The sequence below is a fragment of the Acomys russatus genome, chromosome 19 (assembly GCF_903995435.1).
Source record: "Acomys russatus chromosome 19, mAcoRus1.1, whole genome shotgun sequence".
NCBI lineage: Eukaryota > Metazoa > Chordata > Mammalia > Rodentia > Muridae > Acomys > Acomys russatus.
The window spans coordinates 17,736,212-17,797,159 of record NC_067155.1 but is presented as its reverse complement, the minus strand read 5'-3'; the positions used below and the strand labels follow the sequence as shown (position 1 = coordinate 17,797,159).

At 48.9% G+C, this 60,948-nt stretch overlaps 3 protein-coding genes across 3 annotated transcripts; 1 reads left to right on the top strand and 2 right to left on the bottom strand.

Annotated features, from left to right (window-relative positions):
• The first annotated feature begins 1,058 nt into the window (after positions 1-1,058).
• Positions 1,059-3,316, top strand: Selenov (selenoprotein V). The gene is made up of 7 exons (XM_051162740.1): positions 1,059-1,757; position 1,804; positions 1,849-1,909; positions 2,648-2,672; positions 2,803-2,856; positions 3,062-3,136; positions 3,239-3,316. The coding sequence occupies exons 1-7, from the start codon at positions 1,059-1,061 to the stop codon at positions 3,314-3,316; spliced, it is 993 nt and encodes a 330-aa protein (XP_051018697.1).
• A 10,701-nt stretch (positions 3,317-14,017) lies between these two features.
• Positions 14,018-14,671, bottom strand: Eid2b (EP300 interacting inhibitor of differentiation 2B). The gene has a single exon (XM_051162753.1). It carries the CDS (start codon positions 14,585-14,587, stop codon positions 14,129-14,131), a length of 459 nt encoding a protein of 152 aa, XP_051018710.1. The 5' UTR covers positions 14,588-14,671; the 3' UTR covers positions 14,018-14,128.
• A 7,620-nt stretch (positions 14,672-22,291) lies between these two features.
• Positions 22,292-23,153, bottom strand: Eid2 (EP300 interacting inhibitor of differentiation 2). Its single transcript, XM_051162748.1, has one exon. The coding sequence runs from the start codon at positions 23,040-23,042 to the stop codon at positions 22,350-22,352; it is 693 nt and encodes a 230-aa protein (XP_051018705.1). The 5' UTR covers positions 23,043-23,153; the 3' UTR covers positions 22,292-22,349.
• Between the last annotated feature and the right edge of the window lie 37,795 nt (positions 23,154-60,948).

The following is a 60,948-nucleotide window of genomic DNA, read 5'->3' as shown; positions in this document are numbered from 1 at the left end:
CTGGGGTGGGGAGTGGACAGTGGATAGCAGCAGGCCAGCATAGCTTGTGGTGGGCTGCTGCGGCTTGGGGACGGACCCGCCAAGGCTTTGGGGCAGAATGCTATTGCCTCCCCAGGCCGAGCCTTGAGGCAAGGGCACTGTGGTTTTCTCCTCCTCTGGAGGGTGGGGGTGGTGCTGGTGCTGGTGGTGGTGTCAGGCTCAGTACTAAGGAGAGCTGAGGCTCAGGGCTCTTCTACGGGAAGGGCGTGGCAGCGGCTTTGACCCAGGCCAAGCGGAGGCAGTGAACTTGATAAATCCCTACAGCCACTGTCCCTGGCTCCCGTCCTTGTCACCTCTGCTTTTGCCGACATTCCAGCTCCAAACTCGTCCCCCTCTTCCGGTGCAAGCTTCCCCCTTTATCTCACTAACTCGGGTTCCACAGCACTCATTGATCCAGGTCTTGTTCTAGAAGCTGGGAATAGAGGGTTGAAGGCAGGTTCTCACTTTGACAGCTCCCAGGGACTCTTCTCTGAGTGGTGAAAGCACAGAACCCGGACACCCACGATCTGGTGTGAGAATCGTGGCTCAGCTACCTTCGAGCGGTGGGTTCGGGTAATTGCGTTGCCTGTGGGCTTGTCGCTACGTTTCTTGTAGCTGTTCCTGGCTCTCAGAGGTCCTCTCTGATCCTGCAGACCGGTGCCTCCTCTCTGGGATGTGTGAATTCTGGTGTGTCCTCCTACCTTGCTCTGGTGGCTTTGGGCTGTCACTCTTTCGTACTGGGTGCGGCATCCTATCACGGACGCAGGCGGCTAACCGCATGAATGTCCGCGCTGGCGGTGGGAAGCTCTTGGCAGGGTCTGCTTATGCAGGGGCTGGAGAAGGGGACAGGGACGGGACCAACTCGTGAGAGCTGCAAACAGCCCGGCCTCCCTGGCCCAGAACGGTGGAATCTTCGCCTGACTGGAACACGGTGTAACAGTGCCTGCTTTAGAACCCTGGGGTGCGAATGCTCTCCCAGCCCAAGGAAGCGGGGCGAGGCGGGACGCTCAGGCTGGGGTACCCGGGTCTTACCTAGTCCCATGAATAACAAGGCGCGCATCCCCGCCCCCACCCCAGCCCGGGCAAACACTCAGTCCCGGACACCGACTCCCGTCCGAGTAGCGACCCCGGTCAGGGCCTCGAACCGGGCGAACAACCCAACTCCGGTCCGAGCTTCCCCCCGGATCCCGGCCGCGACTCCCGCCCACCACCCGACTCCAGTCCGAACCTCCACCCGGTTCCGGACTCCCGCCCACGTCCCGAACCCTGCTCCAATCCGGTTCCCAGCCCCGGCCCCGACCCCAGCCCCAACCCCAGCCCCAGCCCCAACTCCAGCTCCAGCACCGGTCCGGGTATTTCCCGCGATCTCTCCCGCGGAGTTCACGGCGAGCTCCGCTTCATCCATGGCTCAGCCGCTTTCTTCCGGGCCTGCTGGCTGGCTCTCGAAGGATCCCACGCTCACTCAAAGGCTGGAGCCCTCGATCCACAGCCTAGCGGAGGCCATCCAGGGGCCCCTTCCAGTGCACAGTCCCTCAGTATCCAAGATACTGGGCTCCACTCCAGGCCCTACGCCCCACTTAGAGCCCTTGGCTTCCACCGCCACGGCCTCCAGTACATTGGGCCCCACTCCGGGCCCCATCCCTGGGCTAGAGTTCTTGGCCAGCCCGCTGAAGGAAGCCCCTGCTATGGATCGGCTCCCCACATTTTTCCAATTACCCAGCTTCGTTTCCACCAAGGAAGTTACCTCCACGGACGTGCCCTCCACGGAAGTGCCGTCCACGGAAGTGTCCTCTACGGAAGTGCCCTCCACGGACATGCCCTCCACGGAAGTGCCCTCCACCAGTGAGAACCTCCCAACAGCCAACAGAATCCCGATCCGTGTGACATACTGGTGAGGGGCTCCGTTTACCCATGCAAGAACTGGACCGACAGGTGCTGGGGCTCTGGGCGTGTATGCGTAGGCCCGGGTGTGCGCGCTAGGTAGTGGGGCAGATCCGCAGAGTGTTACTTCCACTTGTCTGTCCCTTTGGGGTTAGAAAGCTCTGGTGAATTCCCCACCCTGGCTCTCAGTATCTTCCCACCTACCTCTGTGGTATCTGTCTGTCTTTGATTTTCATTCATTCATCCACTCTCATTTGCATGTTTTTTTTTTGTTTTGTTTTGTTTTGTTTTGTTTTGTTTTGGTGTGGAGGGGCGGGCAGGCACTAAGACACAGCTAGGATGCACAGGAAGGCGGCACAGTTTCTACTGGGAGGGTCGAGAAGGTGACCTGAGGGTGGACTAGGAGCCCGGCCCAGCCTGCCCTAGGAGCAGGCCCCCAGGCAGCACACACCTGCAGTATTGAAAGACCAGCAAGGAGGGTCCTGTACCTGGGCAAGGTGGAGACGAAGGAGGATGGAGACATTTATGTGGCCACTCGGGGACTATAAGGAGGATGATGTTTTTTCCCCCTGAGATGGTATCATGGGAGCGTGTGTGTGTGTGTGTGTGTGTGTGTGTGTGTATGTGTGTGTGTGTGTGTGGGTGTCCCAAGCAGGCCAGGGATGGGGCTGGCTCCGGCTCACTTCCGCTGTGATATCTCGGCTCCCTTATTTCTCTCCACCTCCGGTTTCCTGCTCTCCGTTTCCAGTGGCCTCTGAAGCTATGGCCTTCGGGTGAGTAGCCTCTTCTTCAGAATCTAAGGGAGCGCGTGTCACGTGAAGACCGGAAGTGGGGGGTCCCTGTTTTTCTCTCCTTGTGACCCCATGACCGGATTACCCCATAACCTCATCTCCTCCCTCTCAGTACATCCTACTGAAAAACACTCTGGAGGAACAATTTCCAGACCTTCTGGAGTTTGTAAGTGTGCTGGTAGCCTGGGGAGAAGGAGTGGTCAGGGTTCCGGGATCCCGCGCCCCCTTCCCGCCCCGCCCCCACCCCGTTCTGAGATCCCGCCCCTCGCCCCTCTCTCCCCCCCACCCGTTCTGGGATCCCGCCCCTCGCCCCTCTCCAGGGTTCAGAGGAGAGCCCTCAGCCTCCTCCATCCACGATGTTCCCTTGCCAGGAGGAGGAGAGAGCAACCCACATCACGGGGGAGTTTGAAGTGTTTGTGGACGGGAAGCTGATCCACTCCAAGAAGGTGCTTCCGGGCCAGGGGACCGAACAGGATTAGAGGGGTAGGGTTGGGGGTGCCTGGGAGGCTGGGGGGTTCACGTCTGGACCCTTTCTCCTCCATCCCCAGAAAGGTGATGGCTTTGTGGATGAGTCCAGTCTAAAGAAGCTTGTGGGTATTATCGATGAGGAGATCAAGAAAAGGTAGCGGCAAGAGTGGAGCTGGAGGTGAGTGAGACGCTGTGGAGGGCCGGGAGGAGGGGTGAAGGTGAGGGAAGAGTGGCAGGGCAGCGTCCAGCATCGTCTCCCGCCCCCGCTGCTGACCCTCACCCTCAAAATCAGGGCACATCCCTTTTTTGTTGTTGTTGTTCTGTTTTTTGAGACAGGGTTTCTCTGTGTAGCCTTGGCTGTCCTGGACTCGCTTTGTATTCCAGGCTGGCCTCGAACTCACAGAGATCCGCCTGCCTCTGCCTCCCGAGTGCTGGGATTAAAGGCGTGCGCCACCACATGCGGCTCTGCCGTAGCCTCTTAAATGCTGGGATTATAGGTCTGAGTCCCGCCCCCCCTCCGCCCTTAGCCCTTCATATCTTCACCCCCAGCCGCACTCGGGGTCTCAGGATGGCCTCAAACTTGTTATGGAGCTGAGAACGGCTTTCAACAACGATCCACCTGCCTCTACCTCCCAGTGGCTGGGGATTACAGGCGTGCCCACCATTCCTAGTTTATTAGGTGTTGGGGAGTGAGCAAAGCCAGAGTCTGTGTCTGCCCCATGGGCAGTTGACTGAGGGGACCATTCCTTGCTTGCTCGTGGTTTCATTTATTCCTCCTATCTCCTGGAGACTGCCCTGGGCTCCACGGAGCTGCACTGGTAGCCATCTTTTTTCCTTTCTTCTTCTTCTCCTTCTCCTTCTTCTCCTTCTCCTTCTTCTTCTTTCTTCTTCTTCTTCTTCTAGATTTATTTATTATGTATACAGTGCTCTGCCTGCATGTACACCTGCAGACCAGAAGAGGGCATCAGATCATATTATAGATGGTTGTGAGCCACCATGTGGTTTCTGGGAATTGAACTCAAAACCTTTGGAAGAGCAGTTAGTGCTCTTAACCACTGAGCCATCTCTCCAGCCCCCCACCCCACCCCACCCCTGCTTTTTCCTTATTTTGAGATAGGCTTCTCATTGAGCCTTGGACTTGCAATCTTTCCGCCTCAGCTTTCCAGTAGCTTGGATGACAGGCCAGCACCACCAAGCCTGTCTTGTCAATGGGACCATTGGGACAATCCCGTGAGAGAAGCGCCAGTGCGATGGGCAAGACGTGGCTGTCACTAGGGCCCTGTGTTGGCCAGAAGAGCATAAAAGTGGTTGTCTTAGCTTCCAGCTGTAGAGCTGTGCGTTTTTGTTTTGTAAATTCACAATGAGTGTGACAGCACGTGCCAGGAACCCGGGGGACTCAGGAGGCAGATGAGGGAGGATTAGGGTGAGTTTGAGGCCATCCTGGACTGCACAGAGAGGCCCTGTCTCAAGATAAAAGTCACCAAAGCTAAAACCACGAAAAGCCCAGCTCTCAGTGGCTGAAGTACATTCCAGCTACTCAACAGTGGCATGTGGCTAGTGTATTGGGCTAGGTTAATCCATATTGGGTTGTAGATACAGAGCACAAAAACAATCCAGCATTATTTTAAGGTATTAAAAGGTGTTGTCTGCTTTTACACTAATGATTGGGTTTTCTTTTTGGATTTGTGAAGGATAGACCCCAGGGATTTGACCTTCTAAGGAGATGTTCTACCACTGAGCCACGCCCCAGCCCCTCACTGGAGGATTCTAGGCAGGGGCTCCACCACTAAGCCACGTCCCCAGCCCCTCACTGGGGGATTCTAGGCAGGGGCTCTACCACTGAGCCACGCCCCAGCCCCTCACTGGGGGAGTCTAGGCAGGGGCTCTACCACTGAGCCACACCCCCAGCCCCTCATTGGGGGATTCTAGGCAGGGGCTCTACCACTGAGCCACGCCCCAGCCCCTCACTGGGGGAGTCTAGGCAGGGGCTCTACCACTGAGCCACACCCCAGCCCCTCACTGGGGGATTCTAGGCAGGGGCTCTACCACTGAGCCACGCCCCCAGCCCCTCACTGGGGGATTCTAGGCAGAGGCTCTACCACTGAGCCACGCCCCAGCCCCTCACTGGGGGAGTCTAGGCAGGGGCTCTACCACTGAGCCACACCCCCAGCCCCTCATTGGGGGATTCTAGGCAGGGGCTCTACCACTGAGCCACGCCCCAGCCCCTCACTGGGGGAGTCTAGGCAGGGGCTCTACCACTGAGCCACACCCCAGCCCCTCACTGGGGGATTCTAGGCAGGGGCTCTACCACTGAGCCACGCCCCAGCCCCTCACTGGGGGATTCTAGGCAGGGGCTCTACCACTGAGCCACACCCCAGCCCCTCACTGGGGGATTCTAGGCAGGGGCTCTACCACTGAGCAATGCTCCCAAGCTCCTCACTGGTGCATCGTAAGAAAGAACTCCATTTCTGAGCCTGATATGAGAAAATTTTGTTTCTAGATTTTCGGAGCTAATAATAACTTCAGGTTGGCCTAAAACTCAAGATTATCTTGCTTCAGTCTCCAAAGTGCTGGGATTATAGGTATGGCCTGCCACCTGGCTCTAGGAGACAAGTTTTTTTTTTTCCAGATAGGGTTTCTCTGTGTAGCCTTGACTGTCCTGGACTCGCTTTATAGACCAGGCTGGCCTCGAACTCACAGCGATCCACCTGCCTCTGTCTCCCAGGTGCTGGGATTAAAGGCGTGCGCCACCACCACCCGGCAAGAGGCAAGTTTTAAAATGGGAATATGAGCTGGGCTTGGTGGTGCACGCTTTTAATCCCAGCACTCAGGGAGGCAGAAGCAGTCGGATCTCTGTGATCTCTAGGCCAGCCTGGTCTACAAAGCAAGTCCAGGACAGTCAGGGCAACACAGAGAAACCCTGTCTGTAAAAAAAAAAAAAAAGGAGGGGGTAATTAGGCGATTGATTATGACATCTGAAAAAATTTAAATGTTTTCATACCATCTAACATCCAGCCAGGGTCTTTTTAAGAAAAAAAAAAATTTATTGTGTATACAATGTTGTATCTGCATGTACACCTGCAGGCCAGAAGAGGGCGCCAGATCACATTATAGATGGCTGTGAGCCACCATGTGGTAGCTGGGAATTGAACTCAGGATCTCCGGGAGAGCAGCCAGTGCTCTTAACCTCTGAGCCATCTCTCCAGCCCTCAAAAATATCTTTTTACAGGTGGGCATGGTGGCTCATGCTTGTAATCCCACTTACAAGCTCAGAGTAAACTGAGGCAGGAGGAGGGTCACTGAGAGTTTGGGGACAACATGGGCTCCACAGAGCATGTCTCAAGAAACCATAAAAGGGGGCAGGGCTAAGAGGTTGGCTCAGCCAGTAAGAGCACTGACTATGAAAACAAGAGGACCCGAGTTCAAATCCCTAGCACTCAGGTATAAACTGGGCATGGCCATGTGGTCCTGTAACTATAGTGTTTGGGGCAGAGACGATATGGATGCCAGGATCTCGCTGCCAAGCCAATCTAGCTGAAACTGTGAGCTTGAGACCCTGTGTCAAAAATAAGGTGTGGGGCTAGAGGGGCGGCTTAGGGGTTAAGAGCACCGTGTCACTTTTGCAGAGGACCCAGTTTGGTTCCCAGCACCCACACGGTGCCTCCCAACCCTCTGTCACTCCAGCTACAGGCGCTCAAACACCTCCTTCTGGCCTCTCCAGGCACCAGGCATGCGCATGGTGCACAGACATACGTGCTGGCAAACGCTCATACATATAACATAAAAATAAACACATCTTAACAAAAACTTAGAGTGTGATAAGAGATATTTGACATCTGCCTCTGGCCTCCACATGTGTGTGCAGAGGCACACACTACACTCGTACACACACACACACACAAGTGCACACATACTATGCACACCAACCACTGAAGGTCTGGGGTTGCAGCTCAGTGGCAGACTGCTTGCCTGGAGGGCAGGCAGCCCTGGATTTGATCCCAGGCACCTGTGAGGTGGTGCGCACCTGTGGGTCCAGTGCCTGGGAGGTGGAGGCAGGAGGGTCAGTGCTCAAGGTCATCTGAGGAGTTCATAAAGAGTTCAAGAGTGAGTGAGTGAGTGGTGTGTGTGTGTGTGTGTGTGTGTGTGTGTGTAAGTGTGTGTGTGTGTGTGTGTGAGAGAGAGAGAGAGAGAGAGAGAGAGAGATGAATAATACCCATGGGCTGCCTTTGTAGAGGAATGTTAATTCAGAACACAGCTGCTCTGGCAACAGATCACATCCAAAGGCCTTCTAGGTCTGTGTGATTAACCGGAATACAAACACGCCTTTAACCCAGGAGACAGAGGCAAACAGATCTGAGTTCAAGGCCAGCCTGGTATAGAGCGAGTTATCAGGTAAAGAAAAGCTTAGGTCCAGGCGTGGGGGTGCATGTCTTTAATCCCAAGTAAAAGTAAAGTTTGTTTGTAGAAGGAAGCACATGAAAGTGATGTCTAATTTAGTGGCAGAAAAGATGACGAATCATATAAGATTTGACAGAATAGGATACGCCCACTCTCGTGAGAAGAGAGAGGAAAGGGAAGCTACTTAAGAGGCAGTTTTACAGAGAGAGGAGGGAGTTTTACCAGGACAGTAACAGAGAGACGGGTTGCAGAGAGAGAACTCAGGTGAAGACTGAAGGAGCCAGAGAATGAGAAGGAGCCAGGAGATTAGAGCAGATCGCTGAGTTAGTCTGAGGCCAAGCAGAACAATTCCAGGTGGAGAGAAGCCAGAGTGAATAAGTCAGCTGGGATGAGAGTTGGAGCCAGAACAGCGGAGCTGAAGCAGCCAGCCCAGGGCTCAGAAAGAACAAGAGAGGGCGAGCTTATTCAGCAGTAAGTTTCACAGGCTGAACACATTCTAGGCCTAGGTTAGATGTACAGAGGCTAGAAGCTTCCAGAACTAGGCCTAGGTGAGCAGGAGGCAGTGAGCCTCCCAGACAACAGTTGAGCCTTAGAACACGGAAGCCCTCCGGAAAGACTTTGTTTGTGTGTTTGCGTTTTGAGACAGGGTTTCTCTGTGTAGCCTTGGCTGTCCTGGACTGGCTTTGTAGACCAGGCTGGCTTCGAACTCACAGTGATCAGCCAGGCTCTGCCTCCCGAGTGCTGGGGTTAACGACGTGCGCCACCACCTTCTGGCTTTGAAACACTAATACTTTTAAAGGGAATCATTACTGTTTTGTTTTGTTTCTCTCCCCATCCCAGGAGCCTCAGCGGGATGACGAGAAGGGCTGAAATGCTGCCGACCAGGTCCTTTTCTGACGGTGGCTGGGGCTTGGGTGGGGCTGGGGAAAGTAAAGAAAATATAATCTGCTTCCCTGAGTTGGCCTCTGGCAATGTCTGCTGTCACCGCTCTCACACCGGAAGTCTGTGGCAGTCGACTGCCACTGTGCTCTCTGCATCTTCCCCATCTTGTGCAAGACAGGGTTGGGAGGGAAAATGGGGACGGTCCATGCTATGTCTCTCCCCAGGCTGTGCTGCTGCTGGGAGGTGGTGGGGGTGAGGTCTAGTGGGAGGAGGCGAGGGTGTTGGATGCGTGTTGGAAGGGGACGTTGGGACCCCAGACCGTTCCTTTCTCTCTCAGCTGTCCCTCCACCATGGGGCGAGCTATGAAGTACCATGTCACCACAGGCCCAAGACAAAGAGCCACTTGACGCTGGATTGAGGCCTTTGAAGCAATGAGCCCAAAGGAGCCACTCCTCCTTGTAAATTGATTCATGACAGTGCTGGGAATCTGACTAATACGGTCAACTTGGAGACCGAGGCTAGACCAGTTAGTTGTTCCTGCTCGTCCAGCCTTGACTCCGCACACTGTCAAAACCAGCTTGCTACTTTTGTCATGTCTTTGTTTCCAACAGCCTAAGTCAAGAAGACTTTTGATCATACTGGCGTCGTTAAAAGTTGAAGCCGGGCAGGCAGTGGCAGCGCATGCTTTTAATCCCAGTACTTGTGAGGCCGATCCCTGAGTTTCAGGACAGCCAGAGCCACATAGTGAGACTCTGTCTCAGCCAAACAAAACAAAGAACTGAAATTGAGAGGTGGATTGTGACCGATCTCAAATATTTCTTCTCTCTTTTTAAAAAATCTTATTTATTATGCATCCGATCTCACTATAGATGGTTGTGAGCTACCATGTGGTTGCTAGGAATTGAACTCTGGACCTCTGCAAGAGCAGTCAATACTCTTAGCCACTGAGCCATCTGTCCAGCCCCCCTTTCTTCTCTTTTAAAAAATGTATTTTAAATTAAAATTTTTTAATTCGAGTGATTTTATAGTTATTATTCTATGTGCATGCATGTGGCAATCAGAGGACAATTTTGTAAAGTCCGTTTGTAAGGACCGGACGGACTCCATTTTGAAAAAGAAACTCCATTTTGTGTTAAACCTTGCCAAGGGCTGAACCTATATTCCAGAAAAAAACCACAAACTGGTCTAAACAGAAAAATATTCCCTAGCAACACAGTCGGCTCACCTTGGGAGAGTCCAAACATACTCTCTGCTGGTCAAGCTGACCTGCAGGTGGTCTGGCACATAGCAACAACCAATTAGGAGAAGCCAAGGCCAAAGTTCTAATGCCCCCATGAACATCTCTTACCCAACCATGAAACGCCAAGGCTTGTAACTCCCTGCTTACAGCTTTTCTGCCCAAATGCCAACCAACCATACACCGTAAAACCCAATTCTTCATCTAAAACCTGTAAAAACCCCTCTCAGTTGAGACTCGAGGCCACTTCGCCGCATCGGCTGTGCCAGTGCACAAGAGGTGTGGCCTGGGTTCGAACCTGCAATGAAGATTTCCTTGCCATTGCGTTTGGACTCGGCTCTTGGGTGGTCTGTTCGGGGAGTCTCTCAAGATTTGGGCAGAGCAAGTTCTCTTTCCACTCTTACTTTATTTTGAGACAGGGTCTCTATGTAACCATGACTGTCCTGGGTTTTAATCATGTAGCCCAAGCAGGCTTTGAACTCACAGATCCAACCCACGCTGCCTCCTAATTTCTGGGATTAAATGGCATGCTACCGTGATTGGCTCTTTCCATCTTTCCATGGATTCTGGGGAACCAAACTTTTCCAGAAGACCCAGTTTCGATTTCCAGCACCGACGCGGTAGCTTGCAGCCACCTCTAACTCCAGTTCCAGGGGACCCTACACTCTCTTTGGGCCTCTGATGGCACCAGGCATGGACACACACGCAAACAAAATGCCCAAACAGATGAGACTAACTAATTTAAAAAGTTAGAATGATGTAAAACCACTGAGTTTTTAAAAACTGGCTGAGTGTGGTGTCATATACATTTAATGTCCCAGCAGGGTCTCTGTGAGGCCGAGGCCAGCCTGGGCTACATAGTTCCAGGTTAGCCAGGGCTACATATGTAGTGAGATCCTACTTATTTGTGGAATGGTGGTAGCAAGGCAGTGCAGTGTGATGGATAAAGGTGTTTTGGCCAAGCAGATGACCGGGATCCACATGGTGCAAAAGAAAGCCAATCGCTGTGAGTTCAAGGCCAGCCTGGTCTACAAAGCGAGTCCAGGACAGTCAAGGCTACACACAGAGAAACCCTGTCTGGAAAAACAAAAAATGGAAAAAAAAAAAAAAGAAAGAAAAAGAAAAAAGAAAGAAAACCAAACGCTGCCAATTGTTCTCTGACTCCCATCATTCACCATGTGGCATGGGTGCCCTCCCTTTAAAAAGTCTTTTTAGCCGGGCAATGGTGGCGCACATCTTTAATCCCAGCACTGGGGAGGCAGAGGCAGGCGGATCTCTGTGAATTCGAGGCCAGCCTGGTCTACAAAGCGAGTCTAGGACAGCCAAGGTTAGATAGAGAGACCCTGTCTCGAAAAACAAAATAAAACAAAAAGTAATCTGAGCACCAGAAATATAATCAAGAGCATCCAGTTTACAAACGGAAACCTCATTCACAACAGTCATAAAGAAATCCGAAACTATTCTTAGTAGAAGTAAGGCGAGACCTATAAGAGCGTTATACCCCACCGTTCGGGGTGGGGGCTGTCCTCCCCGCTTCACTGGGACCCTTGGCTAGCTCTTTATCCACTGAGAAATCCTACCAGCTCTGTGCTAAATTGCCCAGTCTGGTCTCAAACTCTAGACCTTTACCGAGGATCTTGCTATGTAGCCCTGATTGTCCTGAAACTTGCCTCAAACTCAATTGATCTGCTTGCTGTTGTGTCCTGAGTGTGGGGATTAAAGGTGTGTACCATGCCTATTTGCCTCAGCCTCCCAAGTAGTTAGATCATAGGTGTGTGCCATCACACCCACCTAAGACTAACTCTTTGGTGATTTACGTGTAGATTTGGCAACTAAAGGCTATGGACGGGTGGTCCACAGGAAAATAAAACCAAATGGTCCTTACACATTGAAAACAGCCCTCCCCTCCCCCCAGAGAACTGTGAACTCAACTGACAGCGCCAGGTACATTTTTACTTAGTTTTTCCCAAAGCTGAGTCTGTTTTAGTTTAGTTTAGTTTTGTTTTGAGACAGGGTCTCTCTGTGTAGCCTTGACTGTCCTGGACTTGCTTTGTAGACCAGGCTGGCCTTGAACTCACAGCGACCCGCCTGCCTCTGCCTCCCGAGTGCTGGGATTAAAGGCGTGCGCCACCACCGCCTGGCTCAAAGCTGAGTCTGAAGGGTTGGGCTGGCTGTGGAGAAGAGAGGAGAGAGCTGCTGGGCAGATGGAAATAGATACAGGCCCAACGAGGGCTGGGAATGCCTACGAAAAATACCAACGCTTTTCCCAGTAACTGTTTCCATTCATTCATAGATGTTTCCTTATGGAAAGAGTGAACACACACAAGTACAGAGCATTACAAAGACAATGCCAGGGGCGGTGACACACACCCTTAGTCCCAGGATCGGGAGGTGGGGGCACATCAGGAGTTCGTTATCAGCCCCAGCCCATGAAACCTCATTTCAAAAAATACAGAGAGCCCCAAAACGAACCAAAACTTAAAAACAAAAACCAAACAAAAACAAAAACAAACAACAACAAAAAAATTAAAACAACCCTGAAATCTACAAACCCAAAAAAGCTAGGCAGAGACAAGATCATCTCTGGGAGTTCAAGGCCAGCCTGGTCTACCCACATACCAGGTTCTAGGCCAGCCATTGCTACATAGACAGACCCTGTTTCCGATAGAGGTGGGAGCGATGACTCAGTGGATGGGTTCAGGTCCCAGAGCCAGCATGGGGCTCACGGCTGCCTGTGACTAGTTCTGCGGATCCAAGCCCTCTCCTGGCCACGTCAGTCTCTCGCACTGGTGTGGTTCACAGGTATGCATGCAGGCTCACACACATGCACATGAAGCTTCAGAACATTTTCAAACAATCCAGATGTTCAGCAGACAACTAGATCATTACATGTTAAGATACAGCCTTAAAAAACAGTCATAACCGTGGTGGCGCACGCCTTTAATCCCAGCACTCGGGAGGCAGAGGCAGGCGGATCGCTGTGTGCGGTCTACAAAGTGAGTCCAGGATGGCCAAGGCTACACAGAGAAACCCTGTCTCGAAAACAAAACAAAACAAAACAAAAAACAAAAACAAAAAACAGTCATAACAAAGAAAAACCCAATGTAGAATTTACTTCCAATATAACTGAAAATATAAAAACCCAAGATATATGAACTATCTAGATTTTATTTATTTATTTTTATTTTGAGACAGGGTTTCTTTGTGTAGCCCCTGGCTCTCCTGGAACTCTTTGTAGACCAGGCTGGCCTTGAACTCAGAGATTTGCCTGCCCCTCTGCCCCTAGTGCTGGGATTAAAGGTGTGAGCTATTACATCCACCTGGCTAGATTTTTATTTTTATTTTATATTGCGTGTATGTGTGTGTGTGGGGTCCTGGGGTCAAATTCTGTAACGAGGCTATCAACAAACGCCTTTAACCACCGAGCCTTGTGCCTAGCGGCTCTGGGTTGCATCCTCAGCACCCAGGATTGGGGGATAACCAGGCTGCTATCAGTTTGTCTGTGCATCAGAAACGGGTTTTGAAAACCCTACAGAAAACAACCTCCCCACCTCAACGCAAATCACTATGGACAGCTGTTTTCAGTTTGGCAGAGAGAAAAGTTTAACTTCCCATCGCGTCTTGTCTTGTGACTGTACGCCTGTCATTTAGATATTAAATCTATCCCCACGTGGATACAATTACACAAGGTCTTGAAAAATATTCATCTCACGACACATAAGTGATTTCCCCCCCCCCATCTGAATATTTACAGCTCGTGTACAGAACATCAGACGCAAGGACTGACGACACGGTGGGCTTGTCAGCTAACAAGGGGACGGCCCTCGGCTCTGAGATGTCCAAGTTGTCTCTTTACAAGCCAGAGCAACTGTGTCTAACAACTGCGGCTTCCCGAATCTCGGTTGATAATGATTTCTTTTTCACCCCACCGGTCAATTCCTAGACTTCATCTTTGCAAAAAACCATCGTCCTTTACAGCGCAGCAACCTTGAGTTTGCACAAATGCAGAGGTGGGGGAAAAAAAAAAAAAAAAAAAGATCGCTAGCGGTCACAGGTGGAAATCAGAGGGGTCCTCTTTGCCGGCCAGCTCCGAGCCAAGAGTGTCCATCCCATCCTGGGCCTGCTCGTGGCTGTATTCTGGCTTGGACTTCCCGCCTCATGACATCTGCCCAGACTTCTGCTTTTGCCCTTGATCCTAAGAGTCATCCGACTTCTTGGCTACACACACACACACACACACACACACACACACACACATACGTGTGTGTGTGTATACATATATATACACATATTATTATTATTATTTTTTTTTTTTAAAAGACAGAGTCTGCTGCAGCCCAGGCTGGGCCCTCCTCCAAACTCGCTACGTAGCAGAGGACGGTGACTTTGAACACCCGCTCCCTCGGGCCTCCTCCCTGCTGTGGGCAGCGGCTGTAAGGCTGGAAGGCGCCGCTCAGTCGGCCGTGGGGCCGCGGGCGTCGGAGGCGGTGAGCGCCAGGGTGAAGGCGCGAGCGTCCGAGTCCATCTGTGGGGGGTTGGCGTCGAAGGCCGCCTCCCTGGCCCTGCAGCCCTCCACGAACAGCCGGCGGCGCTCCTCGATGTCGCGGAGCACCCTGGTGGGGATCAGGGGGTTGCTGTGCAGGTAGTGTTGGAACATCCGCTGCTCGTGCAGCTCTAGGAGGCGCAGCGGCGCGTGCAGGTGCGGCATCGCCATCAGGCCCGCCACGCCGGGGAACGGCGGGGGGACCGGGCCGGGGCCCCGCGCCATGGGCCGGCCCACTCCGGGCAGTGCGCCCTCCTGGGCCACCACGGGGATCCGACTGTCTCCGCCCACGCCCTCCTGCAGGACGTCGCCGACGCCGTTCATGGGGCTCGGGTGGGGGACCCTGCTCTCTCCCGGCAGCTCGGACATGGCCGATCCGCAGAGTCCCTTAGGTCACCGGAGAAGCGCAGGGAATGAACGGGCTTCCAGCGGCGGGAGTGCGGAGCTGTGCGCACGCGCGCGCGCGGGAACGGACCCCGGCGGCGCGCTGGAGAACGGAGCGCGTGCGCAGGCACCGTGCGCGGACCTCTGCCGCCCTCCAGCGGTGCGGTGAGCCGGGCGTGGGGTGGGCGGTGAGGGGTGGTGTAGGAAGCGATTGTGTCACACACCTTAATTTTAATTAATTTTGTTTTGTTTGGATAGCGTCTCACTATGTAGCACTGGCTGGCCTGGAACTCATATATACACTCAGAGACCCGCCTGCTTCTGCATTTAAGAAAACTGGAATTAGCCGTGGTGGTGCACACAGCCTTTAACCCCAGCACTCAGGTGGCGGAGGTAGGAGGACTTCTGTGAGTTCGAGGCCAGCCAGGTCTACAGAACGAGTTCCAGGATAGCCAGGGCTACACCAGAGATACCTTTGTCTCGAAAAACTAGCAAAGATGCGTATGTACACCCTATGTGTGCCCGAGTCCCGCGGAGGTCAAAAGAGGGCATCGGATCTCCTGGAACTCGAGTTACAAGATGGTTGTGAGCTACCGCACAGGTGCCGGCAACTGAACCTGGGTCCTCTGCAAGAAAAAAATGCTCTTAACCTATGGGATGTTTTATTAGTGTGTCTCTGGAGGTCAAGGTCAACTTTGTGGAGCCGGTTCTCTTCTTCCACCCTTACTGAACTCGGGTTGCTACTTGCTTGGCTCTGGCTCCCGGGCTGTGTTTAATTTTGTGTGCGCACACGTTCGGGCCATGGCGCGCGTGTGCAATCGAACTCTGGTTGTCAGGTTAGCAAGCGCCTCTACCCAGTGATCCGTCTCGCTGGCACATTTTTCTCGTGAAGTTTCCATGCTTCTCAGGACCTAGGGGAGGGGGATAGGGTGAAAGAGGGAGGGAGGGAGGGAGGGAGGAACGGGAGGATACAAGCAAGGGGATAACAATTGAGATGTAACCTGAATTTTAAAAAATTATTTTTAAAGACACAATGACCCTGGTACAGCTGCATTTCAGACAGAAACTGGGCCATTCGAAGGTGATTTGATAAAAATGGCTCTTACACACTTTTCTAGTGAGATAGCCTTTCACACAGCCCAGGTTGGTCTAGAACCCGCTGCATAGCCAAAGATGGCCTTGGTCTCATCTTCCTGCCTCTGCCTCCCAAACACTGGCATTGCAGGTGTGCTCCACCACAGACAGCTCTCTTGAGTACTGTCTTAGATGACGGACAGGCAGCTGCAAGCAAGGGAGAGCTGCAACAGCGTGTTACACGCAAGTCACGGAAGTGCCGCCGTGTGGTGAAGAGAGGCCATGGAAGTGCCGAGGGAAACAGCTACCGAGAACCAAGATCTGGGTAGGGGTTCAATGTTTACTGCATATACTGGCCTTAGTTGGTGCAGTATTTGGGCAGAACCCCTGTGCTCAGATCCGCCCATCATGATGTTCTTCTTGTAGGTTTCTAGGACCTTCTGGATCCTTCTATTTCCCCATTCTCCCATACTTCTCTCACCTAGAGTCCCAATAGGAAGTGCCTGTATCTAACCCAATCTCCTGGTAAGTGAAGACTGTCATGGGACATGCCTCTTGGGCTAGTGTTCAATTGTGTCTTTGGTGAATCCAGAGTCCACTTGTCACCAACCTGCCAGTGCTGTTCCCAACACAGGCAGGTCACCCCAGCTACTCTGGTGCCTGAGGCAGGAAGACAAAGTTCAAGGATGCCTTGGGCTATAGGGTTCGAGGCTAGTCTGGGCAGCTAAGTAAGACCCTGTCTCAAAGTAAGGAAAAAAAAAAAAAAAACGTAAAGGTGCTGATGTCTTGAATTATGTCCCCGGGACCTACCTAGTGAAAGGAAAACCAACTCCTACAAGTTGTCTCCTGACCCTGTGTGTACTGTGGCAGGTGCACACACCCTGCCTGGGAGTGTAGTGTTCTGGACTCAATCAGGCTGAGGCAGGAGGATTTCTGTGAGTTCAGGGCCATCCTGGTCTACATAGAGAGTTCCAGTCCAGCCAAGGCTACACATAGTGAGTCTCTCTCTCTCTCTCTCTCTCTCTCTCTCACACACACACATTACTACAAATCATGCTGTGTTACTCAGCATGATTTCACAATTGAACAGGGTGGATCTGACATAACCTAGGGTCACTTTCATAGATTCTGGGTTTTGAGACAGAGTCTTGCTACAAAGCACAAATTGGCCTCCACTTCAGCATCTTCCTGCCTCTGCCTCCCCTGTGCTGGGATTCCGGCATGCACCATGTCCAGCATGCGCAAAGCCTGAAGAGGCCTTTGACAAAAGCCAGTCACCTTTCTATTTAAAAACAGATGCGGGGGGCTGGAGAGATGGCTCAGTGGTTAACAGCACCCCCTGCTCTTCCAAAGGTCCTGAGTTCAATTCCCAGCAACCACATGGTGGCTCACAGCCATCTATAATGAGATCTGGCGCCCTCTTCTGGCATGCAGGTGTACATGCAGGCAGAGGACTGTATACATAATAAATAAATAAATCTTAAAAAAAAAAAAGATGCTATTTTTCCTTTCTGTGTGAGCGTGTACATGCACATGTGTGGGTGGCCTTGGAGGCCAGAGAACTGGATCTCACGGAGCTGGAGTTACAGGTGGTTTGTGAGGTGACCAACATGGTCAAAGTCACAGAAAGGAGTCAATGAACAGCTACAAACAGTAATATAGCTGAGTATATTGACAGGCTAGCTGAAACATGAGCAGAAACTAATCGTTTTTGAAGTGACAAAGAAGCTTTCAGAGTATATAATAGGAATAACCTTATAAAAAGATATAAAATACTGGGGCTGGAAAGATGGCTCAGCGGTTAAGAGCACTGACTGCTCTTCCAAAGGTCCTGAGTTCAATTCCCAGCAACCGCACGGTGGTTCACAGCCATCTATCATGAGATCTGGTGCCCGCTTCTGGCCTGCTGGCCCTAATAATAATAAAAAATAAAAATAAAAGATACCAGGCTGGAGAGATGGCTCAGATGGCACCACAGGACCCAGGTTCCATTCCTAGCACCCAAATGGCAACTCATAGCCACCTGTCACTCCAGTTCCAGGGGATCAAGGGCCCTCCTCTGGCCTCCTGGAGCACCTGGCATTCAAGTACACAGACCTACATGCAGACAAAAGATAAAATATGTAGGAATAGTAGGGCGTGACAGTGCGCGCCTGGAATCCCAGCATTTGGGGAGGCAGAGATAGGTGGATCCTGAGGCCAGCTTGGCCTACAAAATGAGTCCAGGACAGCCAGGGATACACGGAGAAACCCTGTCTGGGGGTGGGGAAATCTACGAATAAATGACTAGCCCTGTGGAAGATCAATGAATTCATTGAACATATTAACACTCTCCAAATAAACATTTATATTCAAGGATACAAAAGTTTTTAAACATTTGTGTGAGTGTGTGTGTGTGTGTGTGTGTGTGTGTGTGTGTGTGCTTGTTTTCATGTCTGTGCAGGTGCCATGGAGGCCAGGGGTCAACCTCTGGGGTTCTTTGTGACAATTCTACCTTGGTTTCTGAGACAGGCATCTCAAGGGGACCCAGGGCTGCTGTCACTTCTTTCTTTCTTTCTTTCTCTCGTTTTTTGAGACAGGGTTTCTCTGTGTAGCCTTGGCTGTCCTGCTGGACTCACTTTGTAGACCAGGCTGGCCTCGAACTCACAGCGATCCACCTATCTCTGCCTCCCGAGTGCTGGGATTAAAGGTATGCGCCACCACCACCCAGCTGATCTCATATTTTCTATGTGAGTTTTGGGGACAAACCTTGCAAACAAGCATTTGACACATTGTGCTGGGCCCCCAGCCATAATTTTTATATTTTGAGATGACCTCAAACTTCTGGTGATCCTCCTTGCCTCATCCTCCCATGTTCTGGGACTAAAGGCACGAGCCACCACAACTTAGTTTAGGAAATCTTTAAAAAACATGAATACAGTCGGGGGTGGGGGTGGCACACGCCTTTAACCCCAGAGCTAGGACGCAGGGGCAGGCAGATCTCTGTGAGTTCGAGGCCAGCCTGGTTTATAGGGTGAGTTCCAGGACAGCCAGGGCTACACAGAGAAACCCTGTCTTGGTGGTGGAGGTGGTGAAAAAAAGCTCATTTGGATAGGAAGAGTTCTGTATCTTTTTAGTTTTTCCTCCCTTTTTTGGAGACAAGGTTTCTCTGTGTGTGTAGCCCTGGATGTCCCAGAACTTGTACTATAGACCAGGTCTGTCTCTCCTGGGATTACAGGCAACGGCGTATTCCACCAGCTACCTGGCTAGAAGGGTGCCTTATTTTACAGGTGTACTTCCTCACACCCGTAACCCCAGCATTTGGAAGACAGACATGTGACTCGCTAAGTTTCAGGTCAGCATGAGTTAAAAGTGGGGTGTCTTAAACGAAATATGACAAAACACACCTCAAAAGAAAGACCCAGTGGCTGGAGAGATGGCTCAGAGGTTCGGGGCACTTGTTGCTCTTGCAAAGGCCTGGGTTTGGTTTCTAGCAACCCCATGGTAGCCCCTAACCGTTCGTAACCCCAGTTCCAAGGGATCCAACGTCCTCTTCTGGCCTTCCAAGGCACTGCACACACACAGTGCACATGCATAAATGCAGGCAACCCCTCAGGCGCAGAGACAAATAAACTCTTTAAAGAGAGCAGTTATCCCTGGGTTATACGTAATGTGATTCTAAATGAAAGTTTTTGTCTGAAGATAGTAGCACTGCCAGGTGTGGTGGCTCACGCCTTTATTTCCAGCACCTTGGAGGCAGAGGCAGCTGGATATCTGAGTTTGAGGCTAGCTTGGTCTACAGAGGCAGTGCCAGGGCTACACAAAATAAAACGAACATTAAAAAGCCAGAAACACTATGAGAAAGCATTGTAAGTGAGTTCAGCATCAGAAAGTTCGCGAGAGCTCTAGAAAAGCTCCTTTGCTATAGGAAAAGTGGATCCTTACTTCAAACTGTTTCTCCTCCGAATAAATCTCAAATGGCTCAAGATGAAAAGGGGAATCTCTCCCACATACACCAAGAAAACTTTGGGATTCAAAACCTTGCATAGTTTAGGGAAAATAGGAAAACAAAAATGTAGGCAGGTGAGTTGACACAAGCCTGGTGACCTGAATTTGATCCCTCTAACCCATATCAAGGATAAAAATAAAATCTTTCAGAAAATCTAGCCATGAGCCGGGCGTGGTGGCGCACGCCTTTAATCCCAGCACTCGGGAGGCAGAGGCAGGCGGATCGCTGTGAGTTCGAGGCCAGCCTGGTCTACAAAGTGAGTCCAGGACGGCCAAGGCTACACAGAGAAACCCTGTCTCGAAAAAACAAAAAAACAAACAAACAAAAACAGAAAATCTAGCCAAGTTTAAAAAAAAAATATATATATATATATATTTCTTTTTCCCCCTTCCCAAAACAGGGTTTCTTTGTGTAGCCCTAGCTGTCCTGTACTTGCTCTGTAGACCAGGCTGGCCTAGAGATCCGCCTGCCTCTGCCTCCCGAGTGCTGGGATTAAAGACATGTGACACCAAGCCCGGCTGAAAATATATTTGTAACTCATATCACACACTATTGTCATACCTACTGTCACTAAGACATAGACAACTGCTACAGTCATTATGGACAGTCATCAGGGTGGTGGTGGTGCATGCTTTTAATCCCAGTACTTGGGAGGCAGAGGCAGGCAAATCTCTATGAGTTTGAGGCCAGCCTTCTCTACAGAGCAAGTTCCAGGAAAGCTAGTGTCACAGAGAGAAACCCTCTCAAAACCACAAAGAATCTGGACAGTCATGAAAGAGGAAAGAGGAATGCTGTGGTGTTGGGGATCAGACCCAGAGACTTGTACATTCTAGGCAGGTGCATACCACTGAGACACGGCCCCAGCCCCTCACTGGGGGAGTCTAGGCAGGGTCTCTACCACTGAGCCACACCCCAGCCCCTCACTGGGGGATCCTAGGCAGGGGCTCTACCACTGAGCCACGGCCCCAGCCCCTCACTGGGGGATCCTAGGCAGGGGCTCTACCACTGAGCCACGCCCCAGCCCCTCACTGGGGGATCCTAGGCAGGGGCTCTACCACTGAGCCACGCCCCCAGCCTCTCACTGGGGGATTCTGGGCAGGGGCTCTACCACTGAGCCACGCCCCAGCCCCTCACTGGGGGATTCTAGGCAGGGGCTCTACCACTGAGCCACACCCCAGCCCCTCACTGGGGGATTCTAGGCAAGTGTGCTATCACTGACATAAATTTTGAGCTCCCTTTTCATCTTTAAATGAAAAGCTAACTTACAATAAAAGCCTTAAAACCGATACACCGTTTTCTGCCATCAGGCTGGTAAGCACAATACATCTGACGGCTGAGCATACTGGCTAGGCAGTCAGAAAATATCCATCTATCAATCACTGGTGAGAGCGTTAGAGAGGCAAATGCACTGTATCTGCAAAAGTTACAAAGGGGGCAAACCTTTGGCCCAGGATTGTCACTTCTAGAAATCAGACTGCAGGTATTACCAAGAACACAAAGCCTAAAAAGCCAGTAAGATGCCCCGATAATTTCACGAAGCCTTAAAGGAAAGAGAGAGAAAACGTAGTAGTAGTTACAACACGCCATCAAGTATTAAGGCTTATTCCACCCTGGCATGGTAAGCGTGAAACACATGCTCAGAGCTGAAGCCGCGTGTGGCTGCCCACGGGCCAGGCGATACGCACGGGAGACGACCTACCAGAGGACGCCGCATCGCTGGGAGAAACCGAGGCGCAACAGCACGACCCCAGCGTGCAAAGAAACACAGCTCTAAGGAGTAAGTGTACAGGTCGGGAAAAGCTCTTCAGGGTATTTTTCTTAACAAACTCACAGTGCGCAACCCAGAATACGTCAACCTTGTGAAGATATAAAATAAGAAAAAAATATATATATTGTGTACACATTAAGGAAGCAAGGGAGGAAACTGCCTTTCGAGGACGACGCATTAGCTACGCGGGACAAGGAGGGACGCACAGGAGACTTTCAGTCCTTCATATTCTTGGGGGCTTATGAATAGATGAGTGCTACTGAAAAACAAACAAACAAACAAACAACCTTTTCAAAAATGGAGAACAAATCCCAGAAATCTGGTAAGTTTGAAAATCACGATTTATCACATAATATATACAATATTTGAGTTGCTTGCCATTTGCAACGTCTCAGAAACACAGCGTCAGTCTTACACTCTCGTTGACTTTGGATATGAAGAGGAGGCGCTGTTCTGACAAGGCCAAGTTCCTGATGTATAAACTTCGTCCTCAAGTCAGTCTTAAGTCTTCCGTGCTCATCTTTCTTGACCGTGGGCTTCTACTACTGAAAACTTTCTTTAAAGTCTTAAATTTTTACAAAGCCATCCTTTCCTTATTAAAAACGAGGCCACGCGGATAAGACATTTTCAAAAAAAAAAAAAAAAAAAAAAGGAAAAAAAGAAAAATTCCAACCGATCATAGACTGAAGAAACGTTACAGGAGCCTTTACGGTGCTTTCGACATCTCCCTCCCCGTCCCTCCGCGCGAATCTTCTGACGCCTTTTCCCCCCCCCCCGACCCCCACCCCCCTCTTGCCTAATTCTCAAGCTCCTTCCGACTTCTGAAAACCAAGTTGCAGGACGGGCATAGGTTCGGGATGCCGGAGGTCTTGCTGCTGCCTGCCGTGCGCATCCCGCGCCCTCCCCGAGCCGACTCCTCACTCTCTGTGGATGAACTTATCGCACCCCAGTTCTTCTATGAGAGGATTGATCACCTCCGACGCCGTCAGGGCTATGGTAAAGGTTAAAATGTCAAAATCCACCCTCTGGGGGTTGCGCAGGTGCTCAATGTCGAAGGCTGCCTCCCTGGCTCTGCAGGCCTCCACGAAGCGTCGCCTGCGCTCCTCCAGCTCCTGGATCCGGCCCGGGGCGACCGGGTAGTTCTCCAGATAGTGTCGCAGGAACTGCTGGTAATTGATGCCCAGGACGCTAAGCGGGTGGCGGAGGCGCAGGTACGGCAGCGCCGCCAGGCCACCCGCCCTGGACCGGGGCCTGCCCTCGGGAGCGTCCTCCTCCAGCGGCTCGCCCAGCAGCCGGGCCACCTCCGCCATCCGGGCTTCCCTGGACACCGCCGGTGCCATCGGGCCTTCCCGGGCCGCCGCGCCCCCGCGAGCCGCCCCCGCCGGGCTCCCCCGAGCTGCTGCAGCCACACGGCCTCCCCTGGCCGCCGCCACCCCCGGGGCTGCGGGTCCTTCCCGGGCCGCCGCCATCGGACCTCCCCGGATCTCCTCCGGTCGCGCCGGGCCCGGGAGCGCAGCGCGCCCGCCGCCAACCTCGGCCCGCGGGAGGCCGCGCCCGCCGCTCGCCGCGCCCGTTTGCGGGACGCTGCTGGCTGCGGGCAGCTGGGACATGTCGGAAGCGCAGGGTCGGCGCTGGGGCTCGCTCGCCGGACACCCGGGAGTAACGGGACGGCGAGGCGCGGGGCGGTGCACGCGAGGGCGCGTCCGGGAGCGCGATGCTCCGGCCGCGCAGCGGAGGGGGGCAGTGCGCATGCGTCTCGGGGAGCCTTGGGATTGCCATCTAGCGGTCAGAGGAGCAGTTTGCACCCTTCCGGTTGAAGGCTCCGTTTTTTTACACCCCTACCGACCGGTTTAAGTTTCTAAATTTAATTTTAGTTTTTTTTTTTTTTTTTTTTTTTTTTTTTTTTTTTTTTTTTTTTTCAGGCTCTCTCTCTCTCTCTTTTTTCTTTTAATTAATTTATTCAAATTACGTCTCAATTGTTATCCCATCACTTGTATCCTCCCGTTTAACTTTAGTTTTTAAATTAGTCTTTAACGTGTTGCTCATTTGTGTTGACTTGTTTTTTGTGTATGGTCGTTTGCCTGGATGTCTGTAAGCGCACCGCATGCATACAACGCCAGCAGAAGACAGAGGAGGGTGCTGGATCCGCTGGAGCTGGAGTCCCAGGAAACCTGCGCGTGCTCGGAATCCAACATTTACCAGAGTAGCCAATGCTCTTAACCTTGGGAGCCACGTCCACAGCACTTTGGACGTGTTTTTGAAACACTTTGTCACGAAGTTCAGACTGCCAAGGATGACCATGAACTCCCGATCTTTCTGCCTCTCTTTCCTGGGTCTGGAATGACAAGGCATGGCCCGCCATGCCCGGATATAACCTATTGTGGAACTATGATTTATCAATCCTAGACAAGTCATCGGCAGGTCGTCCTGTGTAACCCGCCAACAGGGCCAAAAATAACTTTCCGCAAAGTTTCATGACCTGAATTAAAAATCCCAGGAGCTCACATGGTGGAAAACAAAGCAAAAAGTTACATCACTAAGGTAACAAGGAAAGACAGACAGACAGGGCCTCAAGAAGTTTTTTTTTTTTTTTAAAGTGCATCTAGCCTGGCGCCAGCCTTTAATTCCAGCACTCGGGAGGCAGAGGCAGGCAGAGCTCTGAAAGTTTGAAACCAGCCTGTATTGAAAAACAACAAACAAACAAACAAACCAAAAATAACAAAACAAAACAAAAACCAGTGGAAACCCCCCACCACCACCACCAATGCTGGGCATGGTGGTGCACGCCTTTAATCCCAGCACTCCGGAGGCAGAGGCAGGAGGATCCCTGTGAGTTTGAGGCCAGCCTGGTCTACAAAGTGAATCCAGGACAGCCAAGGCTACACAGAGAGACCCTGTCTCAAAAAACCAAAACCAAAACCAACCAACCAAACAACTCCCCCACAAAAACCCAAAACAAAACCCAAACAAAAACAAAACAAAATCAAACAAACCCGACAAACCAAAACTGGTTCCCTATAGTTTGCAATGGAATGGATTTATCCTCCTGGATTAGGGAGGGTTTGGGGAGTGGCCTGACGATGGAGAAGATAAATTGCCCAGTCCTGCGAGGAGGAGCGCACAGTCTTGGGGGATCCGAAGCACAGGACAGATCCGGGAACAAACCACACGGAGAGACACGATGTCCCGTGAGTAAAGGGCAGGAGTCAGGGTTGGGGTGCTGAGGGCTGTGGCTGTGACAAAGACGGGAGGTGTCCAACTTCCCTCGGGGTCCCACACTAGATCCCATGGTGTCTAAGGATTCCACAGCTGAGCCATCTGCTCAATATTTTAGTTAACTATTGGTATGTGTCTGTGGGGGCTGGATTTTGAGTGTTCCTGGAGACCAGAAGAGGGTAAGGGGTCCCCGAGTCAGAAGTCTTGGGTGCTGGGAACCACACAGGACTCGTTTCCAAGAGCAGAGTACAATCTATACTGGGGCCCTTGGAGCTAAATGTTATGAACAGGTTCATGTGGGAGCTGGGGACAGAACTGAGGTCCTCTGTAAGAGCAGCCAGGGCTCTTAGCCACAGAGCCATCTCTACAGTCCCATGAAATATTTAAAGCACCCTTAAAAATATATTTAGCCAGATGGTGGTGGCACAACCTTTTAATCCCAGCACTTGGGAGGCAGAAGCTGGCAAATCTCTGAGTTTGAGGCCAGATTGGTCTACAAACTGAGTCCAGGACACAGCAAACCCCTGTCTTGAAAAGGCAATAAATAATAACTAAATAACTAAATAAATAAAAAAGCTGGGTGGTGGTGGCGCACGCCTTTAATCCCAGCACTCGGGAGGCAGAGGCAGGCAGATCGCTGTGAGTTTGAGGCCAGTATGGTCTACAAAGTGAGTCCAGGACAGCCAAGGCCATCCTGGACTCACTTTGTAGACCAGGCTGGCCTCGAATTCACAGCGATCTGCCTGCCTCTGCCTCCCGAGTGCTGGGATTAAAGGCGTGCGCCACCACGCCTGGCTCTCTCTTTGAGACAGGATTTCTCTCCGTAATCTGTCCTGGACTCTTCCTCACCAGCGTGTTGTTTTCCTCCCTCCCTTCTTTTAGGTTATTAACTTGGTGTGGTGACACATGTAATTAATTCCAGTTTTGCAGAGGCAGTGGCAGGAGGATTTTTTTTTTTTTTATTGAGTTCCTGGTCTGCAGGGGTACAAAGAGTAAATCCCACAGAAGGGTGTGGTGGTGCACGCCTTTAGTCCCAGCACTCAGGAGGCAGAGGCAGGTGGATCTCTATGAGTTCAATACCAGCCTGGTCTACAAAGCAAGTCCAGGACAGCCAAGGCTACACAGAGAAACCCTGTCTTCAAAACCAACAACAACAACAACAGAAAAAAAAGAAAGAAAGAAAGAAAGAAAGAAAAGAACCCACAGGGATTTGTCTGCCTTGGCAACCAGCCCCGTGAACTGTGGATATAACATGGTCAAACCGTTCGTTGTAGAGTGGCGCCAGGCAACCCTTTCTGTACTGATCGTCTCACTAGCGTGAAATCTGTACTGACGTAACATTTTCCTTGTACTAGAATAGTTGTTTATTAAGGGAGCGGAGGCCACCTAAGGAACTACCCACTCCCTTGACAACCTCAGTCTCGTGTTTTGGTCCAGTCATTTGGTAGCTTCTCAGAGTTGCGCACTGGCCCGGTCTGACCCACTCTGGCTGTTCTCATGGGCAGCTGTGATGTAGGCTGGGCAGGTTGAAGAATCGTTAGTCGAATGTTATTCTAGCTTTGGAGAATGCGCAGTAGGAGCTTTGACTTCTGCCCCAGCAGCCTCCTCTCCCTCCAGCCCAGCTGAGGTCTAGAAGCAGAAGGGCCTTGGTGCCTTTCAGAATGAATTGTGTGGTTTTCTGGTTTGTTTGTTTTTTATTTTTTATTTTTTTTGTTTTTTTTTTGTTTTTTTGTTTTTTTGTTGTTTTTGTTGTTTTTTGTTTTTTTGTTTTTTTTGTTTTTTTGTTTGTTTGTTTGTTTGTTTGTTTTTGGGTCAGGGTCTCTCTGTGTGGCTCTGGTTGTCCTGAAACTCACCCTGTAGACCAGGCTGGCCTTGGACTCACAGAGATCCACCTGCCTCTGCCTCCCGAGTGCTGGGATTAAAGGCGTGCACTATAATGAAACTCAGCATTTTAAAATTTTCTTTCAAAGTCCAACCAAAGGAAAAAAACTCATGTTTTTTGGAAAATAACATTTACAAATAGGTCGCTTTCTACTACTTGTTTTTAAATAAAAACCCATTCTAAAGTTAAACACACACACACACACACACAGAATGAAAGTGTTCTTTTCTCCACCCTGAGCAGGACAGCCACTGCAGGATGAAGGGTTCTGGATTATTCTCAGTCTTGAACAGCTCTCAGCATTGGAAGATGCCTGCTACAGGAACATGTTCCCAGACCAGCAGGAAATCCAGGAACTGTCTTCAAAACTCCAGATTAATCACGCGGTTCTGCAGGTTTGTGTGTGGAGTGTGTCTCGGGGTAGTCACCTAGCCCAGGGCCTCCTGTGGGCCTCATTTTGTTCTTGTCATTTAGAGTTTTAAAATTACTCATGTGCGAGTGTGCACACCTGCTTGTCTGAACGTGTGCTGTGTGTTTGCCTGGTCCATGAGGATGCTAGCAGACGCTGTCCTATCCATGGAGGCAGAGGTGCAGGAGATGGATGCTTGGAATGGAACCTTGGTCCTCTGCAAGGTCAGTAAGTTCTCTTACCCACCAGGCCATCTCTCCGGTTCCACCCCCTTTCCCTTTCATGAGAGAACACCTCACAGATTTAAGGCTAGTCTTTTACTTATTTGTTTTTTGAGGTAGCGTTTCTCTGTGCAGCCTCGGCTGTCCTGGAACTCACTCTGTAGGGCAGGCTGGCCTGGAACCCACAGAAATGTGCCTGCCTCCATCTCCCGACGTCTGGGATTAAAAGCATGTTCCAATTAAATATCTGTGAGAGATTAATAACCAGCTTTTTCACTGAGGATGGTACATTTCTCCTCTGGACTCATCACTTTATTACCCTGCTCTGTGGACACTGCTGATGGGGTCAGGTGGTAGACTGGTGGCCTTGAATGCAAACAGGGCTAGGTTCTATCCCTGGCACAGCCTGTATCGGCCCTGTTTCCAAAAAATAAACGAGTAAAAGATAAATTGTTGTGGCTCACAACATGGTTCAGTGGTTAAGGGCACTGACTGTTGTTCTAAAGGCATAGGTTCAATTCCCAGCACCAGTGTGTTGGCTACAGCCACCTGTATCTCCAGCTACAGGGCAGCTAATACCTTCTTCTTGTTTCTATGGGCAGGTGCATAGAAGCATAACTAAAAATAACAATTTAAAAAATCTCTGTGTTTTGGCATATGCCTTAAATCTTAGCACTTGGTAGGCAGAGGCAGGCAGATTCTTAGTGTTAGAGGCTAGCTTTGTCTACAGAATGGATTCCAGAACAGCCAGGGTTACACAAAGAAACCCTGTCTCAAAACAACAACAACAACAACAAACAAACCAACCATGTATTCTATTAATTATATAGAAAATATATAGAAACCAAAGTTCCTTAAAAATATATTATTTCAAAAAAAAATACCAAAACTGTGCTTTCTTCTCAGGCGTTTTTTAAATCTAGGCAAGACAGAATGTTGACAAGCCTGGGAAACAACAGATGGCGTTCGTCTCTGGGAACATCCAAGGAGGCCATGCAAATGAGAGGAGCATCATCCAACCAGCCTAAGCCAGGGAGAAGAACATTGTTCAAACAGGCCAAACCACAGAGAAGACCATCATCCAAGAAGGTCATGCCAGTGAAGGATGCATCATCCAACCAGGCCACTCCAGTGAAGGCTGCATCATCCAACCAGGCCACTCCAGTGAAGGATGCATCATCCAACCAGGCCACTCCAGTGAAGGATGCATCATCCAACCAGGCCACTCCAGTGAAGGATGCATCGTCCAACCAGGCCACTCCAGTGAAGGATGCATCGTCCAACCAGGCCACTCCAGTGAAGGATGCGTCATCCAACCAGGTTATGCCAGTGAAGGATGCATCGTCCAACCAGGCCACTCCAGTGAAGGATGCATCATCCAACCAGGCCACTCCAGTGAAGGATGCATCATCCAACCAGGCCACTCCAGTGAAGGATGCATCGTCCAACCAGGCCACTCCAGTGAAGGATGCATTGTCCAACCAGGCCACTCCAGTGAAGGATGCATCATCCAACCAGGCTATGCCAGTGAAGGATGCATCATCCAACCAGGCCACTCCAGTGAAGGATGCATCGTCCAACCAGGCCACTCCAGTGAAGGATGCATCATCCAACCAGGCTATGCCAGTGAAGGATGCATCATCCAACCAGGCCACTCCAGTGAAGGATGCATCGTCCAACCAGGCCACTCCAGTGAAGGATGCATCATCCAACCAGGCCACTCCAGTGAAGGATGCATCATCCAACCAGGCCACACCAGTGAAGGATGCATCGTCCAACCAGGCCACACCAGTGAAGGATGCATCGTCCAACCAGGCCACACCAGTGAAGGATGCATCGTCCAACCAGGCCACACCAGTGAAGGATGCATCATCCAACCAGGCCACTCCAGTGAAGGATGCATCGTCCAACCAGGCCACTCCAGTGAAGGATGCATCATCCAACCAGGTTATGCCAGTGAAGGATGCATCATCCAACCAGGTTATGCCAGTGAAGGATGCATCGTCCAACCAGGCCACTCCAGTGAAGGATGCATCATCCAACCAGGTTATGCCAGTGAAGGATGCATCGTCCAACCAGGCCACTCCAGTGAAGGATGCATCATCCAACCAGGTTATGCCAGTGAAGGATGCATCATCCAACCAGGTTATGCCAGTGAAGGATGCATCGTCCAACCAGGCCACTCCAGTGAAGGATGCATCATCCAACCAGGTTATGCCAGTGAAGGATGCATCATCCAACCAGGTTATGCCAGTGAAGGATGCATCATCCAACCAGGCTGGACCAGAGAGAGTAGCATCATCCAGCCAGTCCAAACCAGGCCGAAGAACATTATTCAAACAGGACAAGCCACAGAATAGAGCATCACCCAAGCACGCTAAGAGAGAGAGGGGAGAACTATGCAAGGCAGGTGAAGAGGGTGAGATCACCCCACCTGGGACTGGAGGAGAAGGTGCAGGAGAGGAAGAGGATGGACAGAATCCACAGAAGAGAAGAAAGCAAGTGCCTGGGACCTTGGATGGGAGGGAGAGTAACTGATAGTGGATAATAGGTTAATTATCATGTTCAACTTTGTGCTTAACTTTTAATGAATCATTGCCTCAATGTATAATGTATAATTATCTGGGGGATATTGTTAATTAACAATAAAGGAGGTTTGATTAAATATATGACTGAATATTCATTATTAATAGTAATTTTATTTTTGGTTTTTTCGAGACAGGGTTTCTCTGTGTAGCCTTGGCCGTCCTGGACTCACTTTGTAGACCAGGCTGGCCTCGAACTCACAGCGATCCGCCTGCCTCTGCCTCCCGAGTGCTGGGATTAAAGGCAGGAGCCACCACTCCCGGCAATAGTAATTTTAAAAGTGGCAAAACATGGGGATTGAATCTAAGTCTGAGAAGTGTTGAGTGAAAGGCCGTTTCTTAGCCAAAGAACCGAAGCTGAAAACCAAAATACGTCTGAATGAAAAACTGTCTCCCACACGTCACTTTAAGAGAGACTCTTCTTCTCACCCACAGACAAAGGCAGCTTCCTGTGGGCACATGGGAGATCAAGGGAAAGGACTTAACACACCCAGGTTGGCTGCTGCTTGAGGCTTGACTCTCACAGAGCAATGGTGGCTCCAGGCGGCCTGGTTAGAAACTGGAACTGAGAGGCCAGAAAACTTACAGATAGAGATGGGGAATGAAATTTGCCATCTAAATTTAAAAATAGAGACTGCTATGGTCTCTCTCCAAGGTGCCATGATACAGGACACTTGGACTTTCTCTGACTTTGTTTTGGTTGCTGTCATGGACCAGGTTGCAGTGTGGGTAGTGGTGATCATGGTTTTCCATGCTTTCTCTACAGAAGATCAGGGAGAGAGAGGGGAGAAAGCCAAGGGATGGAGCACTAAGGTAAAGGCAGGCAAAATGGAGGAAGGAACAAAACTCTTCCTGATAGAGAATGGAAACTTGATAGCAGCTGCAGCTCAGGGCTCTCTGGATACAAGATGCCTGTCAGCTATTTCTGGAAAGGGCCCAGCTAAGTGCTGTAACAACCACTAAATTCAAAAAAGTATGGACAGGGCTGCTATGTCACAGTATGAGATGGGAAAACTGGCCCCGAACTTAGACTTTTCTTTTGTTTCCCATTACTATGGGAAGAGTTTATTGGAAAAAAAATTTCCAAGACAAAATGCAGATCTACATGCTTATATTTAGGTGTGTGCATGTATATAGGAACCCTAAATAAAGCATTGCAAGAAATACCAACATCCTGGTGACATGTTTCCAAAGACGTAACTGCTTTAAGGATCCATGTTATAAAGTCACTTAAGTAAAAGGCAAAAATGAAGAATTAACATAATCTTTGCAGTTTCAGTATTACTCCAAAAAAAACTTCCTATCCCTTTAGAATAAAACTATTCATTTGTTCATTCTAGAATATGTAAGAAGACAGTGCTATCAATGTAAAGGATTCACGAACCACGCTGTGTATCCCGTGAAGTCCATACCCTCTGAACATAAGCAGCAGCGATGGTCCCTGGTGTATGTCTGTGTAGCCTTGGCTGTCCTGGACTTGCCTCGTAGACCAGGCTGGCCTCGAACTCACAGTGATGCACCTGCCTCTGTCTCCCAAGGGCTGGGATTAAAGGTGTGCGCCACCACTGCACACATCTTTTTCAAGCTCTCTTAACTGTATCCCAGATACTCACCTCCTGTAGTGTGATTTAGGGAAAGAAAAAAAAAAGTGGACTTGGCACAGACATGTTAATAGGATAACAAGGTTTCCCTAAACAAAACTTTATCCTGCATATAGAATCCAAATCTGCCAACCACCTGTCGCAGGTAAGGGGTCTCAGCATCACCATCATTAGCACAAACGGAAAGCTGAAACTCTGAAACATGTATTACCCTCAACTGCAGAGTTTGTCAAAGATGTATTCTAGAATACATGTGTTTGCAGGACATGAGGGCACACGCCTTTATTCCCAGCCTTCTATTAATTTCTCCTGTGCTTAGGCTAAAGTGTAGAGTCTCCAGCACACTAGGCTGGGTTTACTATTATGGAGATGTAACCCAGCCCCTCACAGGTCCCTATCACGGAGCCCCAAGCCCAACTCCTCACTGGGGAGTCTAGGAAGGGGCTCCCCCACTGAGCCATGTCCCTTCCCCCTCACTGGGGGAGTCTAGGGAGGTGCTCTACCACTGAGCCACGCCCCCAGGCTATCAGTGTGGCATCTAGGAAAATCCTCTGCACCAGAGCAGAGCCTTGAAGGCAGATCCTGAACTAGTGCAGCACTAAAGCTAGAAAGGCCATGTCCTGAGAAACAGCTTTTCCCCTCAAGGAAATACATACATAGATGGCTTATATACACACTTGTGCGCACACACACACACACACACACACACACACACACACACCTATAATACGGTCTTTTGACATCTTCTGGATGCAGATATCGATGCAATTACAGCATTCATAAACATAAAATAAATATATAAACATTCTTTTGTTAAGAGTCCCAGCACAACATACTAGGCTCTGCCACTGTCGCTAGACACTAAATAGAGGTGAGGCATGCTGGGATTTAACACAGACACATTGGGCAGCCTGAGCTCAAGGGTGGAAACCCATCCTCTGGGTATCTACATACTAGTTTTAAAGTTTTTGGTGTGTGTGTGTGTGTGTGTGTACACTTAAGTGTTTATATGATTCATCAGTTTAGCAAGGTGTATTTGCTTCAGGGGAAAAGAAGTTTCTCAAGTGAAAGTCTTTCTTTCTTTAGTTTGGGCTTGTTTGAGATCTACTTTCTTTCTTTTTTTTTGTTTTTTGTTTTTTTTTTTTTTTGTTCTGTTTTGTTTTTGTTTGTTTGTTTGTTTTGAGACAGGGTTTCTCTGTGTAGCCTTGGCCATCCTGGACTCACTTTGTAGACCAGGCTGGCCTTGAACTCACAGCGATCCGCCTGCCTCTGCCTCTCAAGTGCTGGGATTAAAGGCGTGCGCCACCACGCCCGGCTGAGATCTACTTTCAAGGCTTTACTGTTCCTCAAAGTCACAGTGACTTCAGTCTCAGGACAATGAATGGCGATTTGCTGGTCCCATTTGGAGGGCTGTGTAGTGAGACCTTGTTTCAGGAAGCCTAACACTTGGCAGGTGATGGTGGTGGAAGCCTTTAACGCCAGCACTCAGGAGGAAGAGTCAGGGAGACCTCTGTGAGGTTGAGGCCAGCCTGGTCTGCAGAGCCAATTCTAGGACACCCAGAATTACACAGAGAGACCGTCTACTTTAAAAATAAAAAAGCCCAAGGAAACAAACAAAAAATGTTGTATTGGGTGACATGTCCAGAGCCTACAGCTCTGTAAGAAGACCCTGGTTTGGATCTCAGCATCCACATGGTGGCTCATGGTTGCTTGTAAATTCAATCCCAGGGGATCCCATGCCCTCTGTGGGCACCAGAACACAGGCAAAAACAGAGACTCAGATACACATAGAAAATAGCCGCTGGTGGAGCTGTCAGAGACTGAGGTGAGTCATCATGGGCTTCAGTTTTCCCAAGTAAAAGATCTCTTGGGGCCCTTGTGGCTGTGCCCTCTAGATACCCCCCCTCCCCCAGTAACAGCTGCCCTGTGTCCACAGGCTGTGGGGGAAGCATTCTGAATTCCACCATCATGTCTGCCTTTGGGATATTAGTTGCCATTGCCAAAATCTGTACCAAAGGGTCCTCACATGGCTGTGTTCGAGGCTGCAGAGGCAGTCCCCTGCATCTTCCTGCTGCCTGTGGCTGAGTTCATGGGAGACAGGACTGTGGGAAACCAGAGTTCAGATTTGGGAAACATATATTATCTGGGCACCTGTCCATCTACTTGATATGTGGATAAATTTGTATGTGCCTCTGTGTGTACATATGTATGTATGTATGTACTTGTGTACGTATGTATGCTTGTGGGTTTTTTTAAAAATAGTCTCATGTGTGGCTGTCTGTCCTTGAACTCAGTATGTAGACCAATTCTGCTTGGAATACACAGAGATGCCTCTGCATCTGCTTCTCAAGTGCTGACATTAGAAGTGAGTTCGAGGCCAGCCTGGTCTACAAGGTGAGTCCAGGACAGCCAATGCTACACAGAGAAACCCTGTCTCAAAAAACAAACAAACAAACAAACAAACAAAACAAGAAGTGAGCACTGCAGGGCCTGGCTGTCAGGGTTACTTTAGAAACAGGGCAGCATGTAGCAGGCTGGCTTCAAACATTCCTGTTGGTGAAGCTGGCCTCAAACTGGTGCTTCTACCTCCACCTGCACGATATTAGGATTCCAGGCTGACACCACCATGCCTCGTTTGTAACTTTGTTTTAACTCTGGTTGGGGCTCAGGTGAGTTGTATTTTAGTGGCTCCTGATTTCGCTGTATGGAGTAACACCTGGATACCTAGGTATTGATTTCATGTTGAAAAACAGTATTTTTTGGCTAAGAGTGTTTTTTGTTTTGTTTTGTTTTGTTGGTTTTTTTTTTGGGGGGGGGGGTTTCCCAGGTGATGAGCCGCCTACATCCATTTTTTCTTTTCTTTCCTTTTTTCCCCCTTACTCTTCCCCCCCCCCTGAGGCATGGTCTCTGTTTGTAGCCTTGGCTGTCCTGGAACTCAATCTGTAGACCAGGGGGCGTCCACCTCACAATGACCCAGGTGCCTCTGCCTCCTTGAGTGCTGGGCTTAAAAGCATGCGCCACCACGCCTCCCGCTTGCTGGTTAGGATTTTTCTTCCTACCTCAGGGTCCTAGGTAAAGAAACAGGTATTTTGTACAGTGTGTACCGAAAAGGATTATTGCTCCTGGATTAGGGAGGTGTTGGGCCGGGGCTTGGTGGTCGAGATATAATTTTTTTAAAATTACAGGTCCTGCATCGCTGACAGCACAGTCTTGGGGTTCCCGAAGCAAAGGACTGACCCAGTCAGAGAGACACGATGTCAGGTGAGGAAAGGGCAGGAGGCAGGCTTGGGTGCAGACGGCTGCGGCTGGTCCAGCACGGGAAGTGTCCAAATTCTCTCGGGGTTCCACAGTGAGATCCCACGGGGCTACAGATTGCTTTCTCCCCATCTTTCAAATCTTGTGGTACTGTGTTGTACTGTACTTTCTGTTTGTTTGGGTTTTTTTGTTTGTTTGTTTGTTTGTTTCCTGTGTAAGGATTGCACAGCTGAGCCATGCTGTAGGCGTCTTTTCATCATTTGAACTAACTACGGGTATGTGTCTGTGGGTGGGGGATCTCGCGTGTTCCTGGAGACCAGATGAGGGTGAGGGATCCCGGCGTCAGAATCTTGGGTGCTGGGACCCACACTGAACTTCTTTACAAGAACAGGATGAGATCTATGCTGGTGCTCTTAGAGCTAAGGTTGTGGACTGGCTCATGTGGGTGCTGGGAGAAGATTCGGGGTCCTCTGTGAGAGCTGCAAGGGCTCTAAACTGCAGAGTCATCTCTACAGTCCCATAAAATCATAAAAAAGGACATTTGTCCAGGGGGTAGCACATGCCTGTAACCCCAGCACTCCCAAGGCAACGGAAGCAAATCCCTGAGTACGAGGCCAGGCTGGTCTACAGAGCTAGTTCCAGGACAGCCAGGGCCACAGAGAGAAACCCTACCCCAGCAAACACACACACACACACACACACACACACACACACACACACACACACACACACACACACACACACACACACTTTTCCATCTCCTGCATCGCAATTTTAAGAACAGTTGTAACAGCTATTGGCATATATTAATTGTAGAAAATAATGAGTTTGATGTTTTTATACACATCAGATCATATTTTCCCCTTAATTAAAGTATTCAAGACACCCTCCACCTCTAATAGGTCCCCCCCCCCCCATATTTCTTTTTCTTTCTTTCTTTCTCTTTCCCTGTATTGATGTGGGGGAGACAGTTTCTGTGTAGCCCTGAGTGTCCTGGTACTTTTTTGTAGGCCACACTAGCCTTTTCTATCTTTCTTTCTTTCTTTTGAGACAGGGTTTTCTCTGTGTAGTCTTGGCTGATCTGGACACACTTTGTAGACTAGGCTGGCTTCAAACTCACAGAGATCCGCCTTCCTCTGCCTCCTGAGTGCTGGGATTAAAGGCCTGGGCCACCACACCTGGCTCTTCAAACTCTCATAGATTCACCTGCCTCTGCTTCCCGAGTGCTGAGGTTAACCTTTAGTTACCACAATGCCCTGCTAATTTATTATTATTCTTAGTTTACCTGTCTCAGGGGAGAGGAATGTGGGCTTTGGGAGTCTGGCTTAAGTAGCTGAACAGAATGGTCTCCAGGTCCACCCTGTTGTCTGCACACACCACAGTTTCCTCTGCCCTGTCACTGAATACAGCGTCCCAGGGTGTTAGACCTCAGTTTCTTCGTCCCCTGACTCACTGATGGACGTCTAGGCTGATTCCACCTCTTGGCTGCTGTGAGTAAAGCCACAGTCAACGTGTGTGCTCAGGTACCCTGTGGCCTTCTGATTTCAGTGTTTCCAGATCTATGCTGAGGGGTGGTACCGATGGATCAGATAGATGATCATTCTAATTTTACTCTCTGAGTGAATCCATAGTGGTTTCTGTAGTGGTCACACTCTTTTCTATGCTCACTGATAGTGTGAGTAGGAATCAATTTCCCGCTGATCCTCACCTGAATTTTCCTTTCTCCATCCTCCCTTCCTCCCTTCCTTCCTTCCTTCTCTCTTTTAGATTATTGGCTGCGTGTGGTGGCACATATATTTAATTCTAGTGCTTGGGAGGCAGAGGCAGGAGGATTTGTATGAGTTCCAGATCACCCAGAACTCGAGTGAGCAGACACATGACTCACAGTGATCTGTCCTCCTCTGCCTCCAAAGTAAGGGCCTTAAAGGTGTCTACTACCATCGCAGGCTGGGCAAGCTGGGGTTTCTAAGGATCTGGAATTAGGGTGAGACTTCTAGCTCTTTGTGGGAACCAGGCCCGACTGGGCTGCCTGCCTGTCTTGCTGTTTCATGTCCTGTGTTTAGCAGCTCCCGCGTCTGTGTTTATATTGGTTAGCTAGTCATGTCTACTGCTCTGAGAACGCGCCCCTCCCCTCCAGGGGACTTTTCCTCCCGTGGGCCATCACCTCTTGAGGGATTTCACCTCTGAGTGGCATTCCTGTTTTACTGTCTATAAAAAGGCTCTTTGGACACTGAATACAAGCTGCTGCTGTTGAGGCTGGAGAGATGGCTCAGCGGTTAAGAGCACCATCTGCTCTTCCAGAGGTCCTGAGTTCAATTCCCAGCAACCACATGGTGGCTCACAACCATCTATCGTGAGATCTGGTGCCCTCTTCTGGTGTGCAAGTGTACATGCAGGCAGAGCACTGTCTATGTAATAAATACATATTAAAAAACAAAAAAGAAAAAGAAAGCTGCCGCTGCTGCTGCTCTCTTGGCACAAAGGACCAGCTGTTTTATTGTGTGTTAAATCTGCAGTCCCTTGCCCTTGACTGGGTACCGAGGTGGGGCAGGTGCCACAGCTCTTGTCATCTAGCAAACAAACAAACGCCCCCTCCCCACCCCCCAAGAAATCAAACCCTCACAGTGTGCCCAGTTGCTTGGGTTTTGGTTAGTTCTAGATGTAATCAAGTCAACAAATCACATTATCAGTACTTTTCTACATATGAGTGTTTGCCTGCATCTCTGTCTCTGCACCATGTATGTGATGGGCCCAAGGAGGTCAGAGAGGGCATCAGATCCTGTGCACACAGAGTCATGGATGGGTCTGAGGCACTTGCAGGTGCTGGGAAGCAAACTGGGGTCCTCTGCAAGAGCAGCAAGTAGCTCAGTTGGTGGGGTGTTTGCTTCTCTCCAGCACCAAATTTTATTATTCCTAACTATGATAACACTTGTCTCTGCCTCTTGGTTGCTGAGATGAAAGGAGTGCGCTATTGTAAAACTCGTTGTTTTTTACTTTTTAAATTTATTTTTAATTTTAAAAAATGTTCACGACTTTGAAAAAGGAGTTCTTAATTTCTTATGTATACAGTGCTCTGCCTGCATGTACACCTGCCGGCCAGAAGAGGGCACCAGGTCACTTTATTAATGGTTGTGAGTCACCCTGTGGTTGCAGGAAATTGAACTCAGGACTTCTGGAAGAACAGACAGTACTCTTAACCCCTGAGCCTTCTTTTCAGTCCTAAACTCAGCATTTTAATTTTTTTTTCTTTAAAAATTGAACCAAACAAAAAGAAACTTATGTTTTTTGGGAGATAACATTTAAGGATACAATGCTGCCTACTGTATTGTTTATAAATAAAAACCCTTTGTACAGTTGAAAAACAAAACCAAGACCAAAAATGAATGAAAATGTTCTAGTCTTATTTATTTATTGGTTTTTCAAGGCAAGATTTCTCTATGTAGCCCTGGCTATCCTGCAAATCACTCTAAGAAAAAGCCAGCCTCAAACTCACAGAGATCTGCCTGCCTCTGCCTCTGCCTCTGGTGTGCTGGGATTAAAGGTGTGAGCCAACACCTCCTGGACCTAAAGATGTTTCATACTCTCTGTCTCTCTCTGTCTGTCTCTGTCTCTGTCTGTCTCTCTTTCCTTCTCTCTCTCTCCTCTGGGTGTGTATGCCTGCATGTAGCGTGTGTGTGCGTGCATGTGTGTGTGTCTATGTTTATCTGAACACAGGTACACATGGAGGTCGGAGGCATCAGATCCTCTGAGGTTGGAGTTCTGAGCAGTTGTGAGCGTCTCGATGGGGTCCTGGCAACTCCAGTTAGATGCTCTGCAAGAGCAGTAGACACTCTCCACTGCTGGGCCATCTTTCCAGCCCCTTTAAAGGGTTATTTTATTGCCAAGTGTGTGCTCACTGGCTTGTCTCTGTGTGGAGATGTGCAGGTGAGCACAGGCATCTGAAGAGGCCACAGGTGCCGGATTCCATGGAGCTGGAGATATGGTGGCTGTCAGTGCTCCAGTGTGGGTGTTGGGAGCTGCACTTGTGTGCCCTGGTAAAGCAGTGTGCACTGGGAACGGCTAGGCCATCTCTCCAGGTCTATTTTCATCATGTTTCTTTTGATTTGATCATACTTTCTCTTTACTTCTGTTTTAACTAATAAACTCTTCAACAGTGTGTGTGTGTGTGTGTGTGTGTGTGTGTGGTGCTGTGAGTGTCAGTGCTGCTGTGTACATCAGGATAGCCAGCCTGAGAGTTGTCAGTTCTTCGCCCTCCACCTCTCATGTCTAGAAGTGCTTGGGTCACACATGGATCCACACACTGTGTCCATGTGTACACAGGCTCTGAGGACCCTCCCGCATTGTGACATTCCCCAGTTCCCTCTATTTTATCTAACAAAATTAATTGTTTGGACATTTTAATGTGTGTGTGTGGGGGGGGGGGCTGTATTCTGAGTGTCCCTGGAGACAAGAAGAGGGTTAGGGATCCCTGAGTCAGAAGTCTTAGGTGCTGGGAACCACACAGGACTCGTTTCCAAGAGCAGAATACGATCTATACTGCGGCCCTTGGAGCTAAATGTTGTGAACAGGTTCATGCGGGAGCTGGGGACAGAACTGAGGTCCTCTGTAAGAGCAGCCAGGGCTCTTAGCCACAGAGCCATCTCTACAGTCCCAGGAGATATTCAATGTACCCTTAAAAATATATTTAGCCAGGTGGTGGTGGCACAAGCCTTTAATCCCAGTGTTTGGGAGGCAGAAGCAGGCAAACCTCTTGAGTTTGAGGCCAGATTGGTGTACAGAGAAACCCTGTCTCTGAACAACCAAACGAGGAAAAAAATAACCAAACCAAACCAAAACAACAACAAAAAACCATTTGTCACCATCACTTGTCTCCTCTTTCAATCTCTCTCTTAATCTCTCTCTCTCTCTCTCTCCCTCTCCCTCTCTCTCCCTCTCTCTCCCTCTCTCCCTCTCTCTCCCTCTCTCTCCCTTTCCCTCCCTCTCCCTCCCTGCCCCCTTTGTGTTTTTTGAGACAGTGTTTCTCTTTGTAATCTCTCCTGGCCTCGCTTTGTAGACCAGGCTGAGTTTGAACTGACATAAATCCACCTGCCTCTGCCTCCAAGCGCTGGGATTAAAGGCGTGCCCCACCCCCCCCCCAGGTCGGGACAGAGTCTCTGTAGCCCTGAGTGTCCTGGAACATCCTTTGTAGACCAGTCTGGCCTCCACCTCTGATAGATTCGCCTGATTCTGCTTCCTGAGTGCTGACATTTACCATGTGTGTCACAATGCCCTGCCAATTTACGAGAAGACTGTGGGAAACCAGATGCCAGATTCTGGAAATATATATTATCTGGGCACCTGTCCATCTACTTGATATGTGGATAAATACATATGTGCCTGCTTGTGTGTGAACATATGTATGTACGTATGTATATTTATGTGTGTGTTTTTTAAAAATAGAGTCTCATGTGTGGCTGTCTGTCCTGGAACTCTGTATGTAGACCAATCCTGCTTGGAATACACAGAGATGCCTCTGCATCTGCCTCTCAAGTGCTGGGATCAGCAGTGAGCCCTGCAGGGCCTGGCTGTCAGGGTTACTTTAGAAACAGGGTAGCATGTAGCAGGCTGGCTTCAAACATTCCTGTTGGTGAAGCTGGCCTCAAACTGGTTCTTCTACCTCCACCTGCACGATATTAGGATTCCAGGCGGACACCACCGTGCCTCGTTTGTAACTTTGTTATAACTCTTGTTGGGGCTCAGGTGAGTTGTAGTTTAGAGGTTCCTGATTTCACTGTATGAAGTAACACCTCGAGTCCTGGGTATTGACTTCGCCTTGAAAAACAGATTTTTTTGGTTTGGCCTAAGAGTGGTTTTTCTGGGTTCACTGTGTTATGAACCTCTTAAGTTTATTTTTTTACTTTCTTTCCTTTTTTCTCTTTCTTTTTTCCCCTGAAGCATGGTCTCTGTTTGTAGCCTTGGCTGTCCTGTACTCCCTTTGTAGACCAGGCTGGCCTCGAACTCACAGTGACGCACCTGCCTCTGTCTCCCAAGGGCTGGGATTAAAGGCGTGCGCCACCACTGCACATCTTTTTCAAGCTCTCTTAACTGTATTCCAGATACTCACCTCCTGTAGTGTGATTTAGGGAAAGAAAGAAAAAGTGGACTTGGCACAGACATGTTAATAGGGTAACAAGTTTTCCTAAACAAAACTTTATCCTGCATATAGAATCCAAGTCTGCCAACCACCTGTCGCAGGTAAGGGGTCGCAGCATCACCATCATTAGCACAAACGGAAAGCTGAAACTCTGAAACATGTATTACCCTCAACTGCAGAGTTTGTCAAAGATGTATTCTAGAATACACGGGTTTGCAGGACATGAGGGCACACGCCTTTATTCCCAGCCTTCTATTAATTTCTCCTGTGCTTAGGCTAAAGTGTAGAGTCTCCAGCACACTAGGCTGGGTTTACTATTATGGAGATGTAACCCAGCCCCTCACATGTCCCTATCACTGAGCCACAAGCCCAACTCCTCACTGGGGAGTCTAGGAAGGGGCTCCCCCACTGAGCCATGTCCCTTCCCCCTCACTGGGGGAGTCTAGGGAGGTGCTCTACCACTGAGCCACGCCCCCAGGCTATCAGTGTGGGCTCTAGGAAAATCTTCTGCACCAGAGCAGAGCCCTGAAGGCAGATCCTGAACTAGTGCAGCACTAAAGCAAGAAAGGCCATGTCCTGAGAAACAGCTTTTCCCCTCAAGGAAATACACCTTGTTACACAGATGGCTTATATACACACTTGTGCGCACACACACACACACACACACACACACACACACCTGTAATAGGGTCTCTTGACATCTTCTGGTATGCAGATATCGATGCAATTACAGCATTCAAAAACATAAAATAAATATATAAACATTCTTTTGTTAAGAGTCCCAGCACAACATACTAGGCTCTGCCACTGTCGCTAGACACTAAATAGAGGTGAGGCATGCTGGGATTTAACACAGACACATTGGCAGGCCTGAGCTCAAGGGTGGAAACCCATCCTCTGGGTATCTACATACTAGTTTTAAAGTTTTTGGGGTGTGTGTGTGTGTGTGTGTGTGTGTGTGTGTGTGTGTGTGTGTGTACACTTAAGTGTTTATATGATTCATCAGTTTAGCAAGGTGTATTTGCTTCAGGGGAAAAGAAGTTTCTCAAGTGAAAGTCTTTCTTTCTTTAGTTTGGGCTTGTTTGAGATCTACTTTCTTTCTTTTTTTTTTTTTTTGTTTGTTTGTTTGTTTGTTTTGAGACAGGGTTTCTCTGTGTAGCCTTGGCCATCCTGGACTCACTTTGTAGACCAGGCTGGCCTTGAACTCACAGCGATCCGCCTGCCTCTTCCTCTCAAGTGCTGGGATTAAAGGGGTGTGCCACCACGCCCGGCTGAGATCTACTTTCAAGGCTTTGCTGTTACTCAAAGTCACAGTGACTTCAGTCTCAGGACAATGAATGGCGATTTGCTGGTCCCATTTGGAGGGCTGTGTAGTGAGACCTTGTTTCAGGAAGCCTAACACTTGGCAGGTGATGGTGGTGGAAGCCTTTAACGCCAGCACTCAGGAGGAAGAGTCAGGGAGACCTCTGTGAGGTTGAGGCCAGCCTGGTCTGCAGAGCCAATTCTAGGACACCCAGAATTACACAGAGAGACCGTCTACTTTAAAAATAAAAAAGCCCAAGGAAACAAACAAAAAATGTTGTATTGGGTGACATGTCCAGAGCCTACAGCTCTGTAAGAAGACCCTGGTTTGGATCCCAGCATCCACATGGTGGCTCATGGTTGCTTGTAAATTCAATCCCAGGGGATCCCATGCCCTCTGTGGGCACCAGAACACAGGCAAAAACAGAGACTCAGATACACATAGAAAATAGCCGCTGGTGGAGCTGTCAGAGACTGAGGTGAGTCATCATGGGCTTCAGTTTTCCCAAGTAAAAGATCTCTTGGGGCCCCTGTGGCTGTGCCCACTAGATTGCCTCCCCCCCAGTAACAGCTGCCCTGAGTCCACAGGCTGTCGGGGAAGCATTCTGAATTCCACCATCATGTCTGCCTTTGGGATATTAGTTGCCATTGCCAAAATCTGTACCAAAGGTGGTCCTCACATGGCTTGTGTTCGAGGCTGCAGAGGCAATCCCCCTGCATCTTCCTGCTGCTGTGGCTGAGTTCATGGGAGACAGGACTGTGGGAAACCAGAGTTCAGATTTGGGAAACATATATTATCTGGGCACCTGTCCATCTACTTGATATGTGGATAAATTTGTATGTGCCTCTGTGTGTACATATGTATGTATGTATGTACTTGTGTACGTATGTATGCTTGTGGGTTTTTAAAAAATAGTCTCATGTGTGGCTGTCTGTCCTTGAACTCTGTATGTGGACCAATTCTGCTTGGAATACACACAGATGCCTCTGCATCTGCTTCTCAAGTGCTGACATTAGAAGTGAGTTCGAGGCCAGCCTGGTCTACAAGGTGAGTCCAGGACAGCCAATGCTACACATAGAAACCCTGTCTCAAAAAACAAACAAACAAACAAACAAAACAAGAAGTGAGCCCTGCAGGGCCTGGCTGTCAGGGTTACTTTAGAAACAGGGCAGCATGTAGCAGGCTGGCTTCAAACATTCCTGTTGGTGAAGCTGGCCTCAAACTGGCTCTTCTACCTCCACCTGCACGATATTAGGATTCCAGGCTGACACCACCGTGCCTCGTTTGTAACTTTGTTTTAACTCTGGTTGGGGCTCAGGTGAGTTGTATTTTAGTGGCTCCTGATTTCTCTGTATGGAGTAACACCTGGAGTCCTAGGTATTGATTTCATGGTGAAAAACAGTATTTTTTTGGCTAAGAGTGTTTTTTGTTTTGTTTTGTTTTGTTGGTTTTTTTTGGGGGGGGGGTTCCCCAGGTGATGAGCCGCCTACATCCATTTTTTCTTTTCTTTCCTTTTTTCCCCCTTACTTTCCCCCCTGAGGCATGGTCTCTGTTTGTAGCCTTGGCTGTCCTGGAACTCAATCTGTAGACCAGGGGGCGTCCACCTCACAATGACCCAGGTGCCTCTGCCTCCTGGAGTGCTGGGCTTAAAAGCATGCGCCACCACGCCTCCCGCTTGCTGGTTAGGATTTTTCTTCCCACCTCAGGGCCCTAGGTAAAGAAACAGGTATTTTGTACAGTGTGTACCGAAAAGGATTATTGCTCCTGGATTAGGGAGGTGTTGGGCCGGGGCCTGGTGGTCGAGATATAATTTTTTTTAAAATTACAGGTCCTGCATCGCTGACGGCACAGTCTTGGGGTTCCTGAAGCAGAGGACTGACCCAGTCAGAGAGACACGATGTCAGGTGAGGAAAGGGCAGGAGGCAGGCTTGGGTGCAGCCGGCTGTGGCTGGTCCAGCACGGGAAGTGTCCAAATTCTCTCGGGGTTCCACAGCGAGATCCCACAGGGCCACAGATTGCTTTCTCCCCATCTTTCAAATCTTGTGGTACTGTGTTGTCACTTTCTGTTTGTTTGGGTTTTTTTTTTGTTTGTTTGTTTCCTGTGTAAGGATTGCACAGCTGAGCCATGCTGTAGGCGTCTTTTCATTATTTGAACTAACTACGGGTGGGGGATCTCGCGTGTTCCTGGAGGCCAGATGAGGGTGAGGGATCCCGGCGTCAGAATCTTGGGTGCTGGGACCCACACTGAACTTCTTTACAAGGACAGGATGAGATCTATGCTGGTGCTCTTAGAGCTGAGGTTGTGGACTGGCTCATGTGGGTGCTGGGAGAAGATTCGGGGTCCTCTGTGAGAGCTGCAAGGGCTCTAAACTGCAGAGTCATCTCTACAGTCCCATAAAATCATAAAAAAGGACATTTGTCCAGGGGTAGCACAGGCCTGTAATCCCAGCACTCCCAAGGCAACGGAAGCAAATCCCTGAGTACGAGGCCAGGCTGGTCTACAGAGCTAGTTCCAGGACAGCCAGGGCCACAGAGAGAAACCCTACCCCAGCAAACACACACACACACACACACACTTTTCCATCTCCTGCATCGCAATTTTAAGAACAGTTGTAACAGCTATTGGCATATATTAATTGTAGAAAATAATGAGTTTGATGTTTTTATACACATCGGATCATATTTTCCCCTTAATTAAAGTATTCAAGACACCCTCCACCTCTAATAGGTCTCCCCCCCCCCATATTTCTTTTTCTTTCTTTCTTTCTCTTTCCCTGTACTGATGAGGGGGAGACAGTTTCTGTGTAGCCCTGAGTGTCCTGGTACTTTTTGTAGGCCACACTAGCCTTTTCTTTCTTTCTTTCTTTCCTTCTTTCTTTCTTTCTTTCTTTCTTTTGAGACAGGGTTGTCTCTGTGTAGTCTTGGCTGATCTGGACACACGTTGTAGACTAGGCTGGCTTCAAACTCACAGAGACCGGCCTTCCTCTGCCTCCTGAGTGCTGGGATTAAAGGCGTGGGCCACCACACCTGGCTCTTCAAACTCTCATAGATTCACCTGCCTCTGCTTCCCGAGTGCTGAGGTTAACCTTTAGTTACCACAATGCCCTGCTAATTTATTATTATTCTTAGTTTACCTGTCTCAGGGGAGAGGAATGTGGGCTTTGGGAGTCTGGCTTAAGTAGCTGAACAGAATGGTCTCCAGGTCCACCCTGTTGTCTGCACACACCACAGTTTCCTCTGCCCTGTCACTGAATACAGCGCCCCAGGGTGTTAGACCTCAGTTTCTTCATCCCCTGACTCACTGATGGACGTCTAGGCTGATTCCACCTCTTGGCTGCTGTGAGTAAGGCCACAGTCAACGTGTGTGCTCAGGTACCCTGTGGCCTTCTGATTTCAGTGTTTCCAGATCTATGCTGAGGGGTGGTACCGATGGATCAGATAGATGATCATTCTAATTTTACTCTCTGAGTGAATCCATAGTGGTTTCTGTAGTGGTCACACTCTTTTCTATGCTCACTGATAGTGTGAGTAGGAATCAATTTCCCGCTGATCCTCACCTGAATTTTCCTTTCTCCATCCTCCCTTCCTCCCTTCTTTCCTTCTCTCTTTTAGATTATTGGCTGCGTGTGGTGGCACATATATTTAATTCTAGTGCTTGGGAGGCAGAGGCAGGAGGATTTGTATGAGTTCCAGATCACCCAGAACTCGAGTGAGCAGACACATGACTCACAGTGATCTGTCCTCCTCTGCCTCCAAAGTAAGGGCCTTAAAGGTGTCTACTACCATCGCAGGCCGGGCAAGCTGGGGTTTCCAAGGATCTGGAATTAGGGTGAGACTTCTAGCTCTTTGTGGGAACCAGGCCCGACTGGGCTGCCTGCCTGTCTTGCTGTTTCATGTCCTGTGTTTAGCAGCTCCTGCGTCTGTGTTTATATTGGTCAGCTAGTCATGTTTACTGCTCTGAGAACGCACCCCTCCCCTCCTGGGGACTTTTCCTCCCGTGGGCCATCACCTCTTGAGGGATTTCACCTCTGAGTGGCATTCCTGTTTTGCTGTCTTTAAAAAGGCTCTTTGGACACTGAATAAAAGCTGCTGCTATTGAGGCTGGAGAGATGGCTCAGCAGTTAAAAGTACCATCTGCTCTTCTAGAGGTCCTGAGTTCAATTCCCAGCAACCACATGGTGGCTCACAACCATCTATAGTGAGATCTGGCGCCCTCTTCTGGTGTGCAAGTGTACATGCAGGCAGAGCACTGTGTATGTAATAAATACATATTAAAAAACAAAAAAGAAAAATAAAGAAAGCTGCCGCTGCTGCTGCTCTCTTGGCACAAAGGACCAGCTGTTTTATTGTGTGTTAAATCTGCAGTCCCTTTCCCTTGACTGGGTACCGAGGTGGGGCAGGTGCCACAGCTCTTGTAATCTAGCAAACAAACAAACACCCCCCCACCTCACCCCACCCCCCAAGAAATCAAACCCTCACAGTGTGCCCAGTTGCTTGGGTTTCGGTTAGTTCTAGATGTAATCAAGTCAACAAATCACATTATCAGTACTTTTCTACACATGAGTGTTTGCCTGCATCTCTGTCTGTGCACCATGTATGTGATGGGCCCAAGGAGGTCAGAGAGGGCATCAGATCCTGTGCACACAGAGTCATGGATGGGTCTGAGGCACTTGTAGGTGCTGGGAAGCAAACTGGGGTCCTCTGCAAGAGCAGCAAGTAGCTCAGTTGGTGGGGTGTTTGCTTCTCTCCAGCACCAAATTTTATTATTCTTAACTATGATAACACTTGTCTCTGCCTCTTGGTTGCTGAGATGAAAGGAGTGCACTATTGTAAAACTCGTTGTTTTTTACTTTTTAAATTTATTTTTAATTTTAAAAAATGTTCGCGACTTTGAAAAAGGAGTTCTTAATTTCTTATGTATACAGTGCTCTGCCTACATGTACACCTGCCGGCCAGAAGAGGGCACCAGGTCACTTTATTGATGGTTGTGAGTCACCCTGTGGTTGCAGGGAATTGAACTCAGGACCTCTGGAAGAGCAGACAGTACTCTTAACCCCTGAGCCATCTTTTCAGCCCTAAACTCAGCATTTTTAATTTTTTTTTCTTTAAAAATCGAACCAAACAAAAAGAAACTTATGTCTTTTGGGAGATAACATTTAAGGATACAATGCTGCCTACTGTATTGTTTATAAATAAAAACCCTTTGTACAGTTGAAAAATAAAACCAAGACCAAAAATGAATGAAAATGTTCTAGTCTTATTCATTTATTGGTTTTTCAAGGCAAGATTTCTCTATGTAGCTCTGGCTATCCTGCAAATCACTCTAAGAAAAAGCCAGCCTCAAACTCACAGAGATCTGCCTGCCTCTGCCTCTGCCTCTGGTGTGCTGGGATTAAAGGTGTGAGCCAACACCTCCTGGACCTAAATATGTTTCATAGTCTCTCTCTGTCTGTCTCTCTTTCCTTCTCTCTCTCTCCTCTGGGTGTGTATGCCTGCATGTAGCGTGTGTGTGCGTGCATGTGTGTGTGTCTATGTTTATCTGAACACAGGTACACATGGAGGTCGGAGGCATCAGATCCTCTGAGGTTGGAGTTCTGAGCAGTTGTGAGCGTCTCGATGGGGTCCTGGCAACTCCAGTTAGATGCTCTGCAAGAGCAGTAGACACTCTCCACTGCTGGGCCATCTTTCCAGCCCCTTTAAAGGGTCATTTTATTGCCAAGTATGTGCTCACTGGCTTGTCTCTGTGTGGAGATGTGCAGGTGAGCACAGGCATCTGAAGAGGCCACAGGTGCCGGATTCCATGGAGCTGGAGATATGGTGGCTGTCAGTGCTCCAGTGTGGGTGTTGGGAACTGCACTTGTGTGTCCTGGTAAAGCAGTGTGCACTGGGAACTGCTAGGCCATCTCTCCAGGTCTATTTTCATCATGTTTCTTTTGATTTGATCATACTTTCTCTTTACTTCTGTTTTAACTAATAAACTCTTCAACAGTGTGTGTGTGTGTGTGTGTGTGTGTGTGTGTGTGTGTGTGTGTGGTGCTGTGAGTGTCAGTGCTGCTGTGTACATCAGGATAGCCAGCCTGAGAGTTGTCAGTTCTTCGCCCTCCACCTCTCATGTCTAGAAGTGCTTGGGTCACACATGGATCCACACACTGTGTCCATGTGTATACAGGCTCTGAGGACCCTCCCGCATTGTGACATTCCCCAGTTCCCTGTATTTTATCTAACAAAATTAATTGTTTGGACATTTTAATGTGTGTGGGGCGGGGGCTGTATTCTGAGTGTCCCTGGAGACAAGAAGAGGGTTAGGGATCCCTGAGTCAGAAGTCTTAGGTGCTGGGAACCACACAGGACTCCTTTCCAAGAGCAGAATACGATCTATACTGCGGCCCTTGGAGCTAAATGTTGTGAACAGGTTCATGCGGGAGCTGGGGACAGAACTGAGGTCCTCTGTTAGAGCAGCCAGGGCTCTTAGCCACAGAGCCATCTCTACAGTCCCAGGAGATATTCAATGTACCCTTAAAAATATATTTAGCCAGGTGGTGGTGGCACAAGCCTTTAATCCCAGTGTTTGGGAGGCAGAAGCAGGCAAACCTCTTGAGTTTGAGGCCAGATTGGTGTACAGAGAAACCCTGTCTCTGAACAACCAAACGAGGAAAAAAATAACCAAACCAAACCAAAACAACAACAAAAAACCATTTGTCACCATCACTTGTCTCCTCTTTCAATCTCTCTCTTAATCTCTCTCTCTCTCTCTCTCCCTCTCCCTCTCTCTCCCTCTCTCTCCCTCTCTCTCCCTCTCCCTCCCTCTCCCTCCCTCCCCCCTTTGTGTTTTTTGAGACAGTGTTTCTCTTTGTAATCTCTCCTGGCCTCGCTTTGTAGACCAGGCTGAGTTTGAACTGACATAAATCCACCTGCCTCTGCCTCCAAGCGCTGGGATTAAAGGCGTGCCCCACCCCCCCCAGGTCGGGACAGAGTCTCTGTAGCCCTGAGTGTCCTGGAACATCCTTTGTAGACCAGTCTGGCCTCCACCTCTGATAGATTCGCCTGATTCTGCTTCCTGAGTGCTGACATTTACCATGTGTGTCACAATGCCCTGCCAATTTACGAGAAGACTGTGGGAAACCAGATGCCAGATTCTGGAAATATATATTATCTGGGCACCTGTCCATCTACTTGATATGTGGATAAATACATATGTGCCTGCTTGTGTGTGAACATATGTATGTACGTATGTATATTTATGTGTGTGTTTTTTAAAAAAAGAGTCTCATGTGTGGCTGTCTGTCCTGGAACTCTGTATGTAGACCAATCCTGCTTGGAATACTCAGAGATGCCTCTGCATCTGCCTCTCAAGTGCTGGGATTAGCAGTGAGCCCTGCAGGGCCTGGTTGTCAGGGTTACTTTAGAAACAGGGCAGCATGTAGCAGGCTGGCTTCAAACATTCCTGTTGGTGAAGCTGGCCTCAAACTGGTTCTTCTACCTCCACCTGCAGGATATTGGGATTCCAGGCTGACACCACCGTGCCTCATTTGTAACTTTGTTTTAACTCTTGTTGGGGCTCAGGTGAGTTGTAGTTTAGAGGCTCCTGATTTCGCTGTATGAAGTAATACCTCGAGTCCTGGGTATTGACTTCGCCTTGAAAAACAGATTTTTTTTGGTTTGGCCTAAGAGTGGTTTTTCTGGGTTCACTGTGTTATGAACTTCTTAAGTTTATTTTTTTACTTTCTTTCCTTTTTTCTCTTTCTTTTTTCCCCTGAAGCATGGTCTCTGTTTGTAGCCTTGGCTGTCCTGGAACTCAATTTCCTGAGATTAAAGTAGTGTGCTATCATAAAACTCAGCATTTTTTATTTTTTAAATTTATTTTAAAAATTTTAAATGTTCACAACTTAAAAAATTTGTTTTCCTTTATTAAGTATACAGCGCTCTGCCTGCATATACACATGCCAGCCAGAAGAGGGCACCAGATCACTTTATTGATGGTTGTGAGCCACCCTGTAGGTGCTGACAATTGAACTGAGGACCTCTGGAAGGGCAGGCAGTGATCTTAACCTCTGAGCCATCTCTCCAGACCTAAACTCAGCATTTTAAAATTTTCTTTAATAATCCAACCCAACAAAAAGAAACTCATGTTTTGGGGAAATAGCACTTAAGGATAGAATGCTGCCTACTCTATTGTTTATAAATAAAAACCCTTTGTACAGATGAAAACCAAAACCAAAACCAAAGCCGAATGAAAATGTTCTTGTCTCCTCCATGAACAGGAAAGCCAGTGCGCGATGAAGGATTCTGGACCATAATCAGTCTTGAGCAACACTTGGCACTACAAGATGCCTTCTACAGGACCATGTTCCCAAAGCTACAGGAAATCCAGCCACTGGCCTCAAGACTCCAGCTAAAGGGCATGATAGTGGAGGTTGGTGCCTGGGTGTGTCTCAGGGTAGTCAGCCAGCCCAGGGCCTCCTGTGGGCTTTGCTTTCTTCTAGTCATTTAAAGTTGTAAATTTAGCCGGGCATGGTGGGACACGCCTTTAACCCCAGCACTCGGAAGGCAGAGGCAGGTGGATCGCTGGGAGTTCGAGGCCAGCCAGGTCTACAGACTCCAGGACAGCCAAGGCTAACACAGAGACCCTGTCTCAAAAAACCAAAAAAGAAAGTTGTAAGTTTTTCATGTGTATGTGTGCATGCTTTCTCTATATGTGCATGCCTGGCACCCAGTGAGGCTAGAAGGGGCTATCCTACCCCATGGAGGCCGAGATACAGGCGGTGGATGCCGGGAATGGAACCTGTGTCCTCTGCAAGGTCAGCAGGCGCTCTTAACCACTAAGCCATCTCTCCAGTTCCACCCCCTTTCCATTTCATGAGACAGCAGCTCACAGACCTAAGGCTAGTCTTTTATTCATTTGTTTTTTGAGGCAGGGATTCTCTGTGCGGCCTCGGCTGTCCTGGAACTCACTCTGTAGGCTAGGCTGACCTGGAACCCACAGAAATGTGTCAGCCTCTGCCTCACGAGGGCTGGGATTAAAAGCGTGTGCCAATGTCGCCCGGCTCTAAGGCCTGTCTTGATCTCAGGGTCTTCCTGCTGTCACCTCCCAAAGTGCTGCGTTACAGGCATATGCCCATACTTCACTGTCAATAATGCGTTGGTATGACTGTATCGTGGGTGTAGGGTCTCACTGTGCAGCCTTCGATGCCTTGGAACTTGCTATGTAGGTCAGGCTGGCTTGTGCCTTTGTCTCCTGAGTGGTGGTAGTACAGGTGCCTGCACTTTTTAAAATAAAATAATTCCTGTTTATTGACCATGGCGTTGTCCAGGAATGGATGCTAGAGAGGAATGAGCTTTGTCTTGTCTTTTCTTTTTTTAAAGATGTGGTTATTTCTTATGTATACAGTGTTTCACCTGCATGTACACCTGCAGGCCAGAAGAGGGCGCCAGATCTCACTATAGATGGCTGTGAGCCACCATGTGGTTGCTAGGAGTTGAACTCAGGACCTCTGGGAGAGCACACAGGGCTCCTAACCTCTGAACCATTTATTTCTCTAGCTCCTGAGTGGTTTATTCGCTTACCCACCAACTTTATTCAGATACACTGAGGCTCCCTAGAGGATTACACATACCAGCTGTGCACTGTGAAGGCAAGCCTGACTTGAGGCCAAGCGGGCTCAGTGGGAATCTTTGTTTCCCTCTCTCTCTTCCTCTTTCCTTCTTTCTTCCCTCCCTTCCTTCCTTCCTTCCTTTTTTCCTTCCTTCCTTCTTTTTATTTTTTCTTGTTCTGTTCCTTGCACACTGTGTTTTTCTATCTATCCCTGGCAGCCTTGGAACTCACTCTGTAGACCAGTCTGGCCTCCAACTCAGGGATCTTTCTGCCTCTGCCTCCTGAATCCAGGATTTAAAGGCATGCCCCACTGTGGACTGGCTAGGGCCCCTTCTAAGAGGAGTTGGTTCCTGTATTCTCCTGTGCTGTATTGATAAAACAAAGCACGTGGGAGTCGTTTTTTTTTCTTTTTACTATTTATTTCTTTTCTATTGTTTCCTTTTATTTGAGACAGAGTCATATTTAGCCTAGGCTGGCCTCACATTTGCATAGCTGAAGATGGCCTTGAACTCCTGCCTCTTCTGCCTCTGTTTCCCATGAACTGGGCTACTGGAGTAGGCCACCACACAGGGCTCAGAGTATTGTCCTTGACACTCCAGAGCCATCTTTTCTTACTGTCTTGTGATCTAGGGTGGGAGCACTCTGTCTGCTCCAGCCACTGATAGAGTCTCAAATCATCTACCACATGGACCCAGGACAGGGAGGCTGAAAGAGCACATTAAATATCTGTGAGAGGTTAGGAACCTGCTTTCTCACCTGAGGATGGTACATTTCTGCTCTGGACTCATCACTTTATTATCTGACTCTCTGGCTAAAGGTGATGGGGTCAGTTGATAGAGTGATGGCCTTGGATTTCAAAAAGTCCTGGGTTCTATCCCTGGCACAGACTATACTGGCCCTGTCTCCAAAACTGAGTCAAAGATAAATGTCTGGGGCTGGAGAGGTAGTTCAGTGGTTAAGGGCGATGACTGTTCCTGTGATGGCAAGAGTTCAATGCCCAGCACTGGCCTGGTGGCTCAGAGCCACCTGTATCTCCATCTACAGGTGCCCTAATGTCCCCTTCTACTCTCTATGGGCACTGCAGCCAGGTGCATAGAAGCATAACTAAAAATAACAATGAAAAAATATCTGTGTGGTGGCATACGTGTTATGTATTAGCCCTTGGTAGGCAGAGGCAGGTGGATCTTTGTGTCTACATAGTGAATTCCAGAACAGACAGGTTTACACAGAGAAACCCTGTCTCAAAATACAAAAACAGGAAGGCAGAGGCTGGCAGATCGCTGTGAGTTCGAGGCCAGCATGCTCTACAAAGTGAGTCCAGGACAGCCAAGGCCACACAGAGAAACCCTGTATAGAAAAACCAAAAATAAGAAAAAAAAAAACCAAAGCAAAACAAAAACCATATAAAAATTAATTATGTATATTAAGTATATAAATTAAAGCTCCTTAAAAATGATGAATCACTTCTTTTTCTTTCTTTTTTTTTGGGGGGCGGGGTGGTTCTCAAGACAGGGTCTCTCTGTGTAGCCTTGGCTGTCCTGTACTCCCTTTGTAGACCAGGCTGGCCTCCACGCAGTGATGCACCTGCCTCTGTCTCCCAAGGGCTGGGATTAAAGGCGTGCACCACCACTGCCCATCTTTTTCAAGCTCTCTTAACTGTATCCCAGATACTCACCTCCTGTAGTGTGATTTAGGGAAAGAAAAAAAAGTGGACTTGGCACAGACATGTTAATAGGGTAACAAGGTTTCCCTAAACAAAACTTTATCCTGCATATAGAATCCAAATCTGCCAACCACCTGTCGCAGGTAAGGGGTCTCAGCATCACCATCATTAGCACAAACGGAAAGCTGAAACTCTGAAACATGTATTACCCTCAACTGCAGAGTTTATCAAAGATGTATTCTAGAATACATGTGTTTGCAGGACATGAGGGCACACGCCTTTATTCCCAGCCTTCTATTAATTTCTCCTGTGCTTAGGCTAAAGTGTAGAGTCTCCAGCACACTAGGCTGGGTTTACTATTATGGAGATGTAACCCAGCCCCTCACAGGTCCCTATCACTGAGCCACAAGCCCAACTCCTCACTGGGGAGTCTAGGGAGGGGCTCCCCCACTGAGCCATGTCCCTTCCCCCTCACTGGGGGAGTCTAGGGAGGTGCTCTACCACTGAGCCACGCCCCAGGCTATCAGTGTGGGCTCTAGGAAAATCCTCTGCACCTGAGCAGAGCCCTGAAGGCAGATCCTGAACTAGTGCAGCACTAAAGCTAGAAAGGCCATGTCCTGAGAAACAGCTTTTCCCCTCAAGGAAATACACCTTGTTACATAGATGGCTTATATACACACTTGTGCGCGCACGCACACACACACACACACACACACACACACACCTGTAATAGGGTCTCTTGACATCTTCTGGATGCAGATATCGATGCAATTACAGCATTCATAAACATAAAATAAATATATAAACATTCTTTTGTTAAGAGTCCCAGCACAACATACTAGGCTCTGCCACTGTCGCTAGACACTAAATAGAGGTGAGGCATGCTGGGATTTAACACAGACACATTGGGCAGCCTGAGCTCAAGGGTGGAAACCCATCCTCTGGGTATCTACATACTAGTTTTAAAGTTTTTGGTGTGTGTGTGTGTGTGTGTGTGTGTGTGTGTGTGTGTGTACACTTAAGTGTTTATATGATTCATCAGTTTAGCAAGGTGTATTTGCTTCAGGGGAAAAGAAGTTTCTCAAGTGAAAGTCTTTCTTTCTTTAGTTTGGGCTTGTTTGAGATCTACTTTCTTTCTTTTTTTTTTTTTTTTGTTCTGTTTTGTTTTTGTTTGTTTGTTTGTTTTGAGACAGGGTTTCTCTGTGTAGCCTTGGCCATCCTGGACTCACTTTGTAGACCAGGCTGGTCTTGAACTCACAGCGATCCGCCTGCCTCTGCCTCCCGAGTGCTGGGATTTAAGGCGTGCGCCACCACGCCCGGCTGAGATCTACTCTCAAGGCTTTGCTGTTCCTCAAAGTCACAGTGACTTCAGTCTCAGGACAATGAATGGCGATTTGCTGGTCCCATTTGGAGGGCTGTGTAGTGAGACCCTGTTTCAGGAAGCCTAACACTTGGCAGGTGATGGTGGTGGAAGCCTTTAATGCCAGCACTCAGGAGGAAGACTCAGGGAGACCTCTGTGAGGTTGAGTCCAGCCTGGTCCACACAGCCAATTCTAGGACACCCAGAATTACACAGAGAGACTGTCTACTTTAAAAATAAAAAAGCCCAAGGAAACAAACAAAAAATGTTGTATTGGGTGACATGTCCAGAGCCTACAGCTCTGTAAGAAGACCCTGGTTTGGATCTCAGCATCCACATGGTGGCTCATGGTTGCTTGTAAATTCAATCCCAGGGGATCCCATGCCCTCTGTGGGCACCAGAACACAGGCAAAAACAGAGACTCAGATACACATAGAAAATAGCCGCTGGTGGAGCTGTCAGAGACTGAGGTGAGTCATCATGGGCTTCAGTTTTCCCAAGTAAAAGATCTCTTGGGGCCCTTGTGGCTGTGCCCTCTAGATACCCCCCCTCCCCCAGTAACAGCTGCCCTGTGTCCACAGGCTGTGGGGGAAGCATTCTGATTCCACCATCATGTCTGCCTTTGGGATAGTAGTTGCCATTGCCAAAATCTGTAACAAAAGGGTCCTCACATGGCTGTGTTCGAGGCTTGCAGGAGGCAGTCCCCTGCATCTTCCTGCTGCTGTGGCTGAGATCATGGGAGACAGGACTGTGGGAAACCAGAGTTCAGATATTGGGAAACATATTTATCTGGGCACCTGTCCATCTACCTTGATATGTGGATAAATTTGTATGTGCCTCTGTGTGTACATATGTATGTATGTATGTACTTGTGTACGTATGTATGCTTGTGGGTTTTTTTAAAAATAGTCTCATGTGTGGCTGTCTGTCCTTGAACTCAGTATGTAGACCAATTCTGCTTGGAATACACAGAGATGCCTCTGCATCTGCTTCTCACGGCTGACATTATAGAAGTGAGTTCGAGGCCAGCCTGGTCTACAAGGTGAGTCCAGGACAGCCAATGCTACACAGAGAAACCCTGTCTCAAAAAACAAACAAACAAACAAACAAACAAACAAACAAAACAAGAAGTGAGCACTGCAGGGCCTGGCTGTCAGGGTTACTTTAGAAACAGGGCAGCATGTAGCAGGCTGGCTTCAAACATTCCTGTTGGTGAAGCTGGCCTCAAACTGGTGCTTCTACCTCCACCTGCACGATATTAGGATTCCAGGCTGACACCACCATGCCTCGTTTGTAACTTTGTTTTAACTCTGGTTGGGGCTCAGGTGAGTTGTATTTTAGTGGCTCCTGATTTTGCTGTATGGAGTAACACCTGGAGTCCTAGGTATTGATTTCATGTTGAAAAACAGTATTTTTTGGCTAAGAGTGTTTTTTGTTTTGTTTTGTTTTGTTGGTTTTTTTTGGGGGGGGGTTCCCCAGGTGATGAGCCGCCTACATCCATTTTTTCTTTTCTTTCCTTTTTTCCCCCTTACTTTCCCCCCTGAGGCATGGTCTCTGTTTGTAGCCTTGGCTGTCCTGGAACTCAATCTGTAGACCAGGGGGCGTCCACCTCACAATGACCCAGGTGCCTCTGCCTCCTTGAGTGCTGGGCTTAAAAGCATGCGCCACCATGCCTCCCGCTTGCTGGTTAGGATTTTTCTTCCTACCTCAGGGTCCTAGGTAAAGAAACAGGTATTTTGTACAGTGTGTACCGAAAAGGATTATTGCTCCTGGATTAGGGAGGTGTTGGGCCGGGGCTTGGTGGTCGAGATATAATTTTTTTAAAATTACAGGTCCTGCATCGCTGACAGCACAGTGTTGGGGTTCCCGAAGCAAAGGACTGACCCAGTCAGAGAGACACGATGTCAGGTGAGGAAAGGGCAGGAGGCAGGCTTGGGTGCAGACGGCTGCGGCTTGTCCAGCACGGAAAGTGTCCAAATTCTCTCGGGGTTCCACAGTGAGATCCCACGGGGCCACAGATTGCTTTCTCCCCATCTTTCAAATCTTGTGGTACTGTGTTGTACTGTACTTTCTGTTTGTTTGGGTTTTTTTTTGTTTGTTTGTTTCCTGTGTAAGGATTGCACAGCTGAGCCATGCTGTAGGCGTCTTTTCATCATTTGAACTAACTACGGGTACGTGTCTGTGGGTGGGGAATCTCGCGTGTTCCTGGAGACCAGATGAGGGTGAGGGATCCCGGCGTCAGAATCTTGGGTGCTGGGACCCACACTGAACTTCTTTGCAAGGACAGGATGAGATCTATGCTGGTGCTCTTAGAGCTAAGGTTGTGGACTGGCTCATGTGGGTGCTGGGAGAAGATTCGGGGTCCTCTGTGAGAGCTGCAAGGGCTCTAAACTGCAGAGTCATCTCTACAGTCCCATAAAATCATAAAAAAGTACATTTGTCCAGGGGTAGCACATGCCTGTAACCCCAGCACTCCCAAGGCGACGGAAGCACATCCCTGAGTACGAGGCCAGGCTGGTCTACAGAGCTAGTTCCAGGACAGCCAGGGCCACAGAGAGAAACCCTATCCCAGCAAACACACACACACACACACACACACACACACACACACACACACACACACACACACACACACACACACACACACACACACACACACACACACACTTTTCCATCTCCTGCATTGCAATTTTAAGAACAGTTGTAACAGCTATTGGCATATATTAATTGTAGAAAATAATGAGTTTGATGTTTTTATACACATGGGTTCATATTTTCCCCTTAATTAAAGTATTCAAGACACCCTCCACCTCTAATAGGTCTCCCCCACCCCATATTTCTTTTTCTTTCTTTCTTTCTCTTTCCCTGTATTGATGTGGGGGAGACAGTTTCTGTGTAGCCCTGAGTGTCCCTGGTACTTTTTGTAGGCCACACTAGCCTTTTCTATCTTTCTTTCTTTTCTTTTGAGACAGGGTTTTCTCTGTGTAGTCTTGGCTGATCTGGACACACTTTGTAGACTAGGCTGGCTTCAAACTCACAGAGACCGGCCTTCCTCTGCCTCCTGAGTGCTGGGATTAAAGGCGTGGGCCACCACACCTGGCTCTTCAAACTTACATAGATTCACCTGCCTCTGCTTCCCGAGTGCTGAGGTTAACCTTTAGTTACCACAATGCCCTGCTAATTTATTATTATTCTTAGTTTACCTGTCTCAGGGGAGAGGAATGTGGGCTTTGGGAGTCTGGCTTAACTAGCTGAACAGAATGGTCTCCAGGTCCACCCTGTTGTCTGCACACACCACAGTTTCCTCTGCCCTGTCACTGAATACAGCGTCCCAGGGTGTTAGACCTCAGTTTCTTCATCCCCTGACTCACTGATGGACGTCTAGGCTGATTCCACCTCTTGGCTGCTGTGAGTAAGGCCACAGTCAACGTGTGTGCTCAGGTACCCTGTGGCCTTCTGATTTCAGTGTTTCCAGATCTATGCTGAGGGGTGGTACCGATGGATCAGATAGATGATCATTCTAATTTTACTCTCTGAGTGAATCCATAGTGGTTTCTGTAGTGGTCACACTCTTTTCTATGCTCACTGATAGTGTGAGTAGGAATCAATTTCCCGCTGATCCTCACCTGAATTTTCCTTTCTCCATCCTCCCTTCCTCCCTTCCTTCCTTCTCTCTTTTAGATTTATTGGCTGCGTGTGGTGGCACATATATTTAATTCTAGTGCTTGGGAGGCAGAGGCAGGAGGATTTGTATGAGTTCCAGATCACCCAGAACTCGAGTGAGCAGACACATGACTCACAGTGATCTGTCCTCCTCTGCCTCCAAAGTAAGGGCCTTAAAGGTGTCTACTACCATCGCAGGCTGGGCAAGCTGGGGTTTCCAAGGATCTGGAATTAGGGTGAGACTTCTAGCTCTTTGTGGGAACCAGGCCCGACTGGGCTGCCTGCCTGTCTTGCTGTTTCATGTCCTGTGTTTAGCAGCTCCCGCGTCTGTGTTTATATTGGTTAGCTAGTCATGTCTACTGCTCTGAGAACGCGCCCCTCCCCTCCAGGGGACTTTTCCTCCCGTGGGCCATCACCTCTTGAGGGATTTCACCTCTGAGTGGCATTCCTGTTTTACTGTCTATAAAAAGGCTCTTTGGACACTGAATACAAGCTGCTGCTGTTGAGGCTGGAGAGATGGCTCAGCGGTTAAGAGCACCATCTGCTCTTCTAGAGGTCCTGAGTTCAATTCCCAGCAACCACATGGTGGCTCACAACCATCTATCGTGAGATCTGGTGCCCTCTTCTGGTGTGCAAGTGTACATGCAGGCAGAGCACTGTATATGTAATAAATACATATTAAAAAACAAAGAAAAATAAGGAAAGCTGCCGCTGCTGCAGCTCTCTTGGCACAAAGGACCAGCTGTTTTATTGTGTGTTAAATCTGCAGTCCCTTGCCCTTGACTGCGTACCGAGGTGGGGCAGGTGCCACAGTTCTTGTAATCTAGCAAACAAACAAACACCCCCCACCCCACCCCCCAAGAAATCAAACCCTCACAGTGTGCCCAGTTGCTTGGGTTTTGGTTAGTTCTAGATGTAATCAAGTCAACAAATAACATTATCAGTACTTTTCTACACATGAGTGTTTGCCTGCATCTCTGTCTCTGCACCATGTATGTGATGGGCCCAAGGAGGCCAGAGAGGGCATCAGATCCTGTGCACACAGAGTCATGGATGGGTCTGAGGCACTTGCAGGTGCTGGGAAGCAAACTGGGGTCCTCTGCAAGAGCAGCAAGTAGCTCAGTTGGTAGGGTGTTTCCTTCTCTCCAGCACCAAATTTTATTATTCTTAACTATGATAACACTTGTCTCTGCCTCTTGGTTGCTGAGATGAAAGGAGTGCGCTATTGTAAAACTCGTTCTTTTTTACTTTTTTTTGTTTTTTTTTTTTTGTTTTTTTTTTGTTTGTTTTTTTTTTTTGTTTGTTTTTTTTTTTTTTTTTTTTCGAGACAGGGTTTCTCTGTGTAGCCTTGGCCGTCCTGGACTCACTCTGTAGACCAGGCTGGCCTCGAACTCACAGTGATCCGCCTGCCTCTGCCTCCCTTTTTTACTTTTTAATTTTATTTTTAATTTTAAAAAATGTTCACGACTTTGAAAAAGGAGTTCTTAATTTCTTATGTATACAGTGCTCTACCTGCATGTACACCTGCCGGCCAGAAGAGGGCACCAGGTCACTTTATTGATGGTTGTGAGTCACCCTGTGGTTGCAGGGAATTGAACTCAGGACCTCTGGAAGAGCAGACAGTACTCTTAACCCCTGAGCCATCTTTTCAGCCCTAAACTCAGCATTTTTAATTTTTTTTTTCTTTAAAAATTGAACCAAACAAAAAGAAACTTATGTTTTTTGGGAGATAACATTTAAGGATACAATGCTGCCTACTGTATTGTTTATAAATAAAAACTCTTTGTACAGTTGAAAAATAAAACCAAGACCAAAAATGAATGAAAATGTTCTAGTCTTATTCATTTATTGGTTTTTCAAGGCAAGATTTCTCTATGTAGCTCTGGCTATCCTGCAAATCACTCTAAGAAAAAGCCAGCCTCAAACTCACAGAGATCTGCCTGCCTCTGCCTCTGGTGTGCTGGGATTAAAGGTGTGAGCCAACACCTCCTGGACCTAAATATGTTTCATAGTCTCTGTCTCTCTCTCTCTGTCTGTCTCTCTTTCCTTCTCTCTCTCTCCTCTGGGTGTGTATGCGTGCATGTAGCGTGTGTGTGCGTGCATGTGTGTGTGTCTATGTTTATCTGAACACAGGTACACATAGAGGTCGGAGGCATCAGATCCTCTGAGGTTGGAGTTCTGAGCAGTTGTGAGCGTCTCGATGGGGTCCTGGCAACTCCAGTTAGATGCTCTGCAAGAGCAGTAGACACTCTCCACTGCTGGGCCATCTTTCCAGCCCCTTTAAAGGGTTATTTTATTGCCAAGTGTGTGCTCACTGGCTTGTCTCTGTGTGGAGATGTGCAGGTGAGCACAGGCATCTGAAGAGGCCACAGGTGCCGGATTCCATGGAGCTGGAGATATGGTGGCTGTCAGTGCTCCAGTGTGGGTGTTGGGAGCTGCACTTGTGTGTCCTGGTAAAGCAGTGTGCACTGGGAACTGCTAGGCCATCTCTCCAGGTCTATTTTCATCATGTTTCTTTTGATTTGATCATACTTTCTCTTTACTTCTGTTTTAACTAATAAACTCTTCAACAGTGTGTGTGTGTGTGTGTGTGTGTGTGTGTGTGTGTGTGTGTGTGTGTGGTGCTGTGAGTG

What these genes read in the sequence shown, in the direction of transcription:
- Eid2b (XM_051162753.1), bottom strand. Translation starts at nt 14,587, where the DNA reads ATGTCCGAGCTGCCGGGAGAGAGCAGGGTCCCCCACCCGAGCCCCATG.
- Eid2 (XM_051162748.1), bottom strand. Translation starts at nt 23,042, where the DNA reads ATGTCCCAGCTGCCCGCAGCCAGCAGCGTCCCGCAAACGGGCGCGGCG.